Here is a 72,089-nt window from a genome sequence, read left to right as displayed (position 1 = left end):
GCGATATCTCTAAGATTAGAAATACCCTGTCTCAGAGTGATGCTGAAAAACTAGTTTATGCATTTATATCTTCAAGGCTGGACTACTGCTTTTCAGGAAGTCCTAAAAACTCCCTGAAAAGCCTTCAATTAATCCAAAATGCTGCAGCAAGAGTCCTGACAGGGGCTAGAAAAAGACAGCATATTTCTCCCTGTTAAATTTAACCTCTGTGTTTATACACCTCTCTGCATTTAATCATTAGTTATTATCAATCTCAGTCTCTCTTCCACAGCATGTCCTTGTTCTGTCTTCCTCCCTTCATCCCCAACCAGTTACAGCAGATGGCCGCCCCTCCCTGAGCCCGGTTCGTCCAGATGTTGCTTTCTGTTAAAAGCGAGTTTTTCCTTCCTACTGTCGCCAAATGTTTGCTTGTAGAGGCTCATCTGATTAGTGTTTTCTCTCTAATATTGATTTTTTTTATCACTTTGTTATCCTATAGACAAATTCTCATTATAACATAAAAATTAACATGCCATGGATAATCCACATTTACAGAACAGACTTGATCCATTATTCAGTACGACTGAATGACTGAGCCCTCAAGCAGGAAAGTGTTTACAGTGCTCAAATCAGAAAGCCGTTTTCTTATACACTTCTGTGGGACAGGAAGTCTTTTTGCAGCCATAGCTATCTCCATCTGGTGGCCATCACATAGAGTTCAGGTTTAAAGCATTTCTGCACTAGCTTCTTTTTGTCTGACCTGCAAACTATGTCCATGTTTTATACTGTCTATGGCTGTATCACATTCCCCAGTCAGGCACATCCAGAGCAGCCTGATGAGCTACTGGGTCCTACCTAGGTCCTTAGCTCTGTCATTGTTCCGAGTGGATGCATGCACGAAAGAATAAGTGTTGCTAAGTGTTGTTCTTGTAGTTCCCTTTATGTTGAGTAATGTAATTGCAGAAAATCTGCATACAATGTTAATAGTTACAGTTGTGTGAGGTCTACATGTGCTACAACATTAAGGTAGAAAGCTAGACTGCATGTTGAAACCATGAGATATCTCTGCAAAGGTCATTCTTTTTTTGTTGTAAATTGTACCTTTCTAATAACCCCACAGATTCAGTACCTATGACCACACAATTCATTTCAAACTACATTGTTTGCCTTGGTTTTGCAATTATTCATTGGATATGGTAAATGCAATGTTTATTAACAGGATGATCAATGTCATCGTGTTTTATTTTGCTGTGTAGATAATTTCCACTTATTCCTATGAGCCTACATTGTGGTTTCTGCAATCCATGCTGAAACCTGCTCTTTGCAGTTCATTACAACGGTCTTCATATGGTGGTCACTGTTGCCTGAGTGAGCATATGTCAGTGTGTGACTTAAAATAGTAAACATTCAGGAGGGAAAAAAGCCACAGATTTCTGTGCCACCCCAAAATGAATACTGTTCTTACCAATATAAAAATTGTTTGGTTCCATAACTGCTCCCACAAGGCAGCTGTTTATGTTACATAACTGCACACTTCACTAGTTTGTCATCATTATTGTAGCCATTATTGCTTTTCCTTGCTGGCAGTTTAACTATTATATAATATTTATATATTGCAGTTTGGCATTTTCAAATTGCATAAAAGTATTACAATACAGGTCCAGCTTTACTGTAGTAAATTTGATTTCCTATGTGCCAGTACATGCTTGACATGAATTCTACTCGGACTTCTCTGGTATTCAATGGAGCAGTTTATGTATTTTTATTTTACTTGTATTCTTTTCAGTTGATCTAAGAGTTGTTTATACTTCCCATTCACATGCAGTCCTCTTTTTTAAAAACATAGTCCCAATTATATTTTCTCACTTTAAATATCTTACCATTGAACAATGGACAAAGTCCTCGTAAGGCAGGTGCCGTGGTAGAGGTGTGATCCATATGGTTTTCATCCAAGAGACTAGGGTAGACAACAAAACTACTCGGTTAGGTTCAGGGACACAAAGTGCTGAAACAGACTCACAACATTAGCCATGCCAGGTCCCACCACAGTACTTCAGACAGGGCGAGGTCCGGATTTTTACTGGGCCGTCTTTCTTTTTCAGTCATTCTCGTTTAGATTTTCTGTTTTGCTTGGGACCATTGTTCTGTTCCATGACCGAATTTTGCCTACGCTTTAGCTGTCAGAAAGATGGCCTCACATTTGAGTTTTGTGTACAGATGAGTTCATGGTCAATTCAATGACTGCAAGGTGTCCAGATCCTGTAGCTACAAAGTCCAAATCATCATCCCTCCACCACCGTGCTTGACAGTTGATATGAGGTGTGTGTGTTTGGGTTTGTGTATCAGGGCCAATGTCACTGCTTTGGTCTTGTCTGTCCACAGGACATTGTTCACAAAGTCTTGTTGTTTGTTCAGTTGCAACTTTGCAAACCTGTGCTGAACTGCAATCCTTCCAAGCAACTCCTAATTATTTAGTCTATTTCAAATTGTTTTGTCATGAACTTTCACATTTAAAATTTAGGATTGCATAGAGTCCTGAGAAAACTTCCTTTTTCCAAATACTGTATGTGTTTTATTGGAATCAGTAGCAAAAGCAGCAACATAAATGTCAAACATTTAATTCAAAATAAGCACATACTTACAGTGGGGCAAAAAAGTATTTAGTCAGCCACCGATTGTGCAAGTTCCCCCACCTAAAATGATGACAGAGGTCAGTAATTTGCACCAGAGGTACACTTCAACTGTGAGAGACAGAATGTGAAAAAAAATCCATGAATCCACATGGTAGGATTTGTAAAGAATTTATTCGTAAATCAGGGTGGAAAATAAGTATTTGGTCAATAACAAAAATACAACTCAATACTTTGTAACATAACCTTTGTTGGCAATAACAGAGGTCAAACGTTTACTATAGGTCTTTACCAGGTTTGCACACACAGTAGCTGGTATTTTGGCCCATTCCTCCATGCAGATCTTCTCGAGAGCAGTGATGTTTTGGGGCTGTCGCCGAGCAACACGGACTTTCAACTCCCGCCACAGATTTTCTATGGGGTTGAGGTCTGGAGACTGGCTAGGCCACTCCAGGACTTTCAAATGCTTCTTACGGAGCCACTCCTTTGTTGCCCGGGCGGTGTGTTTTGGATCATTGTCATGTTGGAAGACCCAGCCTCGTTTCATCTTCAAAGTTCTCACTGATGGAAGGAGGTTTTGGCTCAAAATTTCACGATACATGGCCCCATTCATTCTGTCCTTAACACGGATCAGTCGTCCTGTCCCCTTGGCAGAAAAACAGCCCCATAGCATGATGTTTCCACCCCCATGCTTCACAGTAGGTATGGTGTTCTTGGGATGCAACTCAGTATTCTTCGTCCTCCAAACACGACGAGTTGAGTTTATACCAAAAAGTTCTACTTTGGTTTCATCTGACCACATGACATTCTCCCAATCCTCTGCTGTATCATCCATGTGCTCTCTGGCAAACTTCAGACGGGCCTGGACATGCACTGGCTTCAGCAGCGGAACACGTCTGGCACTGCGGGATTTGATTCCCTGCCGTTGTAGTGTGTTACTGATGGTGACCTTTGTTACTTTGGTCCCAGCTCTCTGCAGGTCATTCACCAGGTCCCCCCGTGTGGTTCTGGGATCTTTGCTCACCATTCTCAAGATCATTTTGACCCCACGGGATGAGATCTTGCGTGGAGCCCCAGATCGTGGGAGATTATCAGTGGTCTTGTATGTCTTCCATTTTCTGATGATTGCTCCCACAGTTGATTTTTTCACATCAAGCTGCTTGCCTATTGTAGATTCACTCTTCCCAGTCTGGTGCAGGTCTACAATGCTTTTCCCGGTGTCCTTCGAAAGCTCTTTGGTCTTGGCCATGGCGGAGTTTGGAGTCTGACTGTTTGAGGCTGTGGACAGGTGTCTTTTATACAGATGATGAGTTCAAACAGGTGCCATTCATACAGGTAACGAGTGGGGGACAGAAAAGCTTCTTACAGAAGACGTTACAGGTCTGTGAGAGCCAGAGATTTTCCATGTTTAAGGTGACCAAATACTTATTTTCCACCCTGATTTACGAATAAATTCTTTACAAATCCTACCATGTGAATTCATGGATTTCTTTTTCACATTCTGTCTCTCACAGTTGAAGTGTACCTCTGGTGCAAATTACTGACCTCTGTCATTATTTTAAGTGGGGGAACTTGCACAATCGGTGGCTGACTAAATACTTTTTTGCCCCACTGTATGCAGTTTATTCTATGGGAATAATGGCGAGGCCAGAGTAGGAAGATTATTGTGCGTTAGTAAGGATGGACTTAAGCTATGCAGGTCCTGGAATACAAAATAAGGATCTGGCTTTTTGGATTGGACTCCGAGATCCCATATTCATGTTTCATTGGGTCAAAGCTGTTTTGTATTGTTCAGATGTTGTGGCTGATCTGCATAAACCTCATATATACACAGCTTTGTTGTCCTAACCCTGAATATGCCAAACAGTTTAAACATGTCATACATTCCATATACCATAGTAGTCATGACCACAAACTGCCTGCAACCAACGGAAAGAGAATTTTCGGTGCCGTTGCACGCAGAGTACAATGGACCATTTAGGTCACTGGCTCTTTTGTAACAAACCAGTCTATTGCATGAGCATCCAGAAGGATAATGATATTCTATCCTTAACTCCAGTCTGTGTGTATTCACAGAAAGTGTGGCAACACAGTTTAAAGGATGTTATTATTTCATCAAAATAAATGAAAAAAATCTCAGCAGATTGTTTTTAATGTTTTTTTTTGTTTGTTTGTTTTTTGTAAATTACCTTTCAGAAATGCAAACTGCACATATGTGACTTCAGGTCTGTCGCTGTGTCTGAATGCTGTTATGAAGAAAAGTCATAATGTAGTTTTCACTGGAATGGTTTCTGTGGCTGCAGTGGTTTGGCACTTTCAAGGGAAGTAATACTTGGTGTAGGGGAATCTATCAAACCAACTAAATGTGACACATTGAGATCAGTGTGAGTTATCGCTTCTTCATCTGTGGGACTTTTCCTTCTCTGCTGCTTTGCTGAGTCAGCTTCTTTATCATCTCCAGACCAGTAAAACCAGTGACCCGGCAAGAATCGCGTGTACAGTACACTGGAAATCAAATGCAGACACAACCACATACCGAACGCAGCAGTTTGGTGTTAGTGTTTTTGATAAAGAGCCAAGTGTTTGTCTGACAAATGAAGAAAAAATAGTGCAAGCAATATGATAATCAAAAACCAAGGACTGGGCATTTGATATGCAGGGAGGATGCCCTTGATACCAACTACTCAGATACTGATGTCCGGTCAAAACATCTCAAAGCACTGGCTATCCTTTTAGGATCGCTTTTTAAAAGTCATCCAATACTACTCCTGATAAACATCTTTGTGCCTGTGCAAAGCTCCTGTTTATACACCGTGCGCAAGCTAACATCAGCTAAAACTGTTAAGACATGCACAGGACTGTCTTGCACCATTACGTTGCTGTATGTAATGCAGATCATGTACTATCTTGTGCAACAGCTGGGAGACTAATGTGTTTTTTTTTATTTATTTAATGACATAATATCCAGCATGATTTTTTTTTCTTCTTCCGTTTTTTGGCATGAGAAGCATAAGTTGATGACATCAAATGTTATTTATGAAAACCAAGTCTTCAATAGTGATAAATTCCTCTGTCTGATAGCTGTGTGGTCTTTCGTCTAACAGACCGTTAGGAGGGGTAAACGCCAAAAAAAAATGTGTGTCATGCTAATGTTAATCTGATTAATGAATTAACTAATTCATATGTATTGTTCTAGCATAAACAAAGTGAAAAAGGGCCACTTTAGCTTGAGTGAAGTGTACTGAACACACAATAGATGTAAGATGTAATATGCAGTTTAAGAGATGGATGGCCAATAAATGCTAAAATAGTTCATACAAAGGTTCCCGTGAGTCTGTTTCCTGTGGGTATGACACTTTAATGAACTCATCGGGCTGATTTGTACTTTTGAAGAACAAAAGGTTTGGTGGAAATTTTAACATAAAACCTCCCTGCTCTGTGCTTAACACTAATGCTAGATATGAATCATAAAGCTGTGCTGTGTTGATAACCAGAAGCAACAACCTCTTCACTCTCTCTCGCTCACACACAGACCATCTGTGTGATGTGCAGCCGTGGAGCTGGAACAGGCCGGACTGTCAGCAGGGTGTGTGATGGCTTACACACCTAGCCAAGTCATCCGTCGTTCCCCCCAGAGAAGGTTAAAGGGAGTGCTCTTTTGTCTGTAAGTCTGTTGGATGCACTTGCAGCACACCCAGCCCTCAAACACAGCAGAACAGCTGGAGGAGACCACAGTTCCTGCAGGGAAGAGGAGAACTGCACTTCAACTTTGAACTTTCTAGCTGGCTTCTGTGGAGCTGCTACCTCTCTTCTAAGTCAGGGAGGTAATCCTAAATTTCAGCATCAGCATATCTTACCGCTACCCATATGCTTCGTCTTTGCTTTCCTCTGAATGAATGTTGAATCATTTAGCATGATATGGTGAAAGGGTGGGAATACAGTGAGGGCTGTTCCTTTTCAGGGATTCCGGACATGCCAGTAAGCAGTGGGGTGATATCTGACATTGGAAAAATCTTGTGTAATTTGTCAAAGCTGACACCGCAAAGAGGCCTTACCTGAAACACAGAAACCATTAAGCCCTTGGCAAAACAGAGGAACTCCCACTTAGATCAAATTCTTTCCTAAAACCAGTATTGTTTTAAATCATCTTGGAAATCTTGGGTGGGAAGAGAGAGTGAGTAAGGACACTCTCAGAAGGGAAGCGATCCTCACTTTTCATCCCGCACCCTCCTGCCCCACCTCTCACGTGAAAGGCAAACAAACTGTCCGGAGTTGCGGTAGCGCTGTTAGGTAACCATAGGAATAGCTCCGTAATCAAACCTGCCTGTATATCTTTAATCACCACTTTATATACAGTTGCAGGAAAAACACTGTAAACCATTTGGAATTTTCTATACAGGTAATACGTTTTCAACCACATCCTTTTTCCTCTGTACGCCAACACAGTGGATGAAGCAATCAGGATTAGATTGAAGTGATGACTAATTCAAGGGGTAAATATTGCACTAACTAACCATTTTTATACACAGCTCAGAGACCATGTTGGACAATTAACTGACAAGTAAATTGAGATGATTGATATCTTTAATGGCCATTACAGTCACCTGCTCTAAAGCCAACAGAGCATTTTTTCAGTTTTAGATGAAGAAGCACCAAATACAGTCCTAGAAGATCATCTCAAGGGAAGAAATACAGCGTTTGTTGATGTCCATGGCTTCAGCAAAATTAAGAAAAACATTGTTTATAAAGTATAAACAACATATATAGTTAGGTTCATAAATATATTTATGAACCTAAGTGTTTTTGTGCCTGTTGAATAAGAAAAAATACTGTGTTAAAAAAGTAGTTTCTTAAATGCTGATGTAGATGGAGCGAGGCTAGATGTTTCCCCTACTTATAGTTTTATGGTTAGCTCTGCTAACTCGTGGCTGCAGATTCATATTCTCAGATATCACAGTGGTGCCAATCTAATAGTCTAATTGTTAAAAAAAATGGTAAAAGTACATTTAAAAGGGAAAATTATTCCTTTAAACTGTGTAAAGACCAACTGAAATTGGAGAAGAATCTAGCTGTGAGGTGGTGATAGGGTGGTAATGTTCTTAGCACACACATGAGAGCGGTATCCATTTCCAAAAGTGCTGAACTACTCAGAAACAGATGTTACTGTGGCAGTTAACCCTCTGCTTCCTGGGATTGTGGCCTACAGAATGCAGTTTATATTTGTACCAATATGGTAAGCTTTTACTGTTAAGTATAGGTCAAAATAAACCATTGACGTGCTTAGTTGGTAACTAAGTGCCAGTCTGTTTGAGTTTACTTTGATACTGTTGCTTAGTAGCAACCACACTTCATTGGTTCCCAGGCCTATTACAACATTTGCATGGACAGTGGAGAGCATATTCTCACAGACAGAAAGCAAGCATGTGTGTAAATGACGTTCCTCTGGAGAAAGTCTTTCAAACATGCGCCAATATCAATTTCCATCAAAGGTCCACGGGGGATAGTATCCCACCATCTCCAAGAGGTGAGTCAAGTGTATTTTGGAGGCAAACCCACAAAGACGCAAATGTTTAATCCACAATTGCAGACATTACACAGTTCTCATGTCAAGTTTACCGAAAGGTTTTCAAGGTCCCGTCGCCCAGAGAGCAAAGCAAAGTGCAGGTTTTGTTATTTCAAGATCCGCACTGCACAATTAAACGTTTTTAAATTGGTAACATTGCATCAATTTGACTACTATTCTGGCAATGCATGTTTTCTTTTTTGTTAGTCCAAGATGGACTCGTTCTTTTCCAGACAACCTAAATAATCAAAAATCATATTTTAGTAAAAGAAATGACTGCTTAATATTTTTTATCGCGTTATTTATCTTTTCTAACACTGCAGTTCTTTCCCTGACTTCTTCTTCCTTTAGCCTTCATGCATACAAATTTATCCTTTAGGTCATTTGTTGTAAATCTGCGTGTGCTAGTCTTCAATCACATGACCTTGAATAAAATATTGTTTTTCCTTTTTCATCTTTACTGGGATCTTGTTCTAATCATCCTGAGACATCTGCGTACATGCTTGCTCATGCTCCCTTTATGCCTCTATGTCCATAAAATATTTAGAGAACTTAGCTCAACCTTTGACCCAGAAAACTAAACACTGAGCAGAGCAGAGCTGTTCTGAGGTTGAATGGCACAGCTGGACATTTGATAACAGCCCTAGGAGCTCTGTGGAAGCCTGTGAGTGGGCGGTGGCTCTGTTTCCTCTTCTTCCTCTGCTCATCTACATCCTCTCCCACCATGAGGTCAGAAGCATGTCAGGAAGCCGTGACTGTGTTACATATCACGAGTATTGGAAACGGCACATCAACTCTGTCTTCATTAGCAAATTTATTTTGAATGCCACACCTAGACGTTGCTATGCTAGCTTGCCAGCTCCTCGATCTAATATGGTTATCAGTGAGCTTCAGAAGTGCTGGTAGGTGGATTAGCCGATAGGATTGTACCTTCATGACTATATAAATATACCATAGGACGCAGAGAGAGGTAGGATACCATCTTCACAAAGCTTTGCATACATCATAATTTTAAAAATCAATTTTAATGGCCAAAAGATACAGCACATTAACAACGGTATAAGGTTTAGCAGATGCCCTGGCCCTCTCTTTGAATCACAGTGCATTAGCTGACCATCTAATGCACTGTGAAGCATAACTATCAAAAACTGGTGTTCTTGTAATTGTAAGCAGATCATTTAAACCTGAAACTTTTTTCTTTGCACACTTATGCTGCACTTGCTTGAGGTAAAATGGTGAGTGGAGACCACAGAAGGAATAAAATTAAATTGTAGCCGTGTACTTGAAGTGAAATGATTGCTTCAAAGATGGGGACTGGGTCAAAGACCTCTCAGTCAGTGGTCAAAGCAACTTTGGTGCATTAAGAGGAAAACACTAATGAGACGTGTCCATCTGCAGTCACGTGGGGTCAAGTTAGCAAGTCCATACAGTACAATATATTTGTTATAACATGGTGAATAACTGTGACAAATAGGGGAAAACTTCATATCTGCTGCAGTCTTCATACACAGAAATTCATATTAACAAGATGCATTCAACGATTTAAAAACAGAAACTCATCCACAAATGGTGATGTAGTTGTTGAAGGACATCAATTTAATGGCAAACCAAAGCATTTAGTACATAACCAGAAAACAGCCACTTGAGTCGAGCGCCTTGATGCAATGAGACACACCACAGACAAGTAGCACTCAAAGTCACAGACTGACTCCAGCTGACTGGAACGTGTTGGCATCTGTCTGTGTTTATAAATTCGATGGTGATTATATGCAAACCTTTACAAATCTGTGTGAGAGTGAATAAAGTCAGTCTGACTTGGTGTTTTGCCTTCTGGGCAAACAGGTGGTCACCACAGCTACTTCCAATCAGTCGCCAAGTGTGAAAAAATTTGAGGCAATCACAAGTTTTACTAGTCACTAAAAGGTTACTGTTTTGTTTTGTTTCTTATTTGCTGTATTAGGTAGGTTTTAAGCAGAGAAGTCTTATTAACCAACAGCAGGAAGAGTCTCAACTCCATTAGCCCAGAGTTCTCTCGTCAAATAGACGGTCCGACCATGTTGGTGGCAGCTCCCCCACTCTGAACTGTGCTGTAACCAGAATTCTACAATTTTAAGATTTCATCATCTGATGTGCCCATAAAGGATATTAGATAACAGAAAGTGCAGCCAACTCAGTCCTGGTTAGCTGCTTACAAATAAAACTGACAGAACAATTACAGATTGTATTCTCCTCATTGCTTTACGCACTTGTGAAACCAAACCAATATGTCCTTTGAGGGGGTAGAAAGGCAGCATTTTTCTGATGAGTTCAACTCCCCTATCACTGTCGTGACCTATTTTAATACGTATGCTAACCAGTGGTGATTCAGGGTGCTTTTAAAAGCCTCTGGATGCCAATAATGCTTTTCAGCACCACTTATCATAACAGAATGGCACAAGAGAGCGTTTAACCACACTAAATTTAAAGTGGTAAGCACATCTCCCGGCAAGCAAACAAAATATTCCTTTTTATACTTTTTTTTTCTTCATACAACCCTGTGTACAGACTAACACAATGTTCCCAAGATGAATAAATCAGAAATTAAGTACTTTGACTGCATAACCCTCACTCTAGTACTTGGGAAATGGATTGTGGTTTGGGGCATTAGGACTGTTATATATTTCATTCAGACTGACTTGAACTGGAACACTAAAAGATGAAGCCCTAAACCGTTTGGATACTCACTGCTGATGATGTCACTGTTTTGAACTGTGTAATGTTTGCTTTGGAGAAATCATAAGGATCCAGATGTGTATTTTGCAAAGCACCACATACAGCATCTTTCTTTATTTTAAAGCGTGTTATTGGGCTATATTTAGATTACTTGGTTGCTATAGCTTTCAAAGCAATCCAGCTAACACATGGTTGACTCTGCTGGTCCCGAGTGCAAGTACAAACTGAGAAAGAAGTCGTTCAGCTGGATTAAGTGTCTACATTCAGGCCACATGGAGAAAACCTGACCAGCAGGACACAGACCTAATGATAGGACATGTTTTTCTGTAGTAGCTGAATTCTCACTTAAGATCATCATCATATCACACAGATATATGATATTTACATGGATGTCAGAGCAATAATTTGACGTTATGTAAATACAGTTATTCATTTTCTGAAGCAGTCGTCATATGAGAATAAAATATACCACTCACAAACCAGTGCCCCCATCATGGGGAAGGTGACAGGAGAATTAATCTTGCATGTTTTTGACTGTGGAAGAAACCGGAGCCCCTGAGGCATAGCTGGACTGGCCATCGGGCATACCGGGCATTTGCCCGGTGGGCCGCTGGCGATTTTTTGTTGTTATGGGCCGATGGATTTTTTTTTTTTTTTTAGGAAGGGTATATATAATGAAAGGTGTTGGATTGGCCAATTGGTCATGATCGACTCTGGGCTGGACCAATTACAGCCGAGGAGGCCGGATGGACCCTCCCCCTTGTTTAGCAATCACGTGATTTTTGCGCATTGCATGCCGGGAACTCGTGGCAAAACAATCCAAGTACCGCATCAAATGCAAGCATTTGCAGCACCGCAAAACGTTCATTCTCCGGTTCCAATGCCTTCTTGTTTTTTCTTTGACGCACAAAAAAGGAATGTACAAAACAAAAGGAGAACAATGCCGGTCCGTACAAAGACAGACTCGACGAAAAGACAAAGAAAAGATACGAGGAAAAAATCAAAGGAGTGAAAGGGTCAGACCCTTAGGAGCACACAGAGTGGACAAAAGAGGTTAGCGTGTTGCCCAACTTTCACCACGCTCAGATTTATAATTATACGGTTCTTGGAGTGAGTGCATACACTCATGAAGTTTAGTAACTTCAGGTCACTGCAACAAGCCCAGGTACAGTTTACCGACGGATGGGTACAGGATCTTGAAATGCACCGTGTAGAACGAAAGACCATCATACGAACAAAGGTAAGTTTACCAGTCTCACAAATCGTCTTCATAAATACACATTCGTTAACCGTTTATTAATAGGACCTTTGAGCTCAACGGTAATTAATTAGTAGTGGAAATAATTTCTGGTTCATTACAGAAATGTAGCAGTGACAATAATATTGTATGCTGTAATCGCACTGGACAATTAGTGATACAAAACAACTGTTTTATCCTGTGAATAAAAGTATATGTTTTTGTCAATGTACCATGGTAATAACAGAAGCGAAGCGCAATATTGTGTCAGGACAATTCACTATTTATGCACAATAAACAAAGGAGCATAGCGCGACAATTTCTGTTCAGCGCCAGACTTGCTTGTAACCTATATCACTAATTATGTTAAGAAAAATGACGTATTAACTACTACAAAACTCTGACCTTTGTGGGAATGCTTGGAGCAGACTAACATGTGAGCTGGAGTGTTCTGAGACGTTATATTTGGTATATCCAGACCATCCGTGGCTCTTACTTCGGAAACATGGCTTAAAAAATTTCTCTTCAACGACATAATCCGATAAAACAAAACGATCTCTTTACCCGTCGGCTTCCCGTGGCTGTCATGCGACCGGCTATTGCAGTTAATAATACAACAGCTTCTTGCCATTTTTTGGGTTTCTTTTTATCGCTGTGTAACTGAGTTCAATTGAAAGCCTGCGTGCGCTAGTACCTCTTGCCACAAGTTCCCAGAACCCTTTGCGGTTTTACCCCTGAATGACGTCACATTTTCAATCTTTATCCTGGTGGGCCGGTCTCCAGTCAAAATGCCCGGGCCGATTTTTTGTCCCAGTCCAGCCTTGCCCTGAGGCTCCACTATGTGTAAGATAACACAGTACTGCATCTTAGTTTGCACTGTTAAATATTAAATAATTACACTGTGAAAATAAAAGTATGATACATGGTAAATATATTTTGTTGTGTGGGATAATAGTGAACAGATTCCAGGCGATATGAATGATGAGTGATTTGACTGAATATCTGTTACATTTGACAGAAATCGGATGAGTTAAAGCATAAGATCTTTGGCCGCACTATGTTTCTAAATCATTTGCTGCAGACCATATTATTACGTTTTTGCTATCCTCATCATGAACCTTTGTGGCAATAAACTTGATTGACTAAAGTGATGCAAGCCAAGGCCGTTTATTACAATCTTAACTGAGAAGGATTAAACGTGAGCAGTGTAGGTTACTTCAAATATGTGGACCGAGTCCAGGGGCATTGAATTACAAAAACCCTTCTCACCTTGTCTGGTAACTCGAAACCCAAACTTTATGTTGAGAAATGTGGAGCTGGCACAAACAGATAATGTTCCCCATCAGAGTTACCACAAACCACATGCTGCCTGCTCTCAGGAACACATGCTCACTTCTTTAACTTTTGGCCAACATGAACATTTTATCCCACCTCACCCGCTGAATAAGATGAGCAATTACACAAGCCTCCCTTAATGTGGGAGCAGAGTAATTTACATCCATGACAAGGATGAGGAGATGGAGGCCTAATCTCAGCTCAAGAGGCTTAGTCATTCAACCCTTATTGCCCTTACTTTCTGCCAGCTGCTATAATAAAACAATCTATTCATATTGTGTTTCACCACAGTCAATTATGTCTTAGCATCTCTCTTAACCATGAGTAATCGTAGCTCTAAATTAGTGTTGTTCATCTAGTGGGAGGCCTTCGGAGTTAAGAGGTTAACTCTAGGTCAAACTTGCGGCCCTGAATGAATTTCTACCCCATTAATTTTACTGTGGGTCCTGTACTCCTTCTCACCTATCCTGGCCTTTCTTGGTAAAACGATCCTATCTTCTCATGCTGTGTGTCTTGAGCATATGCTCTAACTATATAAATCTTAAAAGGGCAGAGCTCCAGTTAGTTTCAGTGTTTTGTTTGCCAGCATGTTTGCGCACGAATGTTTTTTATCGAACACGCAATAGTTCAGGCAGCCCGTGAAGTTGAGCTCAGTCGCATTGCCGCAGATCTGAGTGCATGATCACATCAGCTGATGCTTCGGGTTCATATTTAAATTGACAAATCTCGTATAGAATATTTCACTTAAGCTTCTTTATCTCGTCCCCAGTTGCTGCACTTCTGAAAACTGCTTTGCAACCCACTTCCGCCCCAGAAGAATATGTGCAGTAATTACTATTAGTATTCACTAGAGTAAAAAAACCACTCTTGAGTCAACAGCTAAACTAAGGATCCTATAAACGCAGTTTATCTGATATCACATGTTCTTCTTCTCAGATTTCAATATTGGCACGTTGGCTTAAATTTGCTAGCAAGGAAAATTAAAAGGGATTATTACTGGTTGGTAGTCAGTCATTGTGTTAAAGATCTCAAAAGCCCAGACAAACTGATTGCTAAAATGAAAAAATTAACCATTCAGCGTGCCCAGTTTGATTTTTTAACATCAGTGGACTAACCAATACACCCATGCTAGCACTGCTGTGTGGCTATAGTAGCATACATAGCGTTAGCCCAGGATATCTTGTTAGGTTAGACAGTTGTTGGACATGGGAATGGACATTTCCATGCTGGTGGTTCTGTATAGAGTACTTCATTGATGATATTATGCAGGTTTACAGTCGCTAGGGATTTCTGAGAATCTCTGCCTGTTCCATGTACAATTCTGAGCTCTCTGCAACAAAAAAGGAAGGAGGCACCACCTTGTGCCACTTTGCAATGCTTCTACTGCAAACTGCCACAAAGTGGGTGGTTTTTAGACTGGCTGAACACCAACTTCCAGTTTTATTTGGATATTTTTTCTTTTAATTGCACTTTGCAAAAACATATTTACCAAGTTCACTTCTGAAACATGAGCTGAACCTAGATGAGAGCCCTGAGACGGCGTTAGAGTCCCAACACAAATCATTTTAATCAGTGACTCGCTCCTTTTTTTTTTTTATCAGCAACTAGTCAAGAAAATGAGCTTAAAACAAAAATCAAGTTCCACCTTCTATTGACACAAAAGGAGAATATTTGCTACCACTTATTTACTACCATATTCATTATTTATAAGGATCCCAAAGGATTATGGTGATGGCATTTGTATGCATGCGCATCACGTATTACATCAAGTATTATGCAAGATGGACCACTGAGATTACTTATAAACCTTCCAGATCTTTTCTACTACTGCACATTGCATGCTCTTGTTATACTTCAGTCTATTCTAGAGTCTCTCATATCACTAACTGACCAACATCCACTAAAGTATGGGAACTTACAGTCTTTGTTCCCAAGTCACGTTCTTTCCAACTATCCCAAAAGCTTGTAATGAGTGGAGAAAATATGCCACTCCCTACACTTGGAATGAACTGCGAAATCAAATAATGTTAGAGAGCTGTTGACAAATGTAAGAACGAATTAAAGGTCATTTTAAATAACCTGGAGGCAGTTTACTCCAGGCTCAAACCATCATGCCTGAACATTGCTGATCCTGCTTGGCGCGATGACAGTAACAGTTACTGATTGTGTTGTTTTAAGTTTGCTCAGTTAAGATGTGTGTGATTTTGTATTTTACTCTTCATCTCGTGTGTTTTTGCTGTGTACATTTGTGCTTACTGCTGTCTGCCGTTACCAGGGCACTTTTGCAGAGCAGATTTTTCAATCTGAGTCATATTTTCCTGGATAAAATTTGTAAAAAAAAAAAAGAAGAAATTGACAAAATTTATGTAACCCTACCACCACCAGTAAACTTGCGCATGCCTCAAAAAGCTTGAATGAATAAACAATGCAGTTGCTTAAAATGGAAAACTTGCTAAGTTGTGGGTGACACCAAATAAAAATAAATGTGCTTTAAATTCACGCCTCTTATTAAGCTCGAAGCCTCAGTCTCGCACACAACTGACGTGTACTCATGGGAGTGTGCAGGCATCGCTTGCAAAACACGTTGCTTTTCCATCAGTATCCATAAAAAAATTTTTGGCTATTATTATTTTTCCATAATCAATCATAAGCAATGTTAGACTCCCCTTGTACACTGCAGTCTTTTGGGGATCGGGGATTTTCCGTTACTGGCTGAGCTAAACTAATCAGCTATTTATTTATTCACATCAAGCACAGGTTTCTACCAGCACTGTTATGCTCTTGTGAATTCAACACAAGATAAACCCGGATTTCTGGGAAGGTGAGCACGGAGTGGCCACATTATTTAATTTCCCGTGAAACATCTTGTGTTTTCGGATTAGTGTTGGTCTTTGCTCAGCATCTTCCTTCACAAAACAATACGAAGCAAACGGAGCGGCAGCCAAAAAGACACAATAAACCGAAAACCAAAACATTTATGAAACTTCTGAGGGATTACCAATCTGTGGTAACCATCCATTCTCTTGATCCGGCTCTCTTTTGCTTTAAATGTTGCAGCAGGATTGTGTGCTGGATTTGTTTTGGATGTTATGCCGTCCTTGCTGTTTTGATATACCGGATCTTGCTGAGAGCTGCCCTCATGTTCCTCCAGCTTCACACAGTTTTCTTTCTCAGGTTTTAAGAGTCGAAGCGTCGTGGGAAAACCTACTGACCACTCTTTCATCTTTCCTCTTAGCTTTTGCCCTCTTATATTTTTTATTATTACACCTTTCTGAGCCATTTTCCACCCTTCCTTCCTCTAACTACCTCCTCCTTATCTCTCTTGTCTTTATTGTTGTTTCCTGCCCCTGCTTTTGTGCCTTTTTCTTCTGAGTCATTCTCCGCTTTATCGCCATTACTTGCATGTCTACTTCACACACCGTCTACAGTAAGCAGAAAAACGCACGTGTTATGCCATGCTTCTGCTTGGAGGGTTGGGATACTGAGGGGGGGTAATGGTGGTGAACTCTTAGCCAGTGAGTCATTCTTTTCAAAAGCAATGATGTCATCCCTTAATGCTGCTGAAAAGTTACCTGATTTAAAGCATTCACCCGTGGTACACTCCACAGTAAAAACACAGGGTGGCATTAGGACTGTCTTTAAAATTGCAAAGCCCTACTCGCCCCCCTTGTTTTCTCTCCTTCACTAATGGTCTTGCTTTGTTCGTTCTATGCTTAAAGGCCAGATGGTCTGATCTGGGTGGCGTGCTGTGGGGATTGAAAGAATATATAAGAATAATACATGTGAGCCAAGGCGTGGGTTGGGGAAAAACAAAGGCAAAGCAGACATAAGTGATTGCCTCATACGCAAAGCCCGTCCCCTTGGCATGACTTGGAATTCATTTTTGCAGCAGGAGTGGGCTCATTGCCGGGGCAAAGTTCATTTCTTACACCTAGATAGTATACGGGCCATGCATGAGTTCCTAACCAGCAGCTGTGTTTACATCCAGACTACATGCATACAGGAAAAACGGCTGCTGTCCTACCACTGTGTCTTCTTCCTCTCCGCAGCTTTCATCTCACCCCTATACTGGATTTTTCTAGGCTTGAAAGGTTTAACCCTTCAAGCGCCTTGACTTAAAGGAAACGATGACAGGAAGCGTCAGTATTTCATCGTCTGCGTTACTTTGGAGCCTTTGCCGTCATTGTTCGAAACACCTGAAGTATGTCTGCATGTAAGTCAGAGATGCTGTCCAGTTGATTTAGGGTGGAAAGCTGTTCAGGAGCGCTCTCAGTGTTGGGAGGCATCTTAACAGCTGAAGTTCAAAAGGTCAAAATAGCTTTTCAGATTGTGCTAAGACGCCTTTTTAACAAAAATAAAAATAAATAACCCTTCTACTTAATTTCTTTATAACCATCCGGGCAATTAAAGATTAGAGAACTTTTCTTTCACTTATTCTGTGATACCTCCCCAGGAATGTAATCAGGCCAAATCTACTGAAGGAGATGGGCTCTGTGCATATCAAAATAACCATAGCTCAGTAAGGAAGGGTCACACATATGTCTCATTCACTTGGAACAAAGTGACGTCATGTGATGCTAAACTGATCCAAGGATTTGCGTCGCTTTCACTATTAGAGTTGAGAGAAGTTCAGCTTTTCAAGGACCAACAAATTCACCGCACAGCAAATAACTTTGCAAATAAGGTCACTTACGGCTCAGAAAAAGCAAAAATGCCTGGACAGTACTATGAGTTAATTAGCCTTAAAAACAAAAATAAATAAGCATCAAAAAAACAAAACTGTCTTTTAGGTTACAGAAAGCAGGACATGGAAATTTGCTAAAATATAGTATTGATTATTAAAAAGAAAAGAAACTCCCCATTATTCACTTGGCTTGACTCTAGGTTCCCCTTCCTTCCCCTTGGAAAGCTTTAAAGCTGTTTGAGCGAGAGTGATGAATGTTCTCATAACCGCAGAGGATTTCAGAGCTGAAGCAGAGGAAGCACAATCAAACCAAGACAGTTCAGAAAGCCACTGCGAGGTGAAAGTGCTGCCTTTATCTGACAATTGAAAGAAGTGTCGTTAAAACACTCACTATGTTATGGCTAAGACCTTGAAAGCGAAGCAGACGTGTTATGTTTATTATGCACTTTAAGGAAACAAAAGTTTGCAAGAGATCAGGGGGGAAACGCTGAGCCTCAGACCATTCTGAGCCAGGAGGATGGCAAAAGCAATCAGCTTCTTCAGGGTACTCAGAGTTCAGGCTGTTTTTTTATTTCCAGTTCATCCAGGCAGCGACAGGCGAACACGGTTGTAGCCTTTGAAATGAAGTTCACCCCTGTGCCATCCATGCTTGTAAAAGGCATGCATGACTCATGCATAGTGAGATGAAACTATGATGGTTTCAAAAAGGGACAGAATGTCTGAGCATCCATGAACATAGCCCAAGTTGTTGTCACCAATTTATTAACTCAAGCAAATACTTATTACACCCAAAAGGCCAATGCATGTGTTTCATATTGAGGGGTCCTCACCCTTCAAATGTGTGACCTCACATAATTATCCCACAACATAGCAATAAAGGACATCTGTGAGAGCACAATGTGATTTTTGTGAAAACATAAAGAAACATATTAAAAAAACACCACAATGCCCTACTTTGTTAGATGTCACTGTTTTGCTCATTTGTCTTTCTTTTTTGTTCTCTTAGCAAGCCTTCAGTTCATGCTCCCTCTTTTTCCTTCCTTCTTTCTTTAGCTGCCTCTTTCTGCCCCTTTCCCTCACCATCACCACCACACACCACAGAGCCTCCCTCGACCCCGTCCTCTCAGCAGTCTGTTTTACTTTTCCAGCTGTTGGTAATCACGCAGGTGCCTGATTGGCTGACAAGCCCAGCTGCTGGCTGATGGGAAGGCCTGTGTGCGTCCAGCTGTGCGGTTTGAGATGGACCGTAGTCAAAGGGAAAAGGTGACAATCACACCGGACTCCCACGCACCCCACCTCCAATATTCACACAGGCAAGACTCGGGATGGAAGGAAGTGATTAAACCTGCCAACTCCCCCCCCCCCCCCCCCCCCCCCCATCACCCTCCCCTTGCCTCCTGTTAATATCATCTGCATCATCATCATCATCATTAATATTATTTTGCAAGAATTCTTCTGGGACAGGCTTCTCAAAGGCTGCAGCAGGGAGGGAATGGGACTTAGCTCAGCTAACATTAAACATGTGATCTCATGTTCTAGGCACAGCATTGTGTTAGTGACATGCAGTGTGTGTAGCAGTTGTGTATCTGCCCTGGCCATGTGTGCTTGATATGAACACGGCCAAGGATCCCCAGCAGCCCTTAAAAGGCCCGGTTGGTCTCGGGCTGTCAGTCCATAGGTGGGCTCTACAATTCTTCCAACTGTTACAGATCTCCCCACAACGACCAGAACAAATAGTCAAGTTTGTAGGAGGGCCCCCTGTGGCTTTCTTACCCAGTAAATTCCATTTCGAGGAACACACATTGTTCCTTAATATGGTTTCAAGTCCTCCTCATAAAAATTACAGATTACATGTTAGACAAGAATAATATAAAGTGTATTCCATCACCATAATAAACTACACGCCAGCAGAGTAAAATGGACTCCAGCATGAGTTGGAGACAAGCATATTGCATGTTTGTCACATTTAAAATTTCACTAATCATTTTACTTTACTCGAAAAATTGATAAATGTATTATAGAAGAAATCTCACATATGATTTAAACTTTGGCCCTGCGACAGACTGGCGACCTGTCCAGGGTGTACCCCGCCTTTCGCCCTATGACAGCTGGGATAGGCTCCAGCGCCCCCCGCGACCCTGAAAAGGATAAGCGGAAGCGAATGGATGGATGGATGGATGGATGATTTAAACTAATAAAAATTTTGATTCTTTTGGGGTTTCTTTCCTCACTGTTTTGGAAACCCCCTTCAGCAGCAGCAGAGGTGATCCTAGAGTCTACAGGGGCCCAGGGCAAAGATGTCCACCCACACCCTCCTTCAGTAAATTCAGTCAAAAGCTACATTTAACCAATTGTACTTGATCAGATCTCATAAATGATATCATATAGCTGAGGAATGGGCATTAAAAGCAGGCTGTGGTAGATATCTGAGTCATCCTGTTTTATATCTAGGGGGTAAAAACACCAAGAGCCCAAGTTGCATGCTGGTAAACAGGCAATGAGACAACATTAACCAGAAGGAACCAGACAATTATTCCCTATAAAAATGTGGCTTTGTTACATTTTTCACTTTGTTTGGATTAAATGACACTGCAAAACAAAACATGCAGGTTGAAAAATCCAAATTAAAGGATACCAAACGCACGCAGATTTTGTTAATTAATTCATTGTCTCAACTAAGAGTCTATTAGGTTTTATCTATGAGGCACATATTGGGCTAATATGTTAAATGTCTTACTTAACTCACTTAACTGGGTTTCACAAAGGTTCTGGCGAATGATTCTGTGTCTGTCAGGACATCACTTTGTGTACTTGAAGTGAGGAATGTGGTGCTTGGAAGTTGTTATAAATACAGGGGAAGTACAAAGGGAAGTACTTCTAAAAATCTGCTTGTTCCTCACAGTGACTCAGTGTTATTGTGTATACCTGTCACAAGGCTGGGTTCGCTCTGACTGCCCATATTTCACAAGAAAAAGTCCAGTGAAGTGCAGAAAACCAATCCCTGAGTGTATAAATGTAATTTTGTGAAAGGTCACACTGAGAGCCATTCCTGGCCTACAGTTCTTGCTCCTACTCATGTCCAATTAATAGTTTCCTAATACTTCCCTCAGTATCCAAGTGCAGCTGTCGGATTTAGACAGAACAGAACACACCTCGCTTTCGTCTCCATGGAAAAGTTGTGTTAATGTGTAAGGTTTTAAACTACTTTGTCAGGATATTTCATATTTATTCACAGTTCTTTAGACAAATGTTAAAGGTCTAACGTTAGGGCACGAAGGAGTTGCAGCTGGGAAGATTTTGTGAAAACTGACTTTTGGAAGTCTTTCAGTCCACATTTATTTGAAGGCAGAGGTGACTGGATTAAGAAAGGCTTTACTTGTTTTTCTTTTTAACCATTTAGAGTTTGACAGCATGTCCTCGGACCTTAGCTACACACTGAATTGATTGCCAGTAATTCATATTTACAACCATAGGGGCTCATGTGGTTCATAACTTGTTTGGCAACTTATTTTTCAGAGGTTTTAGGTTTATTAATTTTAGTTAGTAGGGTTAGAAAAACATGATCCTTTATTTACACTCAACAAAAATATAAACGCAACACCTTTGTTACTGCTCCCATTCCCCATGGGATGGATGTAGAGACCTAAAATTCATTCCAGATACACAATATAACCATCCCTCCCAAACAGTGGTCACAAATCAGTCCAAATATGTGGTAGTGGGCACATCTGCCATATTGAGATAATCCATCCCACCTCACAGGTGTGCCACATCAGGATGCTGATCTGACATCATGAGTAGCGCACAGGTGTACCTCAGACTGCCCACAACAAAAGGCCACCCTGGAATGTGCAGTTTTGTCTCACAGCAAAATGCCACAGATGCCACAAGCAATGAGGGAGCGTGCAATTGGCATGCTGACAGCAGGAATGTCAACCAGATCTGTCGCCCGTGCATTGAATGTTCATTTCTCAACCATAAGCCGTCTCCACAGGCGTTTCAGAAAATATGGCAGCACATCCAACCGGCCTCACAACCGCAGACCTCGTGTAACCACACCAGCCCAGGACCTCCACATCCAGCAGGTTCACCTCCAAGATCGTCTGAGACCAGCCACCCAGACAGCTGCTGGAACAATTGGTTTGCACAACCAAACAATTTCTGCACAAACTGTCAGAAACCGTCTCAGGGACGCTCAACTGCATGCCCGTCGTCCTCATCTGGGTCTTGACCTGACTCCAGCTCGTCTTCGTAACAGACTTGTGTGGGCAAATGCTCACATTCGATGGCGTCTGGCACGTTGGAGAGGTGTGCGCTTCACGGATGAATCATGGTTCACATTGTTCAGGGCAGATGGCAGCTGAGAATGTCCCAGTTCTTGCATGGCCAGCATACTCACCGGACATGTCACCCATTGAGCATGTTCGGGATGTGCTTGACCGGCGTATACGACAGCGTGTACCAGTTCCCACGAATATCCAACAACCTCGCACAGCCATTGAAGTGGAGTGGACCAACATTCCACAGGCCACAATTGACAATCTGATAGACTCCATGTGACGATGTGTTGCACTGCATGAGGCAAATGGTGGTCACACCAGATACTGACCGGTTCTGGGTCCCCAGACCCCCAATAGCGCAAAAAACTGCACATTCCAGGGTGGCCTTTTGTTGTGGGCAGTCTGAGGTACACCTGTGCACTACTCATGATGTCAGATCAGCATCCTGATGTGGCACACCTGTGAGGTGGGATGGATTAACTCAATATAGCAGATGTGCCCACTACCACACATTTGGACTGATTTGTGACCACTGTTTGGGAGGGATGGTTATATTGTGTATCTGGAATGAATTTTAGGTCTCTACGTCCATCCCATGGGAATGGGAGCAGTAACAAAGGTGTTGCGTTTATATTTTTGTTGAGTGTAAGTCAGAAACTTTGACCCCACGTCTTAGAAAACAAGCTTCATCCATCCACAACAAGTTTCTCCTCCATTTCCTTTGACGCACTGATGAATTTATCCCCACCGTTTTGAAAAGACTGGATATTTCTTCCTGGACTTACGAGTGTACAATTTTTCCCACACATGCAGCACATTTAAAGCTTCTTTTACTGTTTTTCTGTTGAGCTCAGAGTGACCGAGGCTTGTTGTTGGGCTAGTGGGCTGCCAAGACTACCAAAACCCAGCCTAGTGGCACCTTGGGCTGTGTCAGATGACAGTCCCCTAAAAGATGATAGCGTCTATCAAACATTTCTCCTGGTTTGTTGAAAGTCGTTTATTTCGTTTCGTTATTTATTATTTCGTTATTTATTATTTCGTTTGTATAAATAACTTAGAACTTTTTTTAAAAGCCAATGTCTTATTTTCACCACAGTAAACACAATAACCAGCACAAGCACCACTCAACATTTTAACCATTTGCCATCCTTGAAATTTTAGGACTGGTGTGATAGTTGTCTGGAAAGCACACAGTGGAGAGGTGGTAGGAAAGAGGCTAACAGGTGGGTGATTCATTTGTATGAGTCAGCACAAAGCTGAGCTTGTTAGTGGAAATTGTGACCTATAACACTGCTGAGAACAAACATCGCAGAACGACACCAGTTTCTAGTACAGAGTCAGTCAGTTGCAATTTATTATTCCTAAAATGGCATCAAATGGTAAACATAAAGGAAAGCACTGATCTCTAAACTAATGATTCTCACAATGAAGGACTAAAATCAGTGGCAGCAGGTCTGATGGAGCGATGAGTCCAGATTTGATTTTTTTTTAAACACAGTGAAGCATCTGTCATTTGGATTCAGCACATAAGTCCATAAGCAAAGTTTCAAATTTTATCTCCAAAGCAGATGTAGCCCGTGTTTTTGATGAGTCAATGTCCTGTTGATTATGTGAGAGACTGGAAACTGATCTCAGACATGATTTTGACACTTTTTGTGGTTAAATGCTCTAAATTGTTGATGTGAATATGTCAAATAAAACTGAAATATCATTGGACTGAACTGTAAATTTTTTTTTTTTTTCTGCCATTGCCGAATGTGGTCCTGTGTATTTACAGTCACAGTATCATATCTGGGGGGAAAAGCCCCTCTTCATTTGTCAAGCACTCGTTGCTGCAGGTCTCATCCCTCTAAGTTAAATTCCATTAAGTCAGCCCCTTTGTGCTTTGCTCTGCTTCATGTACTTGAACCAAACCTGGAAGTTTTATGTTTAGTCAGCGTATGAGCCCACAACCTGCCACCCTTAGATTCTTCAGCACCACAGTTGTCCAAGCATCATTATCAAGCCACATACGAAAGCCTCTCATCATGCTATTCTGGATTCACACTCTTAATGAAGTCCAAAACCTGATTGCGAACTGTTCAAAACCATTTCCTCTGGTCATAAATCTGGTCTGTTTGGACTCATTATCTTTCCAAACTGTAAAACATGAATCAAGCGGGAATTAGCAAAGTATTGTATGGAGATTTCTTTCTTTTTTTTGGCCCTGAGGTACTTAACAAATGTGTTTTTAGTAACCCTCTGAGAGCATCTTAGCCGTGAGACCTTTCTTTGTCATCACTGCAGCTGTCCTATGACCTGAACCTTGCACAGTAGTTCGGTCTCTTTGGGCTGCGGCAACATGAGAATGGGGAGTGAAAAGACCCCATTTTTCTCTTTATAATTAGACATGTGCTATTAAAAAACACTGGAGTGTAAATGGGGTGAGTAGCAGTTCCTATTATTTAGCGTAGAAAATCTATTAAATCTATAATGCTAAAGTAAAGAGAATGTTTCTTGTGCTGTGGGTGGACCTGGTTGGCAGGAACATTATGGCCATTCCAAGTCTTTAAACCTTTAAGGTAAACTATGAATTTCAAGCAAGGAGGCGATGATTATCATTGACTTGTGTAATGCCGTTTGACATCTTTAATGTCTTTAATAAACTTTTATTTAAGTTTTTGTGAATGCAATTGACAGAGAAAATGAATATAAAGAGGTTGGGGCTGTAAAGACTGGAAACCACACCCTTGGCAGATGTTGACAGAGTGTATAGACTGTCTACAGTAAGGGTGTGTTCCTCGTATTACAGCCTATTGATCAGTTGTGTTTTTCCAGACTTCATTCATAGAAAAATTGGAAGCAGCTGCTCAATCTGCCTCCTCTGTTTCAGAAAATCTGCTGAGATGTGTGTACTGAATATGTTTCTGGATTTAAGAGAAATGTCTCAACCACATTACCTTTGGATGGATGTCAGCTATCGTTCTGCACAGCGCTGTTCTAATCACAGTCAATAGGCTGTCCACTTGTTAGCTTATTGTTTACATTTTTAGGTGATTTAGGATCTTCCTTCTTGCTTTATATTTCAAAACTTGTCGGATGGGGCTGTTAACAATCCACGCTCACATTGCCTGAGAAGATCACCGTGAGTTATCCAGCCATCTCTACCCAGGTTTTCCCTTTATCACAAAGCGCAGTTTGAAACAGGTCAGTTGCTGCGGTAAACTATGCTACATCGCGAACACGTTGTGAAGCTTTTTAACTTCAGAAGGTCGGATTAGATACATTATGACAAAGATACTTAAACTGTCCTAAGACTGAAATCTAGGAGAAAATCTCATAAAGCAAAGACAGTGGTACAACATAATGTGGTGGATTGGTAGCAGCTAGTTGTCTCCCATCATGCCTCGGAAGCATGTGTTATCAGTTAAGACGTAAAACTGTGTATTTGCATTTGTTTTTGTTACGTTACTCTTACAACCAATCCTGTTGATATTCTGGTGTAAATTCACTGATAGTTGTTGTTTTGATGGAGGAAGATGTTGCACCGTGAGTGAGTTCATGTGTGGGGTTGCTGTGTGGCCTGTTCAATAAAGAGCGCCCCCTTCCTGCTTGGGGTGAAATAACAGGCTCAACCTCTGTGGGTTCTCAGTTGTTGAGATTCCTCAGCTTGCCACAATAACTTTCTTTTTGCAAGATTTTTGGAAAAGTTTTGACCCTCTCTATCTTAGCTTTTTGACAGCAGACAGGATTGGATTATAAAACCAAAAGACACCGCACACACATGCTAGCAACTTTGAACTAACCTGGTAACACACACTCTGCTTTAGGAAACTAATGAGGACTGTGATTTGCGACATGAGCATCGTGCTGCAGTCAAAAAGCCGGGATACTAATGACTGAGCCGATAAAGTCATCGGGAAATTTTTTAATGATGATATAAATCAAACAAACAGCTCACAGTTCAAGATATGCAACAAGATATACAACTTGATGTCTTTTCAGTCACGCCCCTGGCTATCAGAAACAATGGAGGTTAAGTTGTTCTTATATTTTTCAGCTAAAGTTGAGAGTTCAATCATCCCAAAGCTCATGCAATAGGACAGGTTGTGCACAATGATCCTTTCATAGCATATATTGTTTAGATTGTCAATTTAGTATGTTTCACGACCAGACTACGGTCAGGGGAATGCCGAATTCTACCAAAAGACTGAAACTAAGAGTGGATGTCAACCTTAATTTCTAATGTGGGTGTGAAATTTCTGCCCATAATACCCTGCTTTATCATCCATGATATCTAAATGGGACCATAAATAACAACTGAATATCATGCTTTGTTAAAAAGACATGAAAATCAAGGCTGAGACCATAAACTCAGGTCTACTCGAACTAAAATTTCATTTGTGCTTTTCTTCTATCAGACTTTGGCTATCAAACTGGGGCTCCATGTCTATATTTTATATACAGTCTATGACAGAGATAAAAGTGCTGAATTTCCAAAGTAGCTGTTAAGGAGAATCATAAATAGTTTAATCAGTGGAATAATTTAGCTTTTCCAAGCTTTCCACACCGGTTTAAACAGTTTATTTACAATGCTAATACTTGTTGATTCACTCCAGCTTAAAATAAAAACTTGATGAGTGATGAGTGGAAATAAACAGCACGGCCTCTGCTATTGATTATAAATGCAACATTTTGGTCAGAAATGGCTTTTAAGGCATTATGTAGGCTTCTTCTCATCTTTTTTTCTCCTGTTTGCTTTGGCAATAGAAAATTGCCTCATGACAGAAGTCTGTTGATTATTACATTAAAAGGGGGAAAAAGAATAAAAATGCTATATATTGACTTATTTATAGTATATTTAACCTAAAAAAAAAACAGTTGAACATCAGACTGAACATTACTTTTTGGTCATAATCAAAATTGGCTGTTCAGTCTTTGCGCAGCCAGGGAACCGTCAGCCAGAATTAATGGATTTTGGACTATACACCTCTGCTTGTGTTGGCAATCTACAGCTTTTCAAGGAGAAGTAGTGGGTGCTGCTGTGATGTGACAAACAGTGAGACAGCGTCGGGTTGCAATGCAGTTGTCTGAGCAGCACAGGCTTAAGAAAACAGACGTGCACCTCCTGCTGTGGTCACATGTTTGGGCGCCACAACGCCGGTTACCAGTTGTGATGATCACATTGTTCACACTCTCTTGCCCTCTCTTGGCTGCAGAGAAGCTGGTCTCACAGACCTCGTCGATGATAACCTGCTGCTTTGTTATGATAGCTGTACAACCTTGGCAGTCTTCAATCAGCCATAAATGGATTATTCATAAATTCGTAAAGCCATGACACATCAAAGCTGTGGACAAATTAAATATCAGGAAATGTCTTCTTTTGATCTTCAGATCAGTGTCCGGAGCTTGGCAGGCTTAGTCACTGCCAGTAACACCTAAGAACAGACACAGGCTGAGCAATGAGGCCTCTTACTTCATCAGGTTATTGATTAATTTTGCTATTTGGAGTGCCTCATGTACCGTTCTAATAATATGAAAGTTAAGCTCTAACATTCATCATCTTTTAAGGGTGCTGTTATTTGAAAACACACATACAGTCATCAGTTTTCTGTGTGATTTTATCCATCTCTCACAAAATTGGGTGGAAATTTTGGCCCACTCTCTTTCACAGCGTTGTTTCAGTTCATTATGATTTGTGGGCACTCGTTTGCGCAAACCTCTCTGAAGCTCCAACCACAGCATTTCAGTCAGGTTGAGGTCTGAACTTTAACTGGGCCTTCGCAATACTTTGATTCTTTTTGTCCTTTCGAGCATTGTCCTGTTGTATGACCCAGGCTGATTCAAGCTTAAGCAGTTGGACAGATGAGCTCTCTAGAAAACTTTGCTGTTCAGAGAAGCTCATGGTCAAATCAGGGACTGCAAGGTGCCCAGGTCCTGTGGCTGCAAAACAAGCCAAAGTCATGACCTCTCCACCACCACGCTATTAGCTGGTATCTGTTTGGGTTTTTTGCGGCATTTGTGGCACTGTGAATTGTGGCCAAACACCTTCAAATGTGTCCGAAGGACATTGCAGAAGTCTTGTGATTTGTTCATATTCACCAAATTATTATTATTGATTACCTTAGCCTCTTTTTTCTGACTTTCAGCTATTTGAATTTGCTGGGTTGTCTATGCCCTATTGGGCAGCACGGTGGCACGGTGGTTAGCACTGTTGCTGCACAGCAAGAAGGTCCTGAGTTCAATTCCACCATCAGGCCGGGGTCTTTCTGTGTGGAGTTTGCATGTTCTCCCAGTGTTTGTGTGGGTTCCCTCCGGGTACTCCGGCTTCCTCCCACCGTCCAAAGACATGCAGCTTGTGGGGATAGGTTAATTGGATAATCCAAATTGCCACTAGGTGTGAATGTGCGCGTGAATGTGAGTGCGAATGGTTGTCTGTCCCTGTGTGTTGGCCCTGCGATAGACTGGCGACCTGTCCAGGGTGTACCCCGCCTCTCGCCCTATGACAGCTGGGATAGGCTCCAGCGCCCCCCGTGACCCTGAAAAGGATAAGTGGAAGCGGATGGATGGGTTGTCTATTCCTGGAAAAACTGTTGCATTGTGTTAACACACACCTGAATGCACCAGACCAACAAACTGACAAAACCTCTGTTTTTGCAGAGGTGCTCACACTTGCTGGTGATCAATTAATTGAGTGTCTTTGCTTAGTAGCACCTGGCTGCCGCTTCTTAATTACTATTGCAGCAGTAAGGGTGTACTTATTTTTCACAGGCCTGGTCAGAGTCACGTGAAAAGGACTGTATCCAAATCTCAACAAAAGCTCATCAATCTCCCTCTTTTTTAATCTGTTTCTTGTCAAGTATTCCTCTATTTTATCGCATGCTGTCATCCAACACTGGCAAAATGATCAAAGCAGATAAAATATGGATGATCAAAGGCAAAGAAAGCAATACTTTATTGTCCAAATGAAATTATAGGCTTCTGATATGAGACACACTCAGTGAAAGAGATACAGACTTTGATGGTTCAGTGCAAGTATAGTAATGTATATAAGCCCCTTTCTTCCTGAGTGTATAGTTTCTTTTTTATTTTCTCTGAGTTTGGTTTCTAATGCTATAAAAAGACCAGAAAAGAAGTTCATCAGCTGCTCTTGGACTTTCTAGACTTGACACATCTCGAAATAAGAGAAGACAGGGCATCTTTGCAGGAAGGAAAACTGGCACTAAAGCCATTTCAGCCAGCTGTGAAGTGATTAAACCAAAGGGGACTTTTTATAAGATGTGATTCAACTGGAAATTGCTTCTTTTTTTTCCCAGAGGCAAAAGTTCTTCTGTCTGTATTAAAAGGTCACATTTTTTCTGTGAAGTAATGTTTAGAAAAATACTCAAACCACACAATTGGGGTCACTGACAGAGTTTTACAAGTAGAAGGATCATGATTACAGGTAGGTGCAGTAAGACTAACTTTTCTGTTACGTTAAAGGTAACGAGAGGCCCTGATTTGATTGCCTGTCATTCAAATCCACCACATTGCCTCTAAATAATGCATTGCTCTCATCTTGGCTCGCTCAACCATAGTAATGAGTGTATGATGCTCCAATGCTTGTTGCGAAGACAAATGATGGAATTACAAATAATACAATGAAAAATTATTTGGAACTTTGAATTTATAATGAGGCTAGACCAAAAGTCAGATGCATCATGACAATTTACAGATTAATATGAGCACCAATGCACCAGGTTATCCACGTAGATTGGTGGTGGTGTGTAAAACTGAGGGAATCACTAAGGTGAGCGATCCTGTTGTTAAGTGATGACGTATGAAACCTGCTTCAGGGTCCAAACTACTCTGTGTTTATTAAGGCTGTTGTGTTTTTAACATTTTTTAATGCTTTGTATCTTGTTCTATTTCAGTGTTTCCCAACCACTGTGAGAAATGATCAGGTGTGCCGTGGAAGATTATCTGGTTCCACCTGATTAATACTCTAAGCGACCAGTGTGAGTAACGGGCGGAACAATTGCATTTTCTTCCACTAGAGGGCAGCTTAACTACCTGCTCTGATTAAATGGGTCACCAACTGACAGTAAAACAGAAGACAACGAAGAAGAAATTACATAACAGTCATGCTGTGAGATGAAGCAGCATATGTGAAAAGAAAAAGTAGTCAATCTGACCTGGGTGCTGGAGAAAATTCCGACCCAGATGAAGGCCCTTGCATGAGTAGTGGTCAGAAGAAAGCAAAAAGGGTATACTGGGGAAAAACTGAGCCAATTCCACTATACCTGGTGGGTGGGGAAAAATTATCACTATACTTTTTGTGACATTTCTGTTTGGTGGTGTGCCGTGTGATTTTTTTAAATGTCAAATATGTGCCCTGGCTCCAAAAGGTTGGGAAACACACTGTTCTGTTTAATCTGAACAAGCCCCTAAAAAAAGTCAGTGACGTTCAGTTTTTAAAACCTTACGATGTAACTTCAGCCCAGCCCATGCAGCAGTATATTAGTGACTAACCTCATATTGTGGATGGATTATCTCAGTTGTTCTCCTCACTGAAGATCGGTCCATTTATAGCATCCTGCCATGCGATTGCATTTATCGAGTGGAAAAAAGTTAGCGTTCATCCTCCAGCTTCACTGTGTTTATATTATGCTAACCATAGCCATGTAGCTAGTCACCATGTAGCACATCATTATACCAGGTAGCCCAAATTCAGTAATCCCACAAACATCACTACTCTATAGTTTTCAGCCTTCATTTATGATAGCAGAGCAGTACGTTTTAATTTTTCAGAAATCTCTCAATCAGAACATGGTGCATCATCTTTATATGGAAACTAGCAAGCTAACTCAATGCTAAGGTCAAACTCTGTTAAACTTCATAAATTCTGTTTTCATGGATGCCTGGATGTTAAACTTAATTGTTACACCTGGTAGAGCAGCTACACTGATCATTTTATTAAAGATGAAATAATTTAGACAGTTTGTAACTCTCAGTGGTGCCACAGTGTTTGTTTGACTTTGGGACCTGAAGCAGAGTTTGGACCCGGAAACGTCTAATGATGTCAGACTTAAAGACTGGATACTCCTTTGAGGAACAAAGAAATCTGAATAATTTATGTAAATAATTTTTTTTCAATTGAAATCCAACCTGTTTTAAGCACTAGATGCAAAGTGAAGGGATCACCAAAGTTGTCATCTGCAGCAACTTTTGTGGCCTGTGCCAGTGATATTCCTAAAACAAAACCTTCATCAACTGATTGCCACTCTATTTTTAGGTCATGCTGTGAAGTCCTGTTCTGTTGATGTACGCCTGTCAATCTGTGAATTTCCCTGCAGACAAGTTTTACAGCCACACCAACATAGTTGTTGGAGAACAACCATGACACTAACCAAGTTTGATTTCTGTGGCTTTGTTCTCTTCCTTGAAAAGAAGTTCATGCATTACAGGTGGTTAGGATGAGACTTCCAGGGAGCGATATAAAATTACCTGACACATCATAGGCACTGCCTACAGGGGGAGATCTGCCAACTTTAAATCAATTATGGTTTTTGAGTTTTATGGGTGCAGTCATCAAACTTCATGTTGCACCTTTAGCCTACTTAAGAAAGGGCTTGAGTAAAGTGCATATATTTTTATTGAGTCCTTTAGGATTGCATTAGTACCCAGGCTTTGCTACAAGGATGCTTGAGAATTATATCTGATAACACCCAGACACCCAGTGTTATTTGTGCATGTGAGTACCGTTTTGCTCTCTAAGTGTAACACATGGCAGTGTTTGAGCTCATTTTCTTATCAGTCTCTAGAAGACTCTTTCAACTATATTAACATACAACCTAAAACAGTAAGCATAGGCAAGCATGAGGCATCTTAACGGTGTTCTTCTTTGATGGTGTCATACCTATCTTGTTTTTTCAATCAGAGATGGAGCCAAATATAATAAATATTATTTAGAAGAAATAAAGTGTTCATGAGTATTTTTTCTACCCCTTTTTTCCAGTGTCTTCTTCCTCTTATCTCCAACAATCTGCTGGCTCAACAGAAATCTAATCCATGTTTATTTTACCCTGAGTATTAGGGCGAGATTGTTTGTACCCGTGTGTGCTGGATGCTCTCTGGGTTCATAAGAGGCAGTCAGCAGAAGCAGACGCCAAGTTCAAAATCTTGCCAAGTTGAAAGTCATAAATTACAGTCCGTGCGATGCCGAAGCTGCTCTGTGCCGATTTCCATTCTGATACATTGCGGTTTTATTGCTTATCTCTTCCCTGCTTGGGCAAACTTTTTCCCAATAATATTTACATCAGTCCATAGTGGGCCATGTGCTTCTTTTTCCCTTTTGTAAATGTTATGTTTGGGTTAGAGGGGACACTGATGATGAACCAGAGGAGGAACTCATCATCTCCCAGGATTTGGACGCACTTCCCCTCACGTGCAGACTGGTATCGCTTCACAGTTATTAACACTGATACAAGAACACAATGTTCTCAGATCTGTGTTGCATGAAGAGGGAAATGTAAGGCACATACCAAGCATTGCTGGAAATACTGAGTAATACTGCATTTCGTTGCCCTGTACCTGTGCATGTGCAATGACAATAAAGTTGAATTCTATTCTATTCTATTCTAATGTTGTTTGTACTGTACGTCCATGGGTGTTCACCACCCTGATGGACAAATACCAAAGCCTGCTTTAAAGACATACAGTGCAAAACTTCATTTAAGAACAGGGTTTTTTTCCAGGCCATTTTCTTTTCATCTGGGGAAAGTTTGTTTGGGCACCAGTGTCTTATTTAGGTACTGTTTTGATAAGATGTGGCTTTAGTAATGTGCGAACTTCCAACTTATCCTCTTTCAAATGATTACATGTTTCCAGCAAAGAATAAAGTGTTGGTGCATCTTACCTCTTTTCCTTTTTCTTAGTAATACCTTGGCTGTTAGGTTTACTAACTACTAGCTTTTGACTCCTTGCCTTTTCACACACCTAAGAAGTAGAAGCACTTTGATCTGGGCTTAATTACCAACCTTAAACATGTCACTTAAAAGAGAGAGCAGCATGACAGGGAGTGCATGAGAAGGAAAATCTGCACGAACAGTGCGCACTTGGTGGAGGCCACAACGAGCCCAACAAGATCAATGGAGCTGCCTGTTGGGTGGAGGTAACATGATCTAGAGGTTCGTTTAAAAAAGATCGGCCCGAGCCTTTAAGATAGACTGTGTGCTAACCTCGGAAGAAATGGTGGGGATTTGGCCAGTCAAAACATCACTCCGTGATTATAGAGAAAGAGAAAAGAGAGAGGAGAAAATGAGGGAGGATATATAATGTGCAGTATAGCACAACGCTGCCCTAGACAGAAATCCTTGCTTAAAAACTCAAGTGATGTGCTTTGTGACTTGAAACTCGTCCAAGGTCTCTGCTTTCTTTTATAATTAAAGCTATGGTGGTCAGTCATGCCCAAGAGTATAGGAAAAACCGGTTTGTGGGAGTAGGAGACATTTTTAAGCATAAGAATAAAGAACGAGGATACGTTTTGCTAAAAGGTCTTTGTTAAGGTAGTAAAGCTTCTTCCCTGACAAACACATGTCAGAACTTAATATAGATACACATTTTTTGCAGGGCTTTTCCCTTAAAGCCATTTGTAGAATAGTGTATAATGACAAAAGCATCCTTTTCCCAGTGAAACTTGGAAAAGACTTACTGGTTCGAATCCAGGCTGACAACAAACTTTAAAAAATGTAGCATCCATCACATTTCAAGTTTCCAAGTCGCTGTGAGACAATGCTTCACATGAGACTACATGGGTGATAAAATATGTTGGGATGTATTAAGGACTGCCAAGTCTCATGTCAAACCCCTGCATGTTTTTAACTGTAATATTCTGCTTGGTCCACTCCAGAGCTTGTCCCATCAATAGAAAAGGCCATTTTTCAAAAAAGTTGGACTGTTTTGGAGCTTGTGATTGGGTAGCTCTCCCAGAATGGGATCCAAAATGTCAGGAAGCCAAAATCCTGAAGCCAAAATGGAACTGAAGTGAGATTTTATTGTTATGTTTTTAACAGGTGTGTGATATTTTCTCATTTAGCCTGATTCAAATTTCCAATCGTCTGCGTCCTTTGTGTTCTCCCTGGTCTTCTATTTTTTCCCCGCCTTTATTAGTGTCATTACGTTTGTGAGTTGTGCTCATGGTATGCACACTTGTGGCTCATCAAGTCATCCCTGTGGGTTTGTCAACCCCCTGCTATCACATCTCTCTGCGTGCTACTACAGAAGTTAATTTGTGCTTTGCTTATTTAAACGTAAATTTAAAAAGTTTACATTTGTTTTTAGACTGGCCGTCTCAATGCCAGTTAAGTCAGGCAGCATTCCATTCACCAAATACTGGCTGACTGCAGTCACTCTAAGACCACAGACTAGTGAAGGTGTTTTGAATAATTGCCATCTAATTTGTAAAACAACACTCAACACGTTGCGGTCGATCTGAGTCAGTCTGCGCCTTATTTGCAGTGCGTCTCTTTGCAGGGGGCTCAGCTGATTGCCACTGCTTGTATTCTGATTATATTCCTATTTATAAAAGCATGGTCACCAAATGCCTCTGCCATTTTGCAGTTAAATCGCTGTCCTGCAGCAACGATGTCACTGTTTGTGAAGGAACTTCACTGTTTCAGGACAAGCAAAAATAATTGCTGTATTATCACAAATAACAAACTGCCAACTTGACTCTCAGCTGCAGACTGATGGTAGACTGATACCATCTTATTGCCAATTTATTTCTGTCTTTAAGAACCCTAAATTTCTTTGAAGACAGAAACTGTGAGAAGTGGCAGACCTGGTCCCCATCTTCAAACCAACCATTTCAAAGGCAATTCAGTTCAGCAGTTTTATTCTTTATAGCACCAATTCATTAAAGTTGCTTTTTATTGTAAGGTAAAGACCCTACAGTATTAGCAATAAACCCCAACAATCCAATGACCCATGACATGAGCAAGCACATGGTGACAGTGGAAAGGAAAAACTGCTTTTTAACAGGAAGACAATTGCAGATGAACCAGGCTCAGGTAGGGACAGCCCGGTAGGAGGGAGGAAGGAGGAAAGAAAAGACCACAGAGAGACAAAAAAAGACAAACTATAACAATGAGATCACAAGTTCAGTGCACACAGTCTCTCTAATTATGATCCACTGCTTTCTGTAGTGTGACAATAACATTAGGCAGGTGATTTTATTGATGGCGTTAGCCTAGTAATAAACTGGGTGTGATATCACATCTCTGAACTGGTTGTGCTTTAAACCTTCATGCAGGTTTAAAGCACGCTGACCCTGTTCAGTTTTTAGTCTGCACACGGTCTCTTATTTTGAAAAAATTCCTGAATCTCTCTGCTATATTTGTGTATGACTTCCTGCTTTCTCCTGATGTCCTCAAAAACAGATTTGATGTGTATTTTAGTGACCTGTAACAATGAGTGCTTTTGGGAAATGGAGTGTCGGGTGGACTCAAAAGCATTAGCTTGAGTTGATGAATCAGTACCAGAATGCAACACAGCTGCATATGTTTTTCAGGTTGCTTTCGTACAGACTGAGCAACCTCTGTGCAAACCAGGCTCTAGGTTTATCTCTGTCCAGCTGTTAAGACATGTAATGGGCTAGTTACAGCAAGTCAGTCTCTAAAAACCACAAAATTTCATTTCTCCTATTCAGGGACCACACAAATAGTCGATGATATGATAATTATTAAATGTGAGGTGTTCCTCTGCTGGCTGCTTCCCACCACTGCCAGTCTCTTGGCTGGGCTGGGCTTGTTGCCAGCTTCCACCCAACTCTCGCTTCACACAGACAAGGAGAAGAATCCACTTATAAGCTGATAGCTGGTAAAAAGAACATTTTAAGTGATTTATGCCTTTAATAAATTTGTACCTGATCTTTTGAAAGCAGTGGGTCAAGTATAACTTTTATACAATTATCTAATGTTCTCAGACCAGTGCAACATTGTGCTTTATATCATATTTATAGTATATGATAAATGGGGCATATTATGAGACAGTGTTATGAAGTATTGTGTGCTGCTCCAGGGACTGCCCTCTGATAAAATGGAATTGCTCCATGGAGCTTTTATATTGAACTGTCTCAGGATGAGTCTCTGTCTAGATGCTCTCTTAAAAGCTCCTTCCAGACACTTTATTAATGATACTATAAAAATGACAGATGGCCTCCTTATAAAAATGTCACATTCCTACTCAGTCAGCCCCACTCCTGTTAGGAGTTCATGTTTAGCTACTTATACTCTCTGAATTTCCTGTAATATCTGGGACATCAACCAGCTTTCACATTTGAGTGATTCAGGAGATGATTGTGCAGTTAAGCTGGCTTTGGATCAGCACCTTGTCAAAGGTTTATCTGGTTTTAAGATCTGAATGATTTTAAATAGCAGGTGGATTAAGTCAGCTGTTGAGCTGGACCTTTGGATTAGGTTTGTTTTTTTATTCCTTGATGGATGGTTTCAGTCACAATGTGCAATTTTAGTGGATAAATAAAAAGCTAAAGTGAATAGGGTAATGAAAGAGGCATGGAGCAAGAGAGGACTACGTGTTGGTTTGGTATTTAGTTGCTGTGCCCTTGACCATGGCATGAGCTTTCCATGCAGCCAGAAATTACAGGAGGACATATTGGTCAAGATCCCCAAGTACTGAGTTTCAGTGATGATGCATCGTTGTATAGTGTTAAGCAATGAAATAGTCAGATTTGCAAAAGTGATTCCCCCTCATGCACTTTCACAGTGGTTCGGTCCACTGCCTGCATTCGTTAAATGGGGTTGTCTCCGTGCATGCAAGCTATGGTTCTTCAAAATTCCCTTGTTATTCAATTTTTGCCTGTGTATAAGCTGCCAGTCATATCAAAAACAGGTGATCCAATGTTTACCACATGCTGTTTATGTGGTTAGTCTGCTGGTGGCAGCTTTTGGCCTTGGGTTCATCCACATGTTCATCCACCAGCCTGGCCTCTGACTCCCGTTTCATGCACATCCTAATCACCTCCTCGAGGAACCACTGCTATGGGAGGAACCCCCATAGAGAGATTGTGTTGCAGAATGAATTACCATCTCAGACATGTGATCTTCATTAACTGATGCTGACACGTCTCGGTCCATTTGGCTGTTTACATTGTCATTTGTTTTTTAAGTGCCTACAACAAGGCTTCTGCAGCAGTAAATCTTGCTACACTGGGCCTGTTAGCAATGGTTCACAGCCAAACTTTACAGTGTAGTCTTTAGAAGTGGAAAATTAAAATAACTTACAATTAAAATACAAAGCCTGTAATGTGGGTAGCCACTAAAACAATAAGATCGCATATACAAAAGCATGAAATTAGTTTTCTCCAAAGCATGTCTGGGCTTTCCCTTAAAGATAGGATGAGGGGCTCGGTCATTTGTGAGGGACTCTGAGTAGAGCTGCTACTCTTCTAGTGAGTGAAGGAGTGAGTTGAGGTGTTTTGTCATCTGACATCCTGGACACCTCCTAGATGAGTCCTTTCAGGCACATCAAACTGGGAGAAGGCCAAGTAGCTGCGGTGATGGAGGTCTTTGCTTTAACTGTTGTCTCGATAACCACATGGATGGATGTACAATTTTTAAAAAAAAATCTATGAAAAGCTGTAAGAGAAGTAATTTGACAAATTCAGTGAAGAAAACATGATGATGATTAAAAAAATTACATAAATTGAAAAATCAATCACTTGAAGCTTGTTAACAGAATTCATGATGTATTTGAACAACCAAAAGTGGGTAAAAAGCAGGTCAATTAAAACAGAAAATACAGATAAAACTGAAAACAATGAAAAAATGCAAAAATACCAAAATTGAAAGATAAATAGCAAATTCAGAGAATGATACATTATATCCAAATGTTTTTGGATTACAAAGTATTTTCTTTGAATAACTAAGCACAAACTGTTAAGAAGAAAACCTCTTTGAGGCTTTCCAGAAGCTTTTTTATCGACCTTGAGAGTACATCGACTACACTGGGAGGACTCAAAGAATAATTTCTGGTCTCGGGAAAATATGAATTCATTTTTCTTTCTCACGTCTGCCAGAAACTTTAATAAACACATTACAGATTGTTATTTTTTCTTATCTAAAGCTCAAAAAGATCAGTCAGTGAAAGTTTTTTTTCCCTGAGACTGCCTAAAATAACACTCACACTCTCAAATATTCTCTTCAAATGCTGAGTCAATTCATTATTTTGTGTCCACATGCAAAGACAGTATATGCACACACAGGCACACAGCTGTTAGTTCTACTAATGTCATTAATATCCCCACGCAGTGAAACTTCAGCATTATTAGTCTCTGTCACACTGAGCTTTGTTGCCTTGTCACACTCAGCAGATTGAATACAACTCGTGACATTTTCCCCCGCTGCATAGTTCATGTAATGAGAAGGCGAGACTCTGATCTGGGTGTCGTCTCTGTAAACAAACTGTGCATGGGAGTAGCTTGTTATAGCCAACATCACTCCCCAGTGCTGCTGATGTAAGCAGAGTTATTTTCCAAATTTTCCAGACTCCCTGCTCGCATCTGTTTAGCCTTCAACGTGACCACATAACAGAGAGTCAATATTATTCAATATGTCTTATAATGACCATAATTTCAGCGTAATGATAACATGCAGGCAGCAACGATTTTGATTCTTGCCTGTGATTTTTTTCCCTGTCCTTGAAGCTTCGGATCATGTGGGAATCAATAACCGTGTCGCACCATATTCACTGTAGGCAAAAGCATATTTTCCAAGACAAGAGCCGTCATTTGTTATTCATACTTTGCTCTAACGAAATATTTGCTCACACCCATGGATGGAGGGGTGCAGTGATGGATTTATTATCTCAGCAGGGACACTTTGACAGATTTCACCAGTCAACACATTGAAATGAGTAGGCAACATCTGGCTTATCACACCTGCGATTTCTGAGGTTTGATTCGGGAGCATAGGTCCATCTCTTCTGGTTTTACATTTTTGGAACCAGTAGGCAAATGCAGGTCCAAAGGTTTAAGATATGAAGTTGTTAATTTTATGGAGAATGTGAGGGAGCACCAAATGTATGGGGGGGAGGAATTTAGGGAGTTGATGAAGACATTAGTGGAGTCTTATCAGTGATGAAAAGAGAAAGAACAGAGCAAAAAGGGAATTCAGGTTGATACGGCCTGTGTGAAGCAACACAGTAAGAACAGATGAGGCAAAGTATCTAAGATGTGTTTTTGTAGCCCGTGTTTAGACGATTCATAGACATTGAACACTGAAGTGCCCTAAACCTGCATTCTTTTTAATGGACACTAGAGGGCGATACTAGTGGTTGCAAAAAGATCTCCATAGGTGATCTATGAAAAATGGCCTTCCGTTAACATGTTTCTGACAAGTTTACAGGTTCAATCACTGGGTTACATTGGGGGGGGGGAGCACACTACATCCAAATGTTGGTCATTCTAAGTGAGGATGGAGCTAAGGGATTGTGAATGATAAGCCATTGAGAAGCCTTGGATTGTCAGAGCACCTTTTATTTCTAAGCTCTTTAGAATTGTCCTTCACATCTTTCCTTGACCTCATCCGATCTCCCATCGGGAGTGTTTCAAACTCGTGTCAAGCCACATCCACCCACTTAGATGTCCTCATGCTCTCGTTCTGGTTTCAGTCACATGACTTTCACAGCCGGTGCACCTGTTCCCAATCCACCAGAATCATCGATGTTTCCATTGTTCTCACTCATGCACCTTTCCCCAAACTTGGCTTAGAAGTTCTGCTCTGCTTTGTTGTCTGATTTATGATTGTTTCCATTTTCTGTCTCCTGCATGCCTGCCTGTCTGCCAACCTGTCTTTGAGCATCTACTCCACCTTTTAAATAAACCACCTAAACTGTCTCTTCCTGTCTGGTTGTATCTGCACCTTCTTCCTGCTCTCATTGTGGAAAATGTGACAGGCTAGCTGTTTTTTCTCTTCCAGTATTTGCGCTAGGCTAACAGTCTCTCATGTTACAGCGGTTTCAGGCTTCTCATTTAACTCTTGGCAAAGCAAGAAAGCAAATAAGGATATTTACAGAAATGTTGACATATTCCTTTTGAAAATCTCATCACTCATACGCCCCACTGTTATAATCCATTTTATATGTTCTGCAGTGCTACTATCTCCCTTTTTTTTGTTTTGTCCTGTGAAAACTCATTTTTCATCCTCTGTTTGTTTTCTTCATTTTTCCTAAAGTTCCCACTTCACTTTTCCTTTTTGTTCAGCTTCAGTTCATTAAACATTCTTGGCGCTGCAGGAACGTACTTTTCCATTACTGCGCCATTAATCATTTCAGTCGTTCCTTCTCCCCAGCTTATGCGGACACCCCCGTCCCTCCACTCCCAATTCAATTAGTCTTGTTTGACAGTTGTTATCTTGGAAAATGGCAGTAACGGCAAGTGCCACACATACAGAAAAGTACATGAAAGGAAGAGGAAAATTGAATGACTACCATCTGAACGCACATGCTAAATTACAGTAACCTATGACCCGTCACAGGATGGGCTTGAGTCAGTGAAAGCTTCGGGCCCTTGTAAAAACAGGACAGAGCGGATGAGGGAGCAGCTCAGCGGTTGGTCACATTTTGCAAGCCGCTGGATTCACTGCTGTAGTGGACACCAAGAACAGATGAAACGCTTGTGAGTCATCCTGGCCCTTGAATTCTTAATGGAGCAAGAAACACTGACCATGTTAAACTGTTTTCAAAGCGTGTGTGTGCATATATTTGAGTGCATTTATGTTTGTCTGCGATTTTTCATCCAAATGTTGTAATGATTTATTTTGTCTGAAACTCCACAGAGTTAACCCACTTGTGTTCCAAACTATAGTCTGAAAACCATCTCCGAGGTGCAACATGGAGCGTTCCGGAAAAGCTGAAGTGATAAAACGCAAAAAAGCCCATTACCTGAACTGACCTAACGTACACGAGAGTCCAACCGAAGTAGGACACAGGAATGACTGCCAGCCATTTGCAGAAATGCTGTAACTGAGGTCTGAGGTCCAATGCACTATTAAGACTGGAGGAGCACCATATGCTATGTCGTGCGTCACTGTTGGCTAGCATGTCACATTTATAATGCAAACACTTCCTTGGGCACACATGCAAAATGCATGGTGATAGGAACACCAAACAAAGACTATAAGACACATTGTTTTGTTGAGCCACTGTTAAGGTCTCTGAAGGGCAAGCAGCTTTAATTGTAGAACAGTTACATAATAATTGGACCTTCTTGGGTGTCTGACCTTTACGTAAGAGCTTGATTAGCGCTGGTTCATATAGCTACGATATATCAGGTTAAGACATGGAGATCCAGCATTGGTTAGCATTGTGACAAGAAGCTTCTACCCTCTAATCTGCTGTTCTGATAGGGTCTTTCCATGTGGCTTCCTCTCAGACTCCAGTGACATGCATATTAGACTATCTGATGTCTCTAAACTGGCTGCAAATGTGTGAATGTGTGAGTGAATGGTTGCCTGCCTCTTTAGGCTCTTGAAGGAGTAGCGGCCTGTTGAGTATGCGTCCTGTTTCCCGGGGGGATAGGGAGCTATAAAACAGCCAAGGAAAGCAAGAATTATTGGACTGTGTTGCCTCTGTAGCAGCCAGAGCTGTACCCAAAAATACACACACCTGGCATACTGTCAATACGAACATGTTTTATTTAAAAAATGGCACTGTGAAAGCTTGCGATGAGTAACAGTTCCACTACATACTGACAAGAACAAATGCTAATGCAGAAGTTAGCTTCTGCATCTACTGCACCTGGCCAATAAGTGAGGAAGTCTATAAGAAAATGACTTCGCTACAACCCCTTCAACTCACTCATGGCCTTGACAAACAATGTACTGATGAGTTTACGGTCCTAATCATTAGTTTCAGGCCTTATCTAATACAATATAATAAAGCGAGGTGTGTTTTAGTGATTGAAAACTAGCTACCATAGCAACAAGCATTGTCCACAGACATAGAGATTGGACAACCTTAGTTTTCTGATGTGTATTCTTTGACCAGTTGGTTATTGGAAGTTGCTGGCTGGTGAATGGTGAAACTGGTCACAAGGAGACCTCCTTGTGATCACTTTGGTCAATTGCTGCAGTCGCTTATGTTTTACATGGAGGATGCTGACTGCAAACACTCGCAAATTACTCGCCAAGTATTACTGAAACGTGTAACATGAACTGGAAACAGAATATGTTCACAAAGTAAAAATGACACCTTTTAAATCTGAATCATCTGTATTTGGACAGGTGTGTGCACACAAACAGGAATCAGGAATGTTTGTGTTCATTTTGCTCTTCTGAAAACTAAAAAACATTTCTTTTTTATGTGTGCTGAGTTGCTGTGCTAAGGCACAGAACATACTTGAAAGGTCTCTGTTTCCAGTTTGTCTCACTTTTTCCCCACACAAACTTATTGGTCTCTCAGACTTTAGCAATTTATTTTATACAACTGACAGAAGCCTCAACCAACCGCTCACCAACCACAGAATACAACATTTTTCTCCAGTGACCAGTGGTTGCCAGATGGTTGCCGACTGGTCTCTATGTGTCACTGGTAAATCCAGCCCTTGCTCATTGCTTCTGTTGAACGTCAACACCTAGGTTTTGATGTTCAAGAGGCTCAGCTTCACAAACAAATTGGTTATTTTACGGTGGCCACGTCTTTTTGTTTCATACAGTCTATGACGTGTACACAGACAAGAAGCTTAAGTTCAGTTTTTTGAGATGGAAGATTTGATTTTTGTGGTCCTTGTAAATATGGAGTGCAGATCCAAAGCTATGCAACTCACCACTTATGTTATTTGTCAGACATTATTATGTTTATTCACAAGCACTTTAAGTACACCCACGTCCATATAAAGGAACATGAGCAAACCTCCCCTGAACAGTATCCATATAGTTCATGTAAAGCATAAGGGCTGACTTGTTATGTGCTGGGTAAAACCTGAGCCAGATGGGTGCGGTGTTTCCATAATACTGCCGCATTTTCAATGAGACTCAAGGCGACTGCGTAGCAGGGCCACCCATGCTGTGCCGTGCTGAGGCTTGTACAGAACAGTAAACATGGCAGGGGCCTTTTGGACCGGCTTCTCAAGCCCCTGGCCAAGTTGTCTGTAGTGGATGCCAACCAGAACTGACTGAAAAAAGAGGCAGAGCTGTTCTATAAGTTAGCGCTGCCAGTGTATGTCAAGAGTTTCCCCAAGGGGATGAAATATTCACAGCGCTGCCAGTGGAGATGAAAGTAACTGCAGACACGTCATTAATTTGTCATGTTGTCCAGAGGAAGCCTTCCTTTTATTCTAAATCATGGGTTTGCCTTAAGAGATCCTTAAATGAGTTTGTGATGGATTTTCCCAATAAAGAAAATTACTAAGGGCAGTGCAGCTCCAACTCTCTCATGAATAATAATGATGATGAAATACACTGGTGATTCTCAGTTCATACAGAGCTAAATGAATCATAAGTCTGACTCTAAAACTCTTTTAGCTCAACTCAAACAGACCTCAGAGGAAACTTTCCACATCAGCATGAAAGAAACATATGCAAGTGTAGTCAGAGTATGAATGTACCTGGAGCAATTTTGTACATTAACTATGAAGACCTCTCAGTAATTAAGATTAGATCCAGGGCTCCCATTGGACATCTTTCCGTTTTGTCACTGCCACCCAGTCAGCGTGGGAAACCATACAAGCTCCAAACTTCCTGCCTTTTGTAAACACTCCTTGGGGAGCTAGATATTATGCTGCATAGTCATAAATATATTGGTCACTGCTCTGGCCAGAACATTTGTGTAACACATGATAATGGTGCTCCGTTAAAGAAAAGAAAAACACTGAAATCACAATCTTTTCCCATATCCCATTCATTCTTACAAGTGTGTGAATGTTCAATTTAGGTTTGCACCAGTTAGTTCCTCAGGTCCAAATGTAAAATTGTGATGAGGAAAAAGCTGATACCCAGAAGGGAAATTCAAACAGAGAGCTAAATAGTAAATAGATCAAATAGATAGAATAAGACACCAAAGTAATAGATTTCAGGTATTAAGTGAATACTTCCTTGTTCTGCTAAAGCCAAAAAAAAGTTGGAATCCACCGCATGATGAAAAGAATTGCAACTGTATGCAATGAACTTGCGGTCCTCTTGAATTGAAACTTGCTTCAAAGACAAGGACCAGTTCTGCAACCACTTGCAGACAGTTGCTGTATTCTAAGGGAGTTTGGTGCTTCAATATGCAATAAAATGGCAATAAAGTGAACTCAGTCTGTGATTAATCAGTCGGTTGCTATCTGCATGCACAGAAATTCATATTTGCTACTTACATTAGACTCCAGACATAAACTCATGAATTTAAAACAGAAATTCCTTCACAAGTGGTGACATAGTTGCCGTCTATGCTGTCATAGTTGCAGCTATTCATGCAAAATGACACAGGTGCTCGGCAGCCTTGCTTTATATAGTTATATAACCATAATATAACCAGCTGGGAACCACTCGCAAAAAGACATGTTGCAGACAAGTTGTGTTCATCATTGCAGACTGACTCAGATTGATTGGGTCATGTTGGGAGTCTGTCTTCATTTATGAATTGGATGGTGATTAGTTGCAAACCTTCACCAATCTGTCTAAGCGGGACTACAGACAGTCCAAGTCTGAAAGTATCCTTTGTGACTACCTTGTGATTGAAAGTGTGACCAGTTGGTCAACACATTCACTTGCAAACAACGGGCAACCTCTGTGTCATTTTTGTATTATATTTACATTTACAGTTTGGTTAAATATCTGATTTAACCACATATACGACAGTCAGGTATTTAACACGATAAAGGTTATCTTGTGTTTCTGTTTCGATATTATGTTGCAGTTGCAATGTTACATTTCAACCATAGTGTAACTGTATTTATTTACTTAAAAAACATGTTTCTAAATACTTTGCACCTTCCAATTAACAACTGGTCAAATAGCGCCCCCTTACGGTGCTGTGTAAGTGCGTATCACTAACTCAGTGGGAGAGAGAAGAGAGGACAGGCCAGCTGTCCTAAACAGTAAAATATTCAACTCTTAACAGGAAGAAAGAAGAGCTAGCATTGTTTAATAAACTAACAAGCGCGTGTTTTCAGATAGTGAAATTAATTAAGAATTAAAACAGACGTCGTATAACGGGAAGTTAAACAAATGAAGGTAAGTTTAGCACCGTTAAGCTTTTCTTCGATGGCTTAGAAAGCTAATTGTTTTGGTGCTAACAGCTGCACATTTATCGCCACAGAAACTCCAGTGGAAATGTCTGGGTATGGATAATAAACATTCAGCTCACGGGGGAAAGGAAGACAGCCTGCAAACAGAGTGAGTCCCATACAGCTTGTTTGTCGGGTTTGTTTTTCTGGCCTTGCTTCGTTAGATTGGTATTATGCATATGAACGCGTTCTGAATGAGGAGTGCTTTTGTCTGAAGTGTGAGCTTGTTGTAAAGCCGTGTGCCTACACAGAAGCACCCCGGAGAGAGCTCTTTAAGAGCTGGTGCCGTTTTCCCATCTTGTAAAGGTCACCTGTTGGATAGAACACGTGTCAGAGGTTATCTGCCATATTTGCTCACAGCTGATGTTTACTGCATATGTGAAACGTGGCTGTGTAGAAAAATCATCACCTGATTTTGTTATATGTGGATGGAGAGAGAGAGAGAGAGAGATTCTGTAGCAGACTATATCTATTTCCGCAGATTAGGCTGGCACAGAAAAAGTTGTCCATAATCCCACAGTGATCATGCAGAGTGATTCATAGAGTAAGTTAATAATAGCCACTATTTTTACTCATGAATTGCAATCTTTATGGCGACATGGTTATTCATTAAATGGAGAAACATTGTGCATTTCTTAGATGAAACTCTCTCTTTTCACCTTAGATTTTCTTGAACTTCTGATACAAGTTAAACAAAAACCAAACAGCTGGAGTGCGGTGTGGGACACAGGGTCCTCTGGTGGGGCATTAGGCTCGAAACATTGGGTGTTTTTGACCATAAAGCCTTCAACTGGAGGGCAACTGGAGCTGCATGCTCCCTGCTGCAAACTTATTGGCGGGTCGGGTGATGAACCCTCTGAGATCTACTGACTAATCTGATAAGTATGTCCACTTGCAACCAGCCAAGATTAGATCCTAACATCTTAAAACCATAAGCGAAAGAAAATGGTCCAGCGTAGTCGGTTCACTGTGGTCAAACTGAAAAGTGCATTCCACAAACTCAATAAGCGCTGCTCTGTGACAGCCCGTGGTGACTTGGTTTCTTGATTAACTGCGTTCTGGAAAGATGTCATGTTGGTCTTAACGCAGCTTTTGCGCAATACTTGCATGTCACAAAGCCACAACAGCTGCCTACAACTTAATATTGCTTTTGACGCTGTTCTTTTCCTGCCCGTTTTAATTATAAATCCAAGTGATGCATAAAAATCCAGTCCAGAAGCCAAAGCTGAATTTTCATTATTGACTGAATTTTTTTTTTTTGGGGGGGGTTTCACAGCCATCAGTTTCTCTTCACAACTCATTTCCTTACCATAGCTTTTTTGTGGTCTGATTTACTTGACAGAAACTCTCGAGTGAAATTACAATGCGAGCATGATTTATTCATAGAGATTAAGTTAGATGAGGTTCCCAGAATTGAGACATTTTAATACAGAGGTATTTGCTTGAAAGTCACAAAGGCTACAGTAGAACTTTTGTTCACAGTGTGTTGTTCAGTTGATGTGGGGTATTTCAGATGGCTTTGCCCACCGGAAGTTTAGATGGAATAAAAACAAAACAAATCCCTCCAGTGAATTCTGAGTCTACCGTATTTTGAAAATCCCACAAAGGATGCACACAGGAGATATCTTGGTCAGATGCAGCTAACTTCAGATCTCTGAGCACCCTACCTGTAATGCTGAGCTCAGCATCACTTAATTTAGCGTCTTTTAGTCACTACCTTTATCTCTTTTGATTAAAATGGTCACAACTGTGCATATAAATATTAGGGCTGCCACGATTAGTCGACTAGTCACGATTACGTCGACTATCAAAATCGTCGATGACTAATTTAATAGTTGACGCGTCGTTTGAAGCTTTGTAAGATCCCAAAAGACGCAGGAATAAGTAGTAGGATTTAAGAGTGTAATAACGGACTGAAACAGAAGATGGCAGCACTGCATGCACAAGGATGCCAGCTGCCGTTAAACTCCGAAGAAGAAGCAGTGTCCGGTATCATAGCTGTATCCAAATTCAGGAACCGCATCCTCCTGTGCCCGCATTTGTAGGCCGATTATGTTACAACCAGACGACGAAGACTGTCCAAATTCGAAGATCCCGACAAATGCGCGTTTCATTTCCCCAGATTTGAAGGATGGGTCGGGTGTATACTTCGTGGCCCAACCTATCCCAGAATTCATAGCGCGGCCCTGCTTAGTTTCCAACAATGGCGGCAGCTGGTTAGTTTTAATATTACTCTTTTTATTCTTTCTGGGTCACAAAATAAACGTTTAACATATTTTCAGGCGAGAATGTAGCTGTGTAAACCTCAAATATCTGCTCAGTTTATCAAAACATCACATATTTTCAAAAGTGCTCCGACGTTTTCCGAGACGTCTGTTACCCACCAGCTTGATAGCTAGCCGGGGTTCAAGGCTCACTAGAGCCGTGAGAACACCGGACTCCCGGCAAATCGTTTTCAAACCCACCGCCGTCTTTCGCTACTCAGGTTAAACATGATATATAAGTCACTTAGATAACTTAAAAATGTTATTGTTTGGCTTTTTTCAGTATTTAATTTGTTCCTGAGTAAATCGGTTTGGCTGAGATTAAAATTATAGTTTCTACACAGCTGAATAAACGTCAAGCAGACAACTGATTATCAGAAGTGTGAGATGCTCGAGAACATACTCCAGTGTCCTGTTATATTTTAGATAGCAAGGAGCAGACGGCTGAGTTTATTAAACTTCACCTAAACAATCTCCAGATTTCATTAAAATTTAATAAAATATATTATCTTTATTTTTAGTTAGCACATACCTTAAACACTTAAAGCTGTAAGCTAATGATAGTTATATAAGAGCAGATGCTGCTGGTGCATCTGCTCTTATCCAATGGATGCATGATCTGATTAGTCGACTAATCACAAAAATAATTGGTGACTAGTCGACTATCAAAATAATCATTTGTGGCAGCCCTTATAAACATACAGCTTGTGTCTAAGTGAGTCTGCTTGGTCACCTGACGGATAAACGCCTTCTGAAATTCTTTCTAGAGATAGTCGAAAGTTTGGTCATATGAATGCCTTTCTGCCTTTAGATCAGGAAACTTAAATTTGACAAAGAAAAGAAGCTGTCCAAGACTGTTCAAAGACCCCCTCTCAGTATTAGACATGATTTAGGGTCAAAATTTATGGTTTGTATTTAAAAATGTTAAAGTTTTGTAAGTTTTAGAGTCCTTCTTGTCAAATAACTTTCCAATTTTCTGATCTTGGAGGGTTTTTAATATCTGGCATCAGCTGAACTAGGAATTTAGCTTATTTTATTTTGCAGGGACTATTAGAGTGAATGATTTTTATTGTGCGTTTACTGTAAATTACAGCAGCACATCATCTCACCCTCTGCTCCTGCTTCCTTGGAAGTTAGCATTTAAAAATGATTACCGATTTCTTGCAGAACTGGTGCAGTTCTCTAAAGAGCTGTTGTCTGTCATGGTCTTTATATCCAAGCTTTACCAACATGTTGCTTCAAATGTTTTCTCAGAGTGCTTATTTAATAAGTTAAGTTTACAGAACTGCCAAGACTTTACCTAATGTGAACAGGGTTTTTTGTCAGATTATATTTTTAATCAGGCATGAAGAGATTAGAGGTTTGTTCTGAAGTCTAATTTACATTAGTTTTGTGCATTAAAACGCAGAGAGTTGTGGGCTGTGAGTCATGTGTTGCTCTGGGGACATTGCTATTAGTCCACTGTGCACTCACTCACTCCCTTTTGGTGATGGCAAAAATGGCTCTGGGTAGGTACCAATAATCTAACCAGTATAGGGAAGAAACTGAATGCAACACCTTCATAGCTAAAGCAGATTCCTTGAGTCTTTCATTTGGATTTTTCCACGGGATAACACCACCATATGATGAATCTCTGTTACTCTTGTCAGCTGTATACATAGCCAGTCTTGGAAATTTGTGTGTTGCACCTGTAATAGCAGCAGCATGGTTGACTTGTGAGAAGAGGTGCACATCACTCAGATGTGCCTTCCCATGGAAGCTTCACTACTGTTGTGTGGTTGTTGTTTTTTTTTAAGCTAAGTGCATATGTACTAGTTTTTTTCTTTTCTTTTTTTTTTTCTTTTTTTTTACGTTTCGAGTTGTTTAAACTTGAATGCAAAGGCCATACTGCGAATGTGTTAGATGTTTTAAATGTTTGAAGTACCAGACATCTAAGTATAAACATCAGCCTCAGTCTCAGGCATCAGGGTGGAGCAGATCGTCTGGGCTTAAATCATGCGAGTATAGTGCTGTCAGAAGGGTACAGACAGCATTCATCACATTCCTCAACAGATGCCACAGACGTAAGACCAGCACGCCTTAAATGCATTGGACCTGAACCTGGGGCAGGCAAAACCGAGGAAATCAGAGCTGACTGGGGCACTGACAGAGAATGCTTTGAGGTAAAAAAAAGAAAATTACTGTTAAGCAGACTTCTTACCATTTCCTCGTCTGCTGAGCTGCACCACCCAAAATGTATAAACAGACCTGATGAATATGTGTGTTGATGGATGCAATAGCACGCATTTCAACAGCAAATTAAACTGCACATGGCAGTATGGAATGTACTAGCATTAAAGTTTCCTATTATGTCTGTTTCCAGGTTTCCCTTACAGTGTTAGATACACTGCATGAAAGGGAGATGGACCTCACAACATCTTTGTTTATCTCAATGCATCAAATTAAAGTAACAAAAAAAAAAGATTTCCCACCTGGCCTGAAAAAAGATGCACTTTTTAATAGGAATGATGTAAAATGTAAAGTATTTAATTTTTTTGTGTGTGTAATTGATGAAAGCAGGGTTATTGCTAGTTGTCTTCCTTGACCAGTTTTTATAGGGTCCATTTTAATATCCCATTGTGGAGAAGTGGTTGTGCTAGACCTTTGAAATGTTTTAGGGTAAATGTATGGACTCTCAGGGGTGTAGCTCAAGTTAACACAGAATGATGGATTGAAAGATGTAGAGTCTCTGGCAGCAGATTTGGAGGCCTGTAAAAACCACAGCTTTGTAGGTATGGGACTGATTTTTTTTTTTTTTTTAGCATATTCTCATATACATAGCACATTATTTATAACAGTCCAAATCAGGTGACTGGTTTGACAGATATTACAGTTTGAATGTGGTAGGAAAAACACACATTTTCATCTAACTTTAGAATAATATTCCCAAATTACAAAGCCAAGTTCCAAATCAGAATTTCTTTTTATTTGTAGAAAGGGTGAAGTTAATACTACGGCCAATATGCTGCTGCTGCTGATGATGGTGATGAACTCTCTCCAAGACGGAACATTTCCATGTAACACTTTTTAAAGCAACTTATAAGATATTTCCAGAAACACTTTTGAGATGGTGAGAGTTAGAGCAGTTGAGTTCCACATGCAATCAGAAAAGTAAAGATTCTTGGAATTCAAAAAAAACCCCAAACACCCCAAACAAAACACGCCAGTGGCGCAATTGCTGGACAACACACTCATAACTGGCTCTGTTTTAGTTTTTCGCTAACTGCTTTAACACAGCCAAGGTCTTTGGACTGCTGAGCACAACATACCAGCACTATTACTTTTTCCTGACTCAGAACATGTAGTGAGCTTTAGCTTGTGGCAAAGATAATCAGCATACATTGTTTGTGCATTGTTCTGCTTTTGAAATGGTTCTAATTTCTTTTAGCTTTTAAGAATTGTTTCAAAGGTTGGCTGTGATGAACAGCCAGGCAGTTGAGATTCTTTCGGGACAGTCATCATATTTGTGTGAGCAGAATGAGTTTGAAGCTCTCCACATTTCTGCTATTCTTAATTGACCGGATCTAATGACATTATTTATGTTTTTTTTCTGTGAATAAGGACTATTTTCTTGTAATTGGATCACATTTGAAATATGTAATTGGTTGATGTCAGTGCTAGGCATTCATTCTTTGCATAGTTCACAACTGCTATTTGTGGTATTTTAAGCTTTAAAGAGCTTGTTGACATTTTGAACGATTGAGATGTACTGCCAAAAAAATAAAATAAATAAAAAATCCCAAATTCCACAGCTTTCCCAACCTCAGTCCTTCATGTTAAGATTTGTCACATTTGTCAGTTTGGGATTTTCCCAGGAATTTTCAAGAGATGTCTAAACTTCAGAGGAAAAACAAAAAAATGTAAGAACAGCACTGTGAAAACACAACGTGGATTATCTGCCATCGTGAGCAGGGATAAGGCGCACGGTTCTTAAAAGAAAACAATCCAAAGAATTTGCATGTGCAGAAACTTCCAGCTCCAAGATGTGTTCCTGAGCGACTGAACAGGAAATCTTGACTTGGAGCGAACATAAGCATCTTTTTTCACATTTCATTTTTAACATTTTAACATTTTGTCTCCTTTTTCCTGTTCCTGTCTGCCACTGGGGCAAAACACCAGCAGGAGAGGGATTGTGTTTGATTGTGGTGGACCAAAACCCAGACTACTGACCAATACGCACTTTGAATCGGGCTTCGAAGGATCAGATTCAAAGTGATGGAGTGGAGAATGGAAGCAGGCAGATCTCTGTGGGTTGGAAGACTTTGTGAGTTGGGAAAGATTTTTGCCAGAGGACAGCCAAGTGGATGGCATCTGTGGTCAGCAAGGCATTGCCTTTATTTCCTTGGATCAAAGTTAGCCAGGACTCGGTCTGTTTAAAGTAGGCTTTGTAAAACTCTAACTTGGCAGCTTTTAACTTGGAATAATAAAAATACATCTGATTTGTAATGCACCTTTCATACAAAAATGCAGCTTTGTTGCCATGTTCCCAGTGAGCAGCCATTTCTTAACCACAGTTTTTGTTATGTGTACCCTTGTGGGTCACATGCAATTTTGAATAGCTAAAGACAAGATGGAACTTAAAAATATACAAACGGCTTCCTGCCGACTAAAGAATTCAGGTCAGCTGTTTACATGGGATGTGATTTTATTCTAGTCTTGTGTTTAAATGTCACAACACATTCAATCAGAACAGTGTTAAATGCTTTGCATGACTCATGGTTCAAAATAATCCTTGTTTTTCAGTCCTTCAGTTCATTCTGTCTGAACAAAGCTGTTTTAGCTCCTGTCCTTTATGGCCCCTCTCCCTTTAAACCACCTTTGTGCTGATTAATTGCAAGAGGCAACCAAGGTGGGGAGTCGGGGGCAATTTAGACTCTCTAATTAACCTAACAAGCAAAGAGAAGAAGCCAAAGTGCCTGAAAAGAGCCCCCCCATGCATTGGGAGAACATTGAAACTCCATAAAGAAGGCATCCTCAACTAAAAAACGTCTTGCTATGAGGGAACAGCACCAACTACCACATTATAACACATTATTAAAACTTTGCCCAGGGTTCATGTTAGCACCCTCAAAAGGAAAAGCACAACATATAAGATTTTACGTTGAAAACAAACTCTTCACAGAGTAGTTGAGCTTGGAAGCCAGCAGTCTTGGAAAGCAAAGAAGCATACGTCCCCACGCATTTTAGGCCAAGATGGGATGCATGAATGCAGAGCAAGGGGCAATGCAGCCAGCAGTGAATCACATTAAAGCTCTTGTGTGGTAGAATTCTTCTTTTAATCTGTTTTTGAAAACATTTACTCCGTTGCATTGAAATTCCAGCTGTTTATTCAGATTTAGGTGTTTATATGGAGCATTTTTTTAATCTTGTGTTTGGTTTTTAATGCGATTAGAATCATTATACCACGCGCCATGTAAATGTAGCTATTCTTCTACCAGCCGCAGGCCTTTTATTTACCCTGTAGTCAAATATTTTCATTCTAATTTTCATGAGTTGATTTGTAGCTTAGATAGCCTGACTACACTAGACCGCATACATGTTCTTCCCAGCTGCCTTTGCTAACCACGTCTCAGTTGTGTATTCTATTTATGCCACTCATGACACCAGAGAACCAACCAGCTTTGCCCGGGCTTTATGACAACACCTGGCTTGTATTTAACAGGCCTATAAATAGACTTTCCTCCAAATACAAACCACCTGGATGGGGTCAAACCACTGTCACACGCATCCATTTCAGTTTTGCCAGAAAGAGTTATCTGAGATGTAACGATGGTGGTGAACAGTGATTTACATAGATGATATCCATCAGAGCCTGTGGTCAGCCCTGTGGTCTGTGAAGACTAAGCACACACATGGAGGCTTTTTGGTGTCTACTCCATCATTGCTAACCAATGTAAGTTAAAGGGAAAAAACGTGATTTACTCTGAGTGAATTTTAATCGTCTTGTAATGGTTTTACTGCTTAGTCCCGCATAACTGATGGGTTTGGGATGGGCCTTACACATGAAATGTCTGTGTTTGGTTTTCAGTAATTGCTTTTGCATGACTTGGTCACAGGTGTCAGGCAGAGACTTTTGGTAAATGTTTGGCATGGTAGAGTAAGAAAAGTTTCAGGGCCTACCTGGAATAGTCCGGGCTTTAAATAGCGACAAGGCGTTACCCGTTTCCTCTGCCGGTTCACTCACAAACACACATGAACTGATGAAAGTTGACTGGAAATTATGAAGACTTGGAGAAAATAAGAGCAATTTTGCAGTAATTGCCGTCAAGCTGTTAGGTCTTCCAGTGCAAAGGCTGCATTGCGTGTTGGGAGTGTGAGTGTGGTGGGAGGTAGATATTTTTAGAATCAAACTCCTCTGTTCCAATGGCATGGCACTCAAGCACAACATACCTTCTGTGCTGTGCTTTCCTCCTTAAGACGAGCACTTTCCCTTCTATGTTTTGTGTGCTGGGCTGGCGGCCAAGACGGTGGCTTCACAAAGGGTCACAGAGCAGGGGCTTTTAATATGACCGGCTTTTGCTGACTCAAAAAAAGCAGTCCGTGGAAGGATTTATGTAACTACATAACAGCAACAGACTGAACTTAGATGTTCCCTTTAAGGAAGGCTTATCTAAAAAGAAAAGATTGCGAGGTTTGGAAAAATGTGATTGTGTAGTAAGACAGTTGTCTATCTTCATACGATCCTGTTGTCGTCACTGTTTACTTGGAGGCAATCTGAAAGCATCCTGTGGCTCATTCGCTGCTCATTTTGTTTTTTGTTTTTTAAATAAATGCCAGTAGATAAGAGTTTTACCAGCCAGGGAGGAAATTATTGTAATTACTTTATATACTACAGGATATTGCATAATTTAGTAGTAGCTTTCCAAATAAAATACATGTAGTCACGTACACCCTGAATAGAACAAGCAGTGGTGACTGCTGTCACCCGGCCACTCAGTTGACAACAGTCTAAGAAATATGGAGATCTGATCCAGTGATTTCAAGCCCTTGATTCAAAGACTAGGATTAGAGACATTTGCACACCAGCTAAATTTAACTATTGCATAGAGCTGGGCGATATAAGATTTTTTCATATCACGATATGTTTTTTTTTTTCATTTCAGGCGATAACGATATCTATCACGATATAAGCCAAATAACTATATTTGTAAGATTTTAAATGTGCCGTTGCTCACAAGTAAAATGTGAAATAATCAGCAGCTTGTTTTTATTTAAATATTTATTTCCCATAATAAGTTCAACAGGGTAGATGTACTTAAGGAACATGAGACTTTTTCAGCTAAATAAAGGCAAATATGGCAAACTACATAAAAGGCAGCCGCTGAAGCGTTTAAGTTTCAAAATAGAACAAACAAAACAGGCTACTAAATTGTCAGTTCCACTTAGAAACAAAATATTAATTCTAAAAATAAATCTGTTTGTTTTGTAACTTGTCATCAGACAAAATTGACTAACTTTTGTCAATATCAAATAAAGTGAGAACTAAAAGGAAATTCTCAATGTCTCCTTGTTGTATAGCTTAGCTTTTCAAACAGTTACTTTAGTCTGACAAAAGCCGAATGACGAATTAGCGCTTCCAGTCAGAGATTGAGCATGCACCGCTTTATTGTATTTCCAGACTTGCTTTCGGCACATTTACAGTACGCGCTACTCTGTTTTTGTCAGACTTGAAATAGCCGAAATACCTTCACACTACGGAACTTCTATGGCTCTTCCGTTCGACAATCTCTCCGACGTTGGAACCATCATCTGTTTTCTCTTTGGTAACCTTCGGTCACGCTCGGTTGATCTTTCTCTAGTCGGCGCACTCATTTCCTCCATTACCGGGCGGCACAGCGGCTGGCTGCTTCCCAAACAAATACACATGTGCGGCACGTAACAAGTCACGTCACGTGACGCTGCGGCTGTGATTGGTTCGGCTCTGCGCTACTTAATTTGGGTTGGCTGTTGTTCTTTTTTTTTTTTTTTTTTTTTTTAAGAGGACAAGAGAGACGAGGCCTATCGCAATAGTTTAACTTTTCTATCAAGGAAAAGTTATTTCGCAATACATATCGTTATCGTTCTATCGCCCAGCTCTACTATTACAGTAGCAGAAATATAGAGTATTGATAAACAGGTTCTTTTTCTAACTTCGCTCGGTGTTTCACTATGGGAATCCCCTCGGCGCAGGTTCAAAGGACATCATAGCATTTTGATCTTGATTTTATTAATAGAATTTTTATATATACATATACACGCCCGATTGCCACTGTAGCTTCTTTTCAGGCCCACAGTTTGTGAAACTGCCTTGCAGTTTCTCAGGTCATTGCACAGTCTGACCTCAGGTGAAATTACTGGGGAAAAATGTTACATTATGTTAACACATGCCTGAATGCACTAGATCAGCAACTTAAAGTTCTGCTTTTATAGAGATGTGCATGCTTGCTGATGATGAATTAACCACATGCATTTTATTAGCAGCACTTGGCTGCGACTTACTCTCTTAATTACTATGGAAACAGTAACCTGTACTTAGTTTTTCACAGGCCATCAGTCCTCTATTTTTTCCTAAATTCTTTTATAGGGAAAAGATCTAAATACAACTGATGCAGAGAGCAATATAAAGTTGACTTGCTGAATCATGAGAACAATAATTCCCTGTTTCCTTCAAATCCCCCCCCCCCCCCCCCCCCAAAAAAAAAAAAAAAAATCCACAAAAGCATCACATTCCCTAACTATGCCCAAGAGCAGCAGAACTGTCTGTGATAAATGTGCCGTGGTCATAACAGCTGGGGGATGACAGAAGCTGTCAGACTACAGATTAACTCAAAACCCCACTGAAAGCAGTCATGTCACTTCTTACCTGATGTGCACAGAAGAGCTGATATGCACACACGCACGCACACACACGACTGCACACAGAAGTACAAACTAAACTGCCAGCAACTTTGTTTTGTTGCACACATGGCTGAGATGATCTCTTATCATGATTTGCTTTTGCACACATGCACACACAAAAACAGGCATGAAAGATCAAACACATGAGATATAGATCAGAGCACGGATGTGCACAAAGCATATACCGTACACCTCCACCCACTCAAATCACACAGGTAAGTTTTATTGTGTCTTGATGATAAGCCATTAGTACTGCAAATGTTCTTTCTGATTTATTTCTCTCAAGCTTCCCACACTGTTTTTTTTTTTTCTTTTTTTTTTTTTTATCTCAGCAAGTGGAAAGAGGTGGAATTGCTTCTTGCCTATACTGTGAAAAAACAGTGCTGGGGTCTGAAGTGATGGCACTTATGTGGAAGACTTTATTAAAGCTCAGATATAATAAGTTGGAGCAAATGATATTGGTTTTATATTAAAACGTTAGTTGAGCACCTTAGAACACACAGTAACTTGTGTTCCAGATTTCATTACTGCAGAATCTGCTTGTGTTCTATCAAGTGGATAAATATGCTTTATTTTGTTCTTCCAGATGCTTAATGGTATGCAAGATAATACTGTCAGAAGCAGGCAGTCATTCACTGAGAGGCTGTTTGTCAAATTCCATTAAGCAACAAAAATGCAGGAACAACATGTAAACTACCAGATATTAGACTGATATCAGACTGCGTGGGTGAGATTAAACATGTCATGCTTTTTTTTGCTGCAAACCCTACGACTAGTACAAACTTCAAAAGATTTGGAAAAAAAAAACACTCCATAAAAATGAAAAAACTCTGCAAGACAACGTTAGCATGTCATAAGTCTACATCTACATGGCGGGCCATTTATATGGATACACCGTAATAACACGGGAATGGTTGGTGATATTAAAGTCCTGTTTGTGGCACATTAGTATATGTGAGGGGGCAAACTCCTCAAGATGGGTGGTGACCATGGTGGCCATTTAGAAGTCGGCCATCTTGGATACAACTTTTGTTTTTTCAATAGGAAGAGGGCCATGTGACACATCAAACTTATTGGTAATGTCACAAGAAAAACAATGGTGTGCTTGGTTTCAACGTAAATGTATTCTTTCATGAGTTATTTACAAGTTTCTCTTTGTTCACAGCCATTCAAAGAGGTTAACATGTGAGGAGCGGATCGAGACCACCCATCTCCCATGCTACAGTCAGCAAACTGCTTGCTAAGTTTCGTGAAACTGGTTCAATGTTGGATTTGCCAAAATGTGGACGCAAGAAAACTGTCACTAATGAAGAAACATCAGTGGCTGTCCTAGCTTCATTCAGCAAGAGCCCACAGCGTAGCACTCGCCGCATGTCACTGGAGAGTGGCATTAGTCGAACATCCCTTCGGCGGATATTAGCTACTCACAAATGGCACCCTTACAAACTCCAGCTACTGCAGCATCTCAACGAGGATGACCCATATCGGTGCGCAGAATGGGCAAAACAAAAATTGGAACAGGACCCTCAGTTCACGCAGAAGATTTTGTTCAGTGATGAGGCAAACTTTTATGTGAATGGTGAAGTTAACAAACAAAACCACCGCTATTGGTCTGACACTAACCCACATTGGATGGATCCCTCCAAGACTGTTGGAACAACAAAAGTGATGGTTTGGTGTGGTATATGGGGTACAACAATAGTGGGTCCATTCTTCATCAATGGAAACCTCAAGGCCACTGGATATTTGAAATTGCTACATGATGTGTTTCCCTCTTTATGCACTGAAGCTGGCATGTTCCCTGAGATTTTTCAGCAAGATGGTCCACCACCACATTATGGGTGCCAGGTCTGAGCATTCCTAGATGAACAGTCTCCTGGAAAGTGGATTGGTTGTCGTGGGCCAGTTGAATGGTCCCCAAGGTCTCCCAATCTGACCCCCTTAGACTTTTATCTTTGGGGTCATCTGAAGGCAATTGTCTATGGTGTGAAGATATGAGATGTGCAGCACCTGAAACTACGATACTGGATGCCTGTGCTGGCATTTCTCCTGCGGTGTTGTTATCAGTGTGTGAAGAGTGGGAGAAGAGGGTTGCATTGACAATCCAACACAATGGGCAGCACATTGAACACATTTTATAAGTGGTCAGAAACTTGTAAATAACTCATGAAAGAATACATTTACGTTGAAACCAAGCACACCATTGTTTTTCTTGTGACATTACCAATAAGTTTGATGTGTCACATGGCCCTCTTCCTATTGAAAAAACAAAAGTTGTATCCAAGATGGCCGACTTCTAAATGGTCACCATGGTCACCACCCATCTTGAGGAGTTTGCCCCCTCACATATACTAATGTGTCACAAACAGGACTTTAATATCACCAACCATTCCCATGTTATTACGGTGTATCCATAATGTGTCACAAACAGGACTTTAATATCACCAACCATTCCCATGTTATTACGGTGTATCCATATAAATGGCCCACCCTGCACAAAAATTCAAGTGTGAATGCATAGGGCAAAAAGGTGATGGGTTCTCTGGAGGGGCTGGTCAAAAAAGGGAAAATCATGATCATGAAAAGCAACATGATTATTAATTGATTTTGAAATAATTGTGGATTCAAGTGCAGGAAAACCAAATCTTTTCATTGATGTGGCTTTCTTTGCGCTTTAACTATAATTCCCTTGAAAAATAAATATGAACTTACTAATTTAGCCACAGTCATACTGGGAGTCAAATGAAAGGGCCATGCTGAAAAGAAAAACAAGAAAATTTATGCAAAACTGAAAAGATGAAATATTTGATATTATCACTTCATATAAAGAGACTCCTTCAGCTCCAAATCACACACTTCAAGAGACCAGTTGGCAATCATATGAGAGTCACTGGTCGCAATGGAAAATTGTCTATTCCCTGACTGGTTGGTGACTGGTTACTAGAGGTTGCTGGCTGTAGCTAGGTGAAATCTCTTTGTGATTTCTTTAGTCACTAGCAGATTGTTAACCTGTGCTTTTCTGCAAACACTAATCAACTACTCATAGAGCAACTGTAAAACCTAGAAAATCTGCAGTGCAAACTGAAACATTTTCACATTCACATAATAAACAGTCCACATTTCTCTTTTGTGTCACACTTTTCAGTGAAGCTACTTATCAGGGAATACATTTCTTTTCTCCACGGGTAGTTGACGTGGGGGTAGTTGACAAGTGTCTTGGTAGTGTGATTAGGGCCTAAACTTGTGGGTAGGGCTCTGAATTTTTAACCTAACAGCACCCTCTTCGCTCCTGTAAAGACTGCTGTGTTGGGTTTCTTGTTTGCTTTAGCTCATTGTCATAGTTCTGTTATTATTTGACTGTTGGAGAGATTCAAAGTCAGAGCAAATTTTACACAAGCCTTCACACACAGAGTGATGGCTTCCTATAATGTTATTGTGAGCACAATTTTCTGAGGATTATCCCTTTGGACCACGCAGTGATTAATAGGCCTCCTGTACCTTGCAGCACCATTCTTACCCAAATTAATACATTTCTTGGAAAAGTTTGGGGCCGGTTTCAACTGTCTGTCATGCAGTTCCATCGAAACTCTCAAATCTCTGTGTGTGCTCCTTGCAACTTGTATTTGGGCTTGCGTGTGCGTGTTGGCATTGTATATGGCATTGTCCTATTTGCACTCCAAATAAGTAGTTCAAATGAGTATCTACTGAAGCACGCACACCAAACGTCATTAATCATTATCCCATCATCCCTCCCATCAGTTTTTAAAGATATTAACTGTAGCGCCTCTGATTGTAGTTGACAGTTTCTTTTTGCATTATTAGTTATGCCAATGTAGTTGTAAAAGCATCATACCATTCATAAAAGTACCCCCATTCGAGTCTCGATGTGCTGGCTGGTTATCAATTAGCAGAAAGAATCAACATGCCACATGAAAAAGATGAGGGGGATTGTTTTTGGCTTTGAGGCTTTTTTTTTTTTAACCCGCAGGTCATAAAATGATCAAGCAGTCCTTGGAATGCATAGTGGAACTCTTAAAACGTCCTTCAGTGCCAGAAGGCAAACCTAAAAGGAGCAGAAATATTGCCAGCTGTTGCAATCAGAATGGGAGGAGGTACATTTTTAACCTTTACAATATCACATCGTTTATTTTTGGGATTAATATAAACCGAAGGCTTACAGCAGATGTTTTCATAAGCTTGAATTTTTGTATTTATATACTTGCAGTAAATCATGCCACCTTACAGAGCTGTAATCAGTTTTACACATATCATATTTCTTTCCAGTTTGTCCATCGTCAATAAAGTATGCTGAAACAAAGTATAGGTTTTGTAATGAGAAAACAAATTGGCAACAGTTTTAGTAGTTCATTAAATGGTTAAAATAAAGTTTTTATTTGTCATCATGGTAAAGGATGGTAGGGTTAGACATGACCAAAGGTTCAAATATTTAGGTTGGTGTATGTGCAGGTAATCCGTGTGAGGAATTCGGACTTCTGTCTAGTCTAACCATATGTGTTGAGTATTGTTTGAATACATTTGTACTTAAACCTTGTGATTATGCAGTGCATCCAGTCAGAAGAGAGTTGGCTTAATGGGAAGACCTTAAAGAGGGATGAGCTAAAACTGCTTGTTTTAGACAGAGGATGAAGTGAGGGGCTAAACAAAGACCAGTACAAGCTACTAATGGACCCCAACGATGAGGAGCTGGATGCTAACATGTCCTTTTTAAGCTGGCCAGGGAATGGAAAATATGTTACCTTGGGCTTGATAAAGTTTGATGTATCTGTAGTGTGTTTTCTGTGAACAGTGTATATGTAAATATAAATGATAATATAACAGTAAAACAGAAAATATTCTAAGTGCTTGGTTTGGTTGCAAGCTTTATGCCCCCAGGCACTTGTGTAAACTGCACTTAAGCCAAGCTGAACTGTTTTTTTTTTTTTTTTGTTTTTTTTTTTTTTGTTTTTTGTGTGCAAACTGCTGTTGAATTCAGCTTGTCAAACACGGCTTGTCTTAATTACCGTCTCATAGAGCGTCCCTGTCATTCCAAAGAAGATTGAGACGTCTAACAAGCTGACACGGTCGTTTGTACTTTGAACTGAGCTCGAGAGTCTAGAGACATTCAACAAAAATGGCCACAACAGATGGGCCTCTCCTCTCTCTGGGAGCTGACACATGGAAAAATGAAGGTACACTGGAATGAATGTGTAGGTTTCTGCATATAGTGGAGATGTAAAATGCGAGGAAAGGAATGAATGCTAGCGTCTGCCCATGGACCGTGGCTCCTGGTACTCGATGCTTAAGTGCGATAGCGTGCATAAAGAATTTATGCATAACTGAGTTAGAGACAGGGCGGGTCGGGTACAACATGAATAAATTGACAGACAAACAGACATATGACCTGCGAGTAGCTGTGGAGTCGTTTGTACAGCCTCGCCTTTTATTGGTTTCACTTTAAGCCGGTCTCCGAATCTACACACTGGTTTCATTTAGCCCAACTCATGCTAGGTGTGGCACAGTGGCAGGCGAAAGGAAACCAAAACCAAATGGGTCCCGGGCTTGGCCCCTTAGCTGAAGCCGCCGTTGGTCCCTCCAGAAGCTGGCTGCTGTCTCGTGGCTGCCCAGGAAGAAACGAGTGTAAATCAGGCTACATAGGCGTGGTCCACCGCAAAGCACACCACTGCACAGCCAGCCACATTGTAGATTGGCACAGGGACAGCCGGCAGACATAAGCCCCGTATCCTAACATGCAGTGAGGGGTTCACGGGAGGTTGGAGAGGCCAGCTGTGTGTGTTACGGTTTCTGAGGGCATTCACTCTTAACGAAGAAAGACACCTCTGGCAAAACGGATCAAGTAAGTGGAGGACGGTAAGGGAAGAGGGCAGCAGGAACACAAGGGCACAGCGAGTGCACTGTGCCAGCACCGCTGCAGCACTAAGAAAACAAGCGCCATGACCAAACTTCATGAGGCGAGCAGTGAACATGCAGTCGAGGAGGAGGAGGAGACGACCGAGTGCCCTGCCAGCCCTCAGATTTAAACCAGAGCTTGAGTTTGTTGATTTTCTCGTAAGAAGGCAACAGTCATGCCAGCTCCGTTTTAATTCACATGGCTACTTTGCATGAGAGATGGTGAAAGCATACCTTTTAGGACTTTGTAAATGAGCCATTTGTTTTAATTTCAGTTGGTGTGCGTGAGTGGCCGCGAGTGGTTTTGCTCTTAAATGTGTCAACGTGCTTGTCTGCAGAAACACTGTAAAATCTTATTTGTGTGACTAATGCAGCACATATTACATTATATTTGGATAAACAACACATGCTCATAACCTAATTTATCCATTCATTCATCTCTCAGAGAAGTAGCACGTGAGGTTGTGAATCTCATTGATGTGTGTGCTAGTTTTGCCTGAGCATAACCAGTAGCTTCTAGGGTTGGGTGATCTGCAGAACAGTCTGATGATCCTGTTCCCTTTGTGACATTGACAATAACCAATATCATCACTGCAGGGTGGTCACTACTACTACGTGCCTGTTTACACTCTTCTCAAAGCCCTACAAACACATAGACACAGCAGAGTCCTTCGCCAACAAACATACAACAATGAAACAGTGGTGCGAGCACGAATGTGGACACTCAGACATGTCAGGGACATGAAGAGTTGCCAATGTGAAAATACAGTGGGGAAGATTAAATTTGATAAGATGACCTGATGGAAGACTTTCTATTCCAGTATGCTTACCAAAGCAGACAGTTGAGTTTAAATGGAAAGCAGCTAAAGCTAAATATTAACAAAAATGTCCATGGCCACAAATCCCTGGTGTGTGTGTGTGTGTGTGTGTGTGTGTGCGCGCGCATACAGTATATAGGCCACAACAAGACCCAGATGCAGGAGTGGAAGAACGTCGAAGGATCATTTGCTCTGATGCAAGAATCCAAACACAACAGAATGACAGCAGCGGGCTAAGCTTCAGGCACTGTGAAAACTGGACAAAACAAAGGTTGAACTGTATCACAATAAATAAAAAGACAAATCAACGATAAATGAAAAATGTTCAGATTAGATGCACTACAACACAGACATGACTCAGCCATGAAGGTAAGTGCTCAGAGGGTCCACTCATCATTAACCATAGCCCCGAGCTTTGTAGAAAGGGGGGATACATTTAACTTATAAAACAAGCCATTTTATTGTATTTAATCTAATTGTTACATTGTTTTCTTAGTTACTAGTAATGTTCAAGAAGAATTAAAGCTGCTGCAGGACAGAAATGTAACTCTCAAATGACAGAAGCTTGGTACCTTGCTTTATGTATGCAAACAGTTAAGCTGAGGCCCTTGCAAAGAGACACATAAAAAGACAGACTGAACCAGATAGATTGTAATCTGTCAGAAGGACTTTGCTGTCCTATTTTTACTCTAGTGTGACTGAGCCATAAATGATCAAAAGTTGTAATGGTAATAAATCAGAATGATCATTGGCTGATACCTGCTGATATGTTAGCAATAATTTAATGTGGTAGATTTAACTGCTATGGTTGAGTTCGATATCCCTATCAGTAAATTGGTATTCACTGTTTCCATTGGTCTGTTTCTGATGCTGTGGTGCAACATAAAGATGGGAGAATATATTGATATTGGTATTGGTTGTCATTCGGACAGTCCTTATGTGTTCTGAGCAGTGAGATGCTACTTTTTAAATACTGTTATGTAAGGTTTTTGTAATCATGTCTTATGTTTCTGGTGTGGTATTGTGTTGGTGTATTTATATGTACACATGTTGTAGCTTTGTCTAGTCACCAGGAAGTCTGAACATGACAATAGCTAAAATGAATCCAGCAACATTTACTGTGAAATAAAGTGGCATAAAAGTAAAACATAAGCACCTCAAAATTGTAGTTTCAGTTAAAGCACTTGGGAGTTATGCCTCTGCCAAGCCATCTGCCTCCTTATGCTGACTTTGTTCTTCTTTTTAACTGTAGGAATGTGGAGTTTAGTTGAATGGGAATAAGTTTTAAAAGACGGGGTCGCCTGGTATTAATAAACCCAACAGCTGAGATCTGCTCACATTGTGAGTCAGATCACCTCCAGGTCTGGCCGGTGCAGTCGCATTCCTATGACAGTGTGTACATGTAGTGTGTCTGCATTTACAACTTGCATTAATGTGTTTTGCCTTATCCAAGCTGGACTCTAGACTGCACATTAAAGTGATTTTTATTAATCAGAAATGTGTGGGTTTGGATTTAGATGTGGAGCATTTGCTAGAACCTTTGAGATCATGTTTTAATTACTCTCACTGGATACATCCTCCTACAAAATGCCAGAGCATGCAAGATTTCGTTTTTTTTAAAGCTTTCTTTAAACTCTTTATGTGCTTTGATTTGTCCTATTCTACGTGTGGGTTGTGAGTTTTGTGTGTTTTTGCATGAAACGTGCTCCCTATGTATCTGTGGCCATGCAGAACATCTGTGTGGGAACTGAAAAACTTGAAGTAATAAAAGCTTTTATAAGGTTACCAAAGAGCATGTCTCAGCATCCTACACAGACCACTTTTACAATCTAATCAATTTCTCATTATGATGGTGGTTTTGATTTCTATGCCAAAAGGTTAACACCCGACTCCACACGTTCCCCCAAGAACTAAATGAATTTCTCTTGTTCTGCCAATACCACCAAAGGGGGCTTAAGCAGGCTTATTTCAATTATCTTCCATTAATGTTAACTTTTTGCCCCGAGGTTATTAAAAACTTAGGACTGTCTACTTTGATTTTAGCACATAGTTTAGTCTCTGTGGCAGTTTTTTGTTTTGTTTTTTTTGAATGGAAAACAAGATCTTGGCTTTAGTGAAGGTTTTATTCTTGTGTACAAGGCAAAATAATTGCAGATCTGCACTGACACACGTTGAGTCATTCTGAATACAAGCTGAGAAATTATCCAATTGATCCTGACCTTTTGAGATGGGCTCTCTAAGACCAGCTCTTCCTCAGTTCCAGACATGGTCTGCTGGCAGTCCTCAAGCTCTGAACCGTGTGACTCCTACAGAGGACTGTCCTGCCAGGCTAAATTTCTTTCACCTGCTCTAAAGTTAGACTGCCCTTTCTTTGGCACTTCCTTGGCTCTACCTTAACACTTGGTTTCTGGAAGGCAGCTGAGCATACCGAGCATGTTCCCATGTGACTTTCTCTTACAGTTTTAACAGAAAGGTACTTGACTTTAAGCTACAGCGTGCTTATCTATCCACACATCTCAGGTGAAAATAACTAGACAGACTCAACAGCTGAAAGATTTTTGGTGTCTGCTACATTTCCATAGAGCCATCTTTTGTAGGGAAGCACGACTACAGAAGTTGTAAAGCTCCAAACTACACTATAATCTGTTTAAAGAGGGCAGCCTAGCAGATAAGACTTGTGTAAATATTGTTGGAGTAGATTTAGATTGTCGTGTCGAATGAAGGTACCAGCATACTAGCAAGCTTCAGTGTTCGTGTAAGACATGAACGAAAGCCCTATGCAGAGCCTTTTATGATTGAAAGACTGTTTTGTGTCACTGACATGATTGTTCAAAGTCTGTCTGCTTGCCAAAACATGCATGGCGTTTTCAGAAATGAACGCATGAAATGTGTCCTCCTCTAAAGATTTTCATACAAATACTTACGTGTCTATTTGGAAGTTTATTCATTAGGAAATGTATTGGGTTTTAAATTTGAGGATTTGGATGTTAGTCCCAACAGTGATCATAGTTTGGACATTATGAGAGAAAGAAATGACACTCAGAGACTCACCATCAACAGCTTAAACGGGAACGTATTAGCTGATTACATTTTTCACTGAAGTCTGTTCCCATTAGAGGTTTTGAGCAGATTTGGCCTTGGGGTCAGAGACGAATCTGAAGATTCTGGGTTGAGTTTTTAGTGAAGCTGTAACGTGAAACTTTGCACATTCATATTAAAAGCTTTTATTTGCTTTTCAAAGCATTCTTTGTCATTTGTTTCGTCATAAATCCACACCCACTCCCAAACATAATGGCTTGAGCATCAAATTATCTCAAGTGTCAGTGTTAATTTTCTGTTGACAGAATGATGACATAATCAAATAAATATGGGAGGGATTTCTAATGAGTGAAACAATCATTTTAACTTTCCAGTAATATCATCAAATAATTCTGGTGTTATGTTTCTGGGAGGTCTTTTCCCACTCCCAGTGAACTCCTGATACCCTAATGACATAAATCCGAAACGTATTATCTGTAAGAGAGCCATAAGACAGTCGTAATTCTTTTCTCAGTTTTGTCCACACTGAGCGGCAACAAAAGGCAAAACATGTTCCCTCATCAGATCAAATGCTTCTGTTTCCAGCTGTGCAAAAGAGCAACACACAAAATTGTTGAATGTGTGTGTTAGGGCTATGTTGGTGTTCAGCCCATGTGGCCAGTTTTCAGTAGAAGCCTCACTTTTTCCAAAATAAAGACACGTCAGAACAATTAAATTGGCGATATCAGATTATGTTTTCTAGCTACCTGCGTCTGAGGAAATGACTGATTTAATCTGAAGAATTTTTTTTTCACTGAGTGCTAATAACTGTTAGATCACTTACTAATCTCTGTGAGATGATGTCTGAATGGCTCTGTTGTTTTATTTCAAATCTAAATACCCTTTAGTTTCCTTTATTTCAGTATTATTATTTTTTTGTTCTGAACTGGAAAATACACTGTAATTTACTAAAAATCTCCCTTTCAGTCTCACATCTTATCCAATTTACTTTGTATAAAATCATTTTAGATTTCACGTGTTGATAGGTCTTTGTGTACTGTAGCTTAGTTTCAAGAGTTGATCAGAGTCAGAATAATATATATTTTAGGTTCAATGGTATTTCCCTTTAGAGCAGGCAGTATTTCTTTGCGTTCTCTTACGCTTGTTTGCACTGGCGTCATTCTTGTATTTGTCTGACCACTGCATGACCACACATTATAAAATGTCCTCCGAGCCGACCTGCCCCATGCACAAATGTAATTATCGTTATTTGCATATCAGTTTGATCTCATGACATCACTCAGCTTTCAAAATTGGATTTTCAAATACAAGGAAGGAACAGTGCTCATTAATGACAACAGTGAGCTGTGGTGTAATGGCTCAATTACTAATATGAAAATGTATTTCCAGGGTTGTCAAAATAAAACTCTGAAACGGGAAGAAAAAAAGAATTCCCCTTCCAATTTAGCTCATGATGTGATTTCAAGAGATAATTTTACAGCAGATGTCTCCCTTTTGAAAAACAAAATGAATAAATGATTGCTTGATAATCACATAAGTGGTCTTATATTTGTGTGAGTCATGTTACAGTATTGATTGGGAATCCGATTCTCTGATGCCTCTAAACTTCTCATTCAGGCTGTGTGTTACCTCAGATCACCTCACTAAGAGAGGAAAAAAACCCTCATCAGCGCTATCTGGTGAATTTAAAAAACATGTAATTTATTCCTTCCATATTTAGTGGTGACTGTTAATTTGCATACTGGTGATTTGGGCTGTGACACATGAAACAAATGGAAACAGAGAATGTAACAAGACATTTGCAGGAGGATGATGAATACAAAAACAAAAAGATCGTGGATTCATAAGAACTGTTTTTCAAAAACATACAGATGTTAATAATCGCTCTGTGTGCTCGCTACAATCATTAATTAATCAATTTCTGTTTATGCCACACAAGATATTGCAATGCTATGCTGTATCCACACCCCCCCCCCCCAACTCTATTAAAACATATACTGAATATGAAATATAAATATCATCCATTGATACTAAAGTGGCTACAACTTCCTGTATCGCTACTCAATTTTTTGTATCAGGCAGTAAACATGTTTATTTCTGTTGTGGATTTTGAGGTTTTTAAACATGGTAGCATATGGGGACTGATTCACTTTTGGATCCAGCCTCTAGTTGCCACTAGAGGCTGTGTTGCTGTGCTGATCAGCTAGCAGGTGTGCGCGCTTCCATTTTCAATGAGTCCCTGGCAAAGTCTGTGATCCCCACATGCTTCAAGAGATCCACCATCGTCCCTGTGCCCAAGAACAACAAGCTCTCATGCCTGAATGACTACCAACCGGTTGCGTGACTTTGGTGGTGATGGTGTTTGAGAGGTTGCTGAAGAACAACATCTCCTCCATCCCAAGCACCACAGATCTGCTCCAATTCGCCTACCGACCCAGCCTTTTATTTTTGGACACATTTCACTGCGTGTTGTACTTGTATGCATGTGACAAATAAAGAATCATGAATCTAGATAAACTGCAGTTTGTAGCACATTTTTCAGCCCAAGAAGCTTTTAATGAAATTAAAAATGTCATTCATTTAAATGGAGGCTTCAAAATGACCAAAAGCATCTCTAAATGTGCTTCTGGAATGGCTTATACCTGCGTTGTCACATGCAGTGTGAAACAAGTTTAAGTGTTCTGCATTCTCTTGGAACTGTAGAGGTATGCTTGTTCCTCACTTTAAAGAATGAACTTGGGTGTAATATGTGAGCAGGCCTCTAATCCAGACTTCCGTCAAACTCTAACACAGCCAGTTTGCCAGCTTTTTATGGAAGGTCAATCAACAGTCCTCTGCAGCCAACCGCATGACAGAATTGAGGGGCAACCAAAAGCATCGCTGCTCTACGCATGAAACGATGAAAGGGCCTGCTCGATGTAAGCCAGTGGAAAAAGTACTCAAGTGTATTTTTTCCATCCTCAGTCTTGGATGTTTTGAAAAACCAGAAAAATACAAACCCACTAGTAGATATGAATCTTCTCTACAGAGTAGCATTTTTTTCACTTCTGTTCAGTTAATTTCACTTTACTGTCTGATGGCTGTGCTTCAAAGGGTACCTTCTTAACTGTCTGCCGTACTGTTCCGGGTCAAAGCATCATCACAGACCTCTGGCTCTGTGTAGGAATTAATGCGTTACAACTTCTGTAGTTGATTTAGTCTTTTCCTCTGCAGCCCTTTCATATGCTCAGTGGGTCCTTGGACCTCACCCAGCACAGGAAGCTGAACTTCTTGTGTGCACCTTTCATGTTATTCCAGACAACAGGGAAAGAAGGACACACAAACACACACACAAATACACACAAGGCTAGGCAAATAGGGAAAGAAAGAAAAAAGAGTTGCAGCTAGCCATAGAGCAAAACCGATTCCAAGGATAGATTTCATTATCTGTGTTTGGCAGCTTGAATTTCTGACCTCTGCAGCTGTGAACACTGTGGCTTTCTGACTGTTTTGGTGCCGCGTCGGTGAGGAGTACAACTTTTAGTTGCCCTCAATGCTGTATATTTTGACCGCGTCTAGAATCTAATTATATATGCCATGTGTTCATACAGTAGCTTAGAATAATTTTGATTTTGTTTTGCAGAAAGACAAAAGCGTAACAGTCAAATCCAAAATTCTCGCAGGAAGTAAAATAAAGAAGTTATTTTTACCGTCTACACCATGACACGAATATGTCTTTCCTTCTGTTTTGTCTCCTTGCTCCTCTTTGTTCCCTGTTGTGCTTTCCACACCATGCTTTTTTGCCAGTGCTTTGCTCCTAATGACAGTCCCAGATGTGGCTTAATAAATGCACTGTTGAACCCCAGATTAACTCTGGGAAGTTCACTGAAGACGCATGTTTCACGACACCGACAGATGAACCCGTTCATTCTAAGTTGGAAATTGTTTTTGCTCTTGAAGAACAGAGCATGCAGGAGGTTTGGGGAAGGTGGGGGAACCTTCCTCCCTGCACGCCCACAGAGTATGTTTCACATTAGAGACACATCATATTTCATGTCATTTTATCAAGAAGATGGTCAGGAGTACAGGCTGTATGGAGCTAGTGAAACCGCAAGCTAAAAATACATTTATGTGCCACGATTGAGGCTGCAGCAGTACGCCCATTGCATGCATTGAAATGATTTTGTGTGGATCAACATCAGCGGCTTCAGCAGGCTTAAAAACACACTCTGTGCGTTTATATGGCCATATGTTATAAAAGCCGGATGTATCCATATTGGACGTGAGTGACAGACAGAGAATAAGCAAGCGATGAGACGGAGACTGGAAAAAATGCAAAGAAAAAGACTCTGAAGACCTGTTTGTCAGTAACTACTTTAAAATAACTTTTCACCTTCTGTGCTGGCAGACTGAAAATGAGCCTGGTCCTGAGCCAGGTCTTGAGTCTAACGTGTTACATAAAGATACTTCTAACAAACCACTAGCAACATATTTGAACACACTGGATACAGTTTATGGTATTAAGCCTTTTGACGAGCATGGTTAATGTTGAGCGTGAAACTGAGATATCCGAGCATTAGTGACTCAACCTAACCAAAGATTCTGTGACAGCAAAACTACACACATACTGAAAACAAATCAAAACTCCCACAGAGGACACAAACCGTTGACTCTCTTCTGATTTATGCCATAACCACTTCTCTTGCCTCCCTATATGGACTTTTAATGCTCTTTTAAATAGGAAGCTGTAATATTTTCGGGATTCAATATTGCCATGGCTGATGAATCAATCTACCATCACCTGGGGACAGCTTTAAAACGTCCTCTACTACCTGTCGTCAAGTTCAGATCCAAAGAGTTTTTATGCGTGCATAGTGCAGGTTTCTGCATATGATGGCCCTCCAGCTCCAGAGCAGAAGGTGGACCAGCCAATGGCAGCTGCAGTCCAAGAACGCTGGAGTACAAAAATGCCAACCTCTCCAACATGAGAAGGGAAGGGACAGGGCTAGGTGGTTAGCATCAACTGAACTTTTATAAGAAGAAATTATAGTTGGCCACCAGCAAACTGATCATGGATGTTTTCCTTCTCTTAGACAGATATATTTAAAAAATCCTTTTAGTCTGTGAGAAACCCTGTGTTACCCACAACCAGGCAAGCATTTGGCATTTCTGTATTTGCATGTGAGGGGAAAAAGACAAACTTTTGCCATTCTTGCAGCATTAGAGCTGGCGCACAGTAATTGGTCAAAAACTTGACAAAAAGATGCCAATAATTTTAGACACGGACAAGCTTTAAATCTGCAATCTTGCTCAATTAAACAATTACTTACAAAAATTGGAACTGATTATGGAACTTTTTGTGATGACTATGTAACAGAAATAATGGGGGCGTGAGTGACTTTATCCAAATTGCTTTAAGTGGTCATTGAGCAAATAATTGGGGACAACTACGAGGTCTTAAATCTCTTTATGCTTCTGGCCATTTGATAGGTCCAGCATGGACT

General features: G+C 40.5%; 1 long non-coding RNA gene across 2 annotated transcripts; it reads left to right on the top strand.

The window, feature by feature from the left end:
- Window positions 1–45,384: 45,384 nt before the first annotated feature.
- On the top strand, window positions 45,385–65,587 carry LOC113007276 (uncharacterized). 2 transcript variants are annotated; one of them, XR_003269898.1, is made up of 4 exons: window positions 45,385–45,609; window positions 45,695–45,771; window positions 49,979–50,088; window positions 63,700–65,587. It is a non-coding gene; the product is annotated as an uncharacterized LOC113007276 (long non-coding RNA). The 2 variants fall into 2 exon arrangements; XR_003269897.1 differs by lacking the exon at window positions 63,700–65,587 and adding an exon at window positions 50,289–51,714 and having other exon boundaries at window positions 45,386–45,609.
- The last annotated feature ends 6,502 nt before the right edge of the window (window positions 65,588–72,089 follow it).

This window comes from Astatotilapia calliptera, chromosome 16, assembly GCF_900246225.1.
Source record: "Astatotilapia calliptera chromosome 16, fAstCal1.2, whole genome shotgun sequence".
NCBI classification, from domain to species: Eukaryota; Metazoa; Chordata; class Actinopteri; order Cichliformes; family Cichlidae; genus Astatotilapia; species Astatotilapia calliptera.
Note: the sequence above shows the minus strand (reverse complement) of the source record. Positions and strands in the feature narration are given on the sequence as shown.